This window comes from Ammodytes marinus (genome assembly GCF_949987685.1).
Source record: "Ammodytes marinus genome assembly, chromosome: 10".
NCBI lineage: Eukaryota > Metazoa > Chordata > Actinopteri > Uranoscopiformes > Ammodytidae > Ammodytes > Ammodytes marinus.
This window is the reverse complement of record NC_137214.1, coordinates 10,815,725-10,872,807: the sequence shown is the minus strand read 5'-3', so window position 1 is coordinate 10,872,807 and position 57,083 is coordinate 10,815,725. Positions and strand designations below refer to the sequence as shown.

At 43.7% G+C, this 57,083-nt stretch overlaps 3 protein-coding genes across 5 annotated transcripts; 1 reads left to right on the top strand and 2 right to left on the bottom strand.

Moving 5' to 3' along the window:
* The first annotated feature begins 15,786 nt into the window (after positions 1-15,786).
* Positions 15,787-25,597, top strand: fgf18a (fibroblast growth factor 18a). 2 transcript variants are annotated; one of them, XM_080035834.1, is made up of 5 exons: positions 15,787-17,398; positions 21,053-21,092; positions 21,222-21,399; positions 23,509-23,615; positions 23,775-25,597. In XM_080035834.1, the coding sequence occupies exons 1-5, from the start codon at positions 17,367-17,369 to the stop codon at positions 24,045-24,047; spliced, it is 630 nt and encodes a 209-aa protein (XP_079891960.1). In that variant the 5' UTR covers positions 15,787-17,366; the 3' UTR covers positions 24,048-25,597. The 2 variants fall into 2 exon arrangements, with proteins under 2 accessions (XP_079891960.1, XP_079891959.1); XM_080035833.1 differs by having other exon boundaries at positions 21,219-21,399.
* Positions 25,598-29,077: 3,480 nt separating this feature from the next.
* LOC307256323 (F-box and WD repeat domain-containing 11-B) lies at positions 29,078-46,086 on the bottom strand. The gene is made up of 13 exons (XM_080035240.1): positions 46,033-46,086; positions 41,135-41,203; positions 40,120-40,339; positions 38,663-38,849; positions 38,295-38,385; positions 37,843-37,980; positions 36,393-36,511; positions 34,205-34,454; positions 33,544-33,662; positions 33,091-33,201; positions 32,914-32,992; positions 32,235-32,399; positions 29,078-30,401 (listed from the first exon to the last, which is right to left on the bottom strand). The coding sequence occupies exons 1-12, from the start codon at positions 46,069-46,071 to the stop codon at positions 32,238-32,240; spliced, it is 1,584 nt and encodes a 527-aa protein (XP_079891366.1). The 5' UTR covers positions 46,072-46,086; the 3' UTR covers positions 29,078-30,401; positions 32,235-32,237.
* A 1,936-nt stretch (positions 46,087-48,022) lies between these two features.
* Positions 48,023-55,072, bottom strand: LOC307256136 (eukaryotic peptide chain release factor subunit 1). 2 transcript variants are annotated; one of them, XM_080035017.1, is made up of 11 exons: positions 54,940-55,072; positions 54,451-54,561; positions 52,932-53,107; positions 51,761-51,900; positions 51,472-51,610; positions 51,190-51,380; positions 50,376-50,505; positions 50,079-50,252; positions 49,905-49,969; positions 49,659-49,806; positions 48,023-48,412 (listed from the first exon to the last, which is right to left on the bottom strand). In XM_080035017.1, exons 2-11 carry the CDS (start codon positions 54,534-54,536, stop codon positions 48,330-48,332), a joined length of 1,332 nt encoding a protein of 443 aa, XP_079891143.1. In that variant the 5' UTR covers positions 54,537-54,561; positions 54,940-55,072; the 3' UTR covers positions 48,023-48,329. The 2 variants fall into 2 exon arrangements, with proteins under 2 accessions (XP_079891143.1, XP_079891144.1); XM_080035018.1 differs by having other exon boundaries at positions 54,936-55,071.
* Between the last annotated feature and the right edge of the window lie 2,011 nt (positions 55,073-57,083).

Here is a 57,083-nt window from a genome sequence, read left to right as displayed (position 1 = left end):
GGATTAAATGAGGAGAGCTTTTTGGACAGGTTCTCTCCCTAACACCACGCAAGGTGTTGAGCGCAGATGTTGAGGGAATAATATATTTTGAGAAGTGTGGGTTTGACAGCAACCGCTGGAGATTGGAATTTTTTGACATAACAGGTTGCTATAAAGCACACAGCTGTAAGAGATTGAAAGTATGGGAATGAGATGAGGGTTGAGGAATGTTAAAGACAATTTATAAGGGAGGAAAAGTTACGTTTATGGGCTTTATACCAAGATCTTCATGTATGCATACAGTTGGTGTCCATGGATACATGAACGTACGTGCAGGCCCATGAGTAAGTGCACATGACTCATAAGAGGAACATTGTACTTTTCTACATTTATGTGACAGCTTTATTTACTAGTTACTTTGCATATAAAGGTTTTTATATAAAAAATACTATCATCTTATAAAAAATGATGCATTGTTAAAGATGTAACTGCCCAAAGACTTATAAAGTAAATAAAATGTACTGCGCCTTGACAAGTTATAGCAGGAAAATGTTGTTGAGCAGTGCCACTAATAGTATGTATTTTATAATATCATATGTGAAACGTGGCCATTCTGAATGATCAGGGCTTTTTACTTTTGATACGTTAAGTTCACATTCCTAATACTACTTTGAATGCCAGACTTTTACTTGTGAATGAGCTTTTTTTTTTTTATTGTGTCGTGACATAAGGATTTGAGTATTTATGTAAATTAGAGCCAAACAAAGACGAGTGAGAGCGGGAGAAAAGGGGGGAGAGAAAAAGAGAGAAAAAAGTGGATCTGGTGGACAAAAAGTGGGCAAACGGAGAAGGGAAAGAGTAAGCGACTGACGCACGCAGCGGGGATGAGGGTTTGGTGGGGGTGTTCTGGCGAGAGAGGCAGAGTGACGTAATGGATGAGAGGAGAGAGGGATTAGCTGAATGACAGAGATGAAGGGATGCTCTCTGGTGTCACCCGTCCTCACTCTCACTCCGTCCATCATTCATCGGGAGAATGGTGGGGCTCCGGAGCGTGTGGCGGCGGCAGCTGTGCATTGCCAGCTGCGCACAAGTGCACGTGTGTAATCAATTTGTTTGCATACATTTCAAAGTCTGTTTACGCACGTGTGAATTGTATGTAATAATATTCCTTCTGTCAATCTGTCAATATTAAAGTGTGCCATGTGTCTGTGTACAAAGTGAGTGTTTAATGTACGTGTGCAATGCATGTGTGTGTGTGTGTGTGTGTGTGCGCGTGTGCGTGTGTTTTGTATGTATATACTGTGTGTCTACATGCAATGTGTCTACTTTCTAGTTGCCCATCTGGTGCTGCTATGCTGTGCGGCTCAGCCAGCTTTCTAATAGCTCCAATAAGCCTGTGGTCTGCTGCCTCATACACACAAGCACACATACACACACACACATACAAAAACAGATATGTACACACTGGCGCATGAATACACACACACACACATACTTACACAGTTACCACAAACCTTTACACACACACACACACACACACACTCTCACACACACACACACACACACACACACACACACACACACACACACACACACACACACACACAAACACACACACACACACACACACACACACACACACACACACACACACACACACACACACACACACATGCTCACTCTCGCTGTTATTCTTCTTCCAAGAGAAAGAGGCCGAAAAATTACCATTTATTTACTTTGAGCTGCGGCAACACAGCCTGCCAGTACATGAAAAATGAAAAGAAAAGAAAATAAGAAAGACTAAGAGTACGGAAGGCAAAAGGTAGGGGGACAACAGAAGAGGACAGGAGGCAGGAGAGCTGCACGAACAAGAAACGAATGAGCCAGAAGGAGCGACAGGTCTTTAGAAAGAGGGAGAGAGGTTAGCTGCTGGGATGTGTAGTAGCGAGCTGTGGTTTGGTCCGGTGCAGCTTTGGGTTGTGGCTTGTGTGGGTTGAGGCTGAAACGAGCAGGGAAACAAACCCGTAGCCTCTGAAATACACTCTGAGCACACATTACAAAGTGCTTAATAAACGTATCTTCCGAGTTTCCGATTTTTTCGTCCACCACAGTTTGAGGTTATGTGTGAGTGTCTGATGGGACAAATTAAGATTCAACCTCACGCTCTTCAAATATTTTGAGTCATATTTTTTGTGTTTGTCCAGGCCTGCTGCTTGGAGGGAGCACTCTGCCCTGCCCTGCCCTGCCCGCTCCTGGCCCGGGCCTTTGGGGCTCCGTTCAGTAGCTAGAGTGTCTTTCCAGCGAGCAGGTCCAAACTGGGTCCGCTTCCAACTCTAAACTGAAAAACGTATTTACATTTGTGGGGGGAAAAAATATGCCTTTCCAAATGTGCCTCACAAGTCATTGCGAGCCAGCAAAATAGTTCTACGCATGTAAACAGGACAAATTGTCAACTTAACTTTGACGTGATTCCCCTGGATGTGGTGGATTACGCTCAGATTCAAAGCCAGGTTGTTCCAGTTTATCCAACAAAACAGGTCTCTCTTCAACCTCCATGTTTATTTGAATCCCCTTGGGAAAAGCCAGGTGTTGCCAGTGTACACAGGGCCTAATGTGGTTTGGGGAGTTTACCTTAGAGTGCAGTGCAGACTACAGGTGCTTGTAGTAGGAGTGTGCTTGCGGTGCTCAGAAGATAAGACGCCTGAGATGGAAGGAGAGGAGAGCATGCGTCCCCACGAGCCCTAAGAAATATGGTCCGATTTAACACAGAGATACCGACAACCAGATTGACTGACTGGCTGACTGACTGACACACACACACACACACACACACACACACACACACACACACACACACACACACACACACACACACACACACACACACACACACACACACACACACACACACACACACACACACACACACACACACACACACACACACACACACACACACACACATAGCCTGACTGCCTGTCCTACTCTGAAGGCCAAGGTTGCCACAGTTACCTGCTCTCTCTCTCGCTCTCGCTCTCGCTCTCTCTCTCTCTGTTCCCTCTTCCGCTGTCATCCCTCTCTCTCCCTCCCTCATCTTCTGTTAATCTGTTCCAGAGCATTGTGATCACATGGAAAAAAACATAGCAAGTGCACATATTTCCCCCTTAGCCAAGAGTGAAAACACACACACACACACACACACACACACACACACACACACACACACACACACACACACACACACACACACACACACAGGGTAGTTTAGGGTGGGGTGTAGGGGAGGGAGACGGAGAGGGGTGTATGATGGGGAGGGAAAAAAAAGTGAAATAAACTGTTTATTCAAAGGCAGCGCTGAGCCCTTTTGTTGTGGTGGGGACCTGTCTTTTATTAGCAGCCTGAAAAGCCTTCAAAGGCTGGAAAGACAGAGGACATGCCAACAGACGAGTGTATACAAGGCAGAGGGGAGGGGAGGGTGGTGCGGGAGGGGAGGGTGGTGCGGGAGAAAAAGGGGGAGACGGTGAAGGGGACAGGGCAAAAAGGTTCAGAAAAAGAGGCAAACAAATAAGGTCTGGAGACATGAATGAATAGAACGGTCTCAGGGGGATGTGGAGGAGGTGATGGAGGGTTGAGAACTTGAGATTGTGCCACTGGCAGTGAGGACACAGAGCGAAGGCCAACGCATAAGTAAAGGAGGGGGGCGGGGGGGGGGGGGGGGGGTTCTGGGACCAGTCCAGATGGACCATAATATAGGGAAACTGTTCAGAACTGTTCTCATATGTTTGTAGCTTTTTTACACAGGCAGGACTTTTACAGAGTCTTGTAACCGATGTTGTCAGTGAGTGTGCATGTGTGTCTGTTGGGGAGGTTAAGAGGAGAATGATGTTTTATATCAGATCTTGAAAGTTAAAAAAGAGAAAAAGAAAAAAACTCTGGCAAAGATTATTTTGTGAGTGTGTGTGTGTGTGTGTGTGTGTGTGTGTGTGCGTGCGTGTGTGTGTGTGTGTGTGTGTGTGTGTGATTGTGTGTGTGTGTGATTGTGTGTGTGTGTCTGAACCTAAATCTGCACACAGTTAGGAGTGTGTGTTTTTGTCAGCGTGCTGTGTGGTAGGTGTTTGTGTGTATAAACGTACACATGTGAGGGAGATGGATGTATTTGGGGATAGCTTGGAGAGGCAAAGGAGACATTCCCTCATTGCGTAACTCCATCTCTCTTATCTCTCCTCTCAAAGCAAACTGTCAATGCTGCGTTCCCATCTCTCTCTCTCACTCTTTCTCTCTTTTTGGATCAAGTCGTCAGGGGGCACAACCTTTTTTGCTTTCCTCCCCTCTCATCCTGCTTTCCATCTCATCTCCTAAGTATTCGCGCTGTTTGTCTACTTTGGAAAAGTGCTGTTGAAGTGATGTGGCCGCTATTATAATCCAAAGCATGGTGTGTGTGTGTGTGTGTGTGTGTGTGTGTGTGTGTGTGTGTGTGTGTGTGTGTGTGTGTGTGTGTGTGTGTGTGTGTGTGTCTTTGTGTGTGTCTTTGTGTGTGTGTGTGTGTGTGTGTGTGCCGTGCCGTGCCCTCAAAATATGCTGAACTGTACTTACGGAGCCATATCTGCATAATGCGTGCAATCTACATTAGTATGTGTGTGTGTGTTGTGTGCATGCGTGTGTTGTGTGCATGCGTGCGCTGGCCTGTGCACGGTGACCGCTCTTGAAGCCGAATCAAAGTGCTCTGCTTTCAATAAGAGTCACAATCAGCAAAGTGGCAGCAAGAAATGACATCACTGCAGCTGGGTCCCCAGCTGGAGCACAGAAAGGACTTTGGCAAGTGTGTGTGTGTGTGTGTGTGTGTGTGTGTGTGTGTGTGTGTGTGTGTGTGTGTGTGTGTGTGTGTGTGTGTGTGTGTGTGTGTGTAGACATGTGGGTGGACATGTGTGTGTAACAGAGTCAAAGACCAGTGTATGCATAGTTTTTTTGTTGTAATATGCATATTTTATGCAATTCGTAAACTCCATGGCGGAGCAAAATGCAAGCAGGTCCATGCCAATGGAGAACCCAGAGCTCACGAGTGTTTGTGTGCGTCTGTGTATATGGTGGCTGAGAACATAAGTGAGATTTCCAACCTCAGTCGTCCCCATCAGTCTCTCTGCACATTCTGTGCCTTGTTTCTATTGGAGCAGACAGTGCTGCGGTGAGAAAAACAACAGGAATTTCATCTGTCATTGATTAAGCCCATTAACGGTGGTGTCTGATGTCTTTTACACTCATTCCACACACACCGACATGCAGCTGCACTCACAAACACACACACACACACACACACTCACACACCCTTATTCCCCCCACAGTGCACCGCTACCAAGACTACCATACAGTACAACGAACACACCATGGAATATCATCAAGATCCACACCGGTGCTCTGTGTGTGTGTGTGTGTGTGTGTGTGTGTGTGTGTGTGTGTGTGTGTGTGTGTGTGTGTGTGTGTGTGTGTGTGTGTGTGTGTGTGTGTGTGTGTATATGTGTGTGTGTGTGTGTTTGTGTTGGGTGTGAATGGATTTTCACACGCTAAGTCATGCAAGCCGGAAAATACTGATCATAAACTTCCAACCAGCGTGAGCAACCAACAACCCCACAGAGAGCCAACACACACAAACACACGCACACTCACAAACTGTAAACTGCACTCCTTTGAACAAACCGTGCTTTCAAACACAAACACACACACACATACACACACGCACACACACACACACACACACACACACACACGCACGCACACGCACACAACACAGCCACTGAATACACACTGCTACTGAGCATACCGCGCAACCAGACACTCCAAGCTCACTAAACAAATGTCTGATGTTGTCACTCTGGTATTTACCACTCCACCACTGTCATTTTATAAGCCAGCCTCATTACTTTGAATGTGCGAGCATTGTGATTTTAGCTGCGTGCTGAAAGTACAGCTCACATAATGTGACAGTTATTGGTCGAAAACAGAGCTGAAGTGCTACAATTCCACTACGTCGACATGGTTACCGTCTCAGTTTCACAGAATAAAATAAAACTCAAAGAAACATAATGTGTTAATGATCTACCTGAACGCCTCAAGTGTTGATGTAGGTGTTGGATGTAGACATTAGAAAACAGACCTGTGTACTGTCTGTTCGAAGTGGTTTCAACACAACCCCAAAGTCAGTGTCACCATATGGAGAAAACATCTCCCTGCAACCCTATACTCTAATCTTACATTTCAAATGATGCTGGTGCATAAAAATCTTAACTTAAAGGTCCACTTAGTATAGTTATATTTCTGAGTGCTTTAAACCACATCTTATGGTCCTCCTAAGCAGGTGGAGCTCAGACCTCAGGTGGATTGTATACAGTATGGTCAGTTATGGTCTTTGTCACTTTATGACATGTCCATGTTAACTGAGCAAACTCAGTCCACTGAGGATTAGAAGGTGAGTGAGTCCAGAAATAGCTAGTTAGTGGATGTTGAGTTAATAAGTGTTTGTAAAGCTACTAGTCCCAAGTTAAAAATTAAACGTTCACGCTCAATTGAGACCATAAAACTGTGAACAAAATGATGCATATGATATTTTACATAAGAGCTCTACGTGATATCATTTTGCATCACCGTATATGTTTAAAAGTTTCAGTACTGTAGATGTATGAAACATTTGATTTGCAAAAATGAAATATTTCAAGGGTTTAGGTTAATCAAAAAGGAGAAACATTGATTAACAGAAGTAAAAAATATTGCAATTACATTAAAAGAAAATATATTGGTTAAGTTACAGTAAAGCAGGGTGAAACATAAAATATCTTAATAGGATTTTGAGGCTATCTCTAGACTTCCGTGCTGTTACGCATGTCAGTCCAAAGCCTCCCACAGGTGAAACATTTAAATGTGTGGGACTATTTTTTGCCTTTGCTTGACAGAAAGGAAAATAAATTAAGATTGTTTAGTTGTGTATAATGTTATATTGCCTGTTCTTTTCCAGGTTCTTTTATTTTATCGAAGAGGTGGTTGTTTGGTTATTTATAGTCTCTAAAGTTTCTTTTTTACTCTAGTCAGCGCAGTTCTCAGCAGATGATTTGGGTCCAAAATAGCTCCCTCATAATAAAAATCATTTTCTTCCAACCCAGCTGAATAAAGGCTTTTGAGCAGAAGAGAATAATTTAACCAAAATGCTTGTCCACCAGCTGTCACTACTTCATTCTTTTTTAGTTTTTTATTGCCGAAGCAATGGAGAGTTATGATTTACAAGATATAAAAATAGAGCTTTCAGAAACCATTAATTTATCAGGACGGCAATTTGTCCAACACTCCAACTTTGAGCTTCATAACAGTCAAAGGGACATTTTTATGTATGTGTATCATAAAAAATACATTCGCAAATAATTTTAAAAGTGCCACAGTTATTCACAATAGAATAGAATAGAATAGAATAAATCAGAGCTGAACACAATATGGCAGCACAGCAGTACAGAAGAGGAGAATGAAGCCAACAGCAGGGACCTCTGGGACCAGAGCAGTGATGAGGGACGACTGCCAGAGACACCAAGCAACTCACATGGGTGTGCACAGCAACCCACACACACCAGTGCACACGGGTCATAAAAACACACACACACACATGATTACACACATAGAAAAGACAGACCATGACAGGGCAAGCATGCAAACACACATGGACACACACACACGGACACGGACACACACACACACACACACACACACACACACACACACACACACACACACACGTCTTTGCTTGCTCGATTTCGATAACAAAGTCCACTTTTAACCTTATTGTAGAAATTGCGATAAATAAAAACATACTTACTTTGTTCCCTATCCTTCCACATGGCTACCACAGCCCAAAACAGCACCGCCACCTTCAAACAGACCCAGGCTACACACACACCACACACACACCACACACACACACACACACACACACACACACACACACACACACACACACACACACACACACACACACAGGCCATGCACCAAGTAACTGCACCCATCCCACATACAACCCACCTGTGGTGCACATGTTAACATTGATGTTTCAGTACAGATTGAACACAAAAACAAGAGCTTGTTGTTTTGAATCTTTTCTTACCTGCATGTTTCCTCTCATCTCTGTGCCTTCATCTCCACATCAAATTCCTCATCTATCACTCTCCATATTTCCATCAGAGGAGACATGCAGCTCCACTGTTGCCCTGCTGCTCTCCAGAAGTCAAACCTCGGTCCAACATACCAGTCTGAATCCAGAATCTGGTTGTATGCTAAAGTTTTACCTTTTTCCAGAACGCTTTACTTTCCCTTTTGACTGTCACCTCCCATATATCACTCATTGTGCAGTCGTTCAGCTCATCTGTCGGGGGTCTTGGAAAAGGGATGTAGGTGACTGAGCAGAGGTGTCATCACATTAATGTCAGCATATTTCTTGGTTGTTTCCATACCAACACACATATCAAACTATATTGAACCCAAGTCTGAATGACAAAGGGGCAGAGGGGAAAGTCAGATGGGTTTACGTGGAGTGAGAGGGGGGGGGGGGGGTAGAGGGAAAGGGAGAGAGTGACAGAAGCCAACAGAGGGAGTGTGAGTGAGTGAGTGAGGGTGGGGGGGAAGGAGCGTGAGAGAGCCAGAAAGAATGAGAGGAAAAAGGAGAATAAAACAACAGGCGAAGTGGGAGAGAAAAGGAGAGGGAGAAAGCCTCCGGAGTGCTTTTTTCGCTCCAACGGGACAAAAGGTTACGGCATGACGGGGGTAGGTGTCAGGTGATGTGTGACAAGTCCAAATTAAAGATGACATAATGGCGGGGGCCCGGATGGGGTCCAAACTGGGGGGGGGGGGGGCTGACTCAATGCTGAGGGTGGGGGGGGGGGGGGGGCAGACCGTGGCAACCGAGTCGAGCTGGGCCAGGCTGGGCTGGGCCTGTACGCTGGGGCTGGGCAGCAGGGGGCTACCCTGCAGGCTCCTCCATATGGAACGCGTTAGCCTAGCGATTGCTAATGAAATGCAGGCTGACGTCAGGCAGACACCCACCCATTGTTTTGCTGTTTAATTTGTTATAATATTTGTCTTACAAATGAGGATTTCGCCAGGACAGAGGGGGGAATGAGAGGCGCTGCAGCTATCAGAGGTGGGCAGAAGGTATTACAGTAAGAGCCTGACGTTGAGGCGGAAAAGGGGTTTTGGGCATTTGCGGTAAGAGCAGAGAAAAGCTAGGGGACTTAGCATAAGTGCTAACACAAAAAAAGGGCCAGGGCCTCAGCTGTCTAAGTGGGAGGTATGGTGACCGGAGCATGGGTGGGTGCGCTGTTAAGGGAGGGACTGCTGCAAGCGAGTGTGTATTAATTGCATATGGAAGTTTTTAGCGTAAACAAACAATTTCTGCATTACTCACAACAAATTGTTTGAGGAATGCATCATTCATGGCTACTCCTGCAGCTGCCCGCCTGTTTTATGCATCCTCATTTACACTCTTTCAGTAAGTGTTTTTTTTATATTCCTTCTTCTCTCTCTCTCTCTCTTTTCTCGCTTCCTCTCCTTCCAGCCCATTCACCCAGTTTCCAACATACAGCGAAGTCTTCCTAAAATAGGCTCAGTGGAGCAGAAAGTTTAAGAATGCTTTTGTTATTCCAAAAGGACTTGCGCTGTAATTGACCACCACCTGGGCATCTGGCAGAAGTCACAGCGAGCCTGGAGAGGGGAGAGGAAGGAGCTGTGGAAGGAAAGAATAAACCAAACAGCAAAACAAAACAACAGATGAGGTGAACAAATGGAGAGTGAGGAAAGAGAAGAAAGAGATTAATAGAGGTGTGTGGGGGGGTGAATGATGGAAAGTGTGTGCTTCTCTCTCTCTCTCTCTCTCGCTCTCCCACTCTGAAATGTCAATTCGAAGGTGCTTTATTGCTTTATTGGCGTGAGTAATGATGGGAGGTGTTGCCAGGGTAATTACATAGCACATTAAAGGGTTTCATAAACATTACAGTTCCTCCTTTGCCCGGTGGCAAAGCTAAAGGGGCAGGAAGAGAGGGGGGGAAAAACAGAATGAGAGAAAATTAACACAGTGAGAGGGAGCAGAAGCAGGGAGAGAGGATGGAGGAGCAGAGGGCGCTGACCGGGGAGGAAGGGAGGAGTGTAGGAGAGAGAGAGATGAACAGAAAATATGACAGGAGTGAAGGTTACTGTGATCGTGGATTCCATCGCCGAGTGGCTAAATGAAACGGGGAGAGAAAAAACAACAACAACTGGATCAGCGTCCAACACAAGCCACAGCTTCAATTCACATCACTATGTATGGAGAGTACCGGATAACTCTGTCTCACTCACACACACACACACACACAAACACACACACACACACACACACACACACACACACATACACACACACACACACACACACACACACACACCTTAAAACCAAGTCTTAAACCTCAAACAGCCTTTGAAAGGCCTATCCTGAAGTGAACAGCAGCCAAAATGTCCTCACTTTCCAAAAATGTCCTCACTCTTCGGGTCTAAAACTCAAATTGGTTCTTACAAAAATAGTAGTGGAAGAACTGGAAATAGAAGTACACCCACACACACACACACACACACACACACACACACTGCAGCCATGGAGCACACACACACCTACACAACTTTGTGCATAGCCTTGTTGACACACTCTTTGCATATACTCGTAACCATTCACACCATAGCCACAAGCCCCACACACACTCAGCTGTGCGCAGTCTGTCACTGAGGGTCACGACACTATCACTCAAGCACACGCACACAACCACAAGGACCATAATTAAACAAACATCCACCCGGTCGCTGAGCGTTGCATATTTATGTACAACCTCATTGGTCGAAAGCAATTAACTTTTTTCTTGTTCTCTACATCCTTGGGAAGCACACTGAAAAGCCCCAGCCAATCCATGTTAGACAGCATGCAGGGCTGCTCCTGCAGGAAATCTTCTAGTGTTTACAACCTAGTGTTGTGTCATCTTATCTGTCTTATTTGTTCATGGAAATGTCAAATCAAATGTTCAGTTTATAGTATAGATTTAGGAACACAGTATCAACATATTAACCTACACCCTGCTGTTGTTGAAATTGACTCCTGTCCTGTTTATTTTATTGGGACGGTCAGAAGTTTTTGAATAGTTGGCCCCTGCATGAGATTCTGTCACGGGTTCCTCAGTGTGTCCAAACTTCAACAAGCGGCGTTGCCAGATGGCACAGAGGTGAAGATGAGACAGTGTAGCTGCTGGATGGCATATGCTGGTTGGATCTAAGTTCAGTATTGTGCACTTGATTCATCTGAAAAGGCACAGATGTTTTTTATCATCAGAACTTTTGGCAAACTTCGTCCACAACAATGACAATACACTCCCGAGCACTGCTTGAATAACTTCCAAAAAATAAAACTCTCCTAGTGTGTTTTCTTGCTAAGAGGGGACAGGTGTAGCCCCGAAGCACACGACTACCTGGACACAGTTCACTCTGCAAAAATCAGGCTTTGGCCGAACAATGACAAGCTAGATTGCATGAATAATTACCCTGACACCAGGCCAAAGCACCATCAAGCCCTCCAACTTGAAAGTGTCAAAGTAAAGTTATTCCAGTGCCTCAGCTGGGACCATGTATAGAGACAACAGCTGCAACGGATTTTGGGACCCCGAGGAGAGTAAACGTTCATATTCACTGGATTAATCTTGCTAAGCGAGAGAAGGGAGCAGGCTGTGCACCACCAACATCGCCGCTAATAAAAACAATATTTTCCCTTTCTCTTCATCTCGGCTCGCCCACTATCGCACAAACGGCTCTGCGCTAATTAATTCCTGCTCTTACTTAGTTGCAGCTGTCGATTCTCTCATCTCTCGCAGACGCGGACAAGTGGCGAACAGGTTCCCATTTCAAAGCCCCGGCACACTGTACACATTCCTTGACTTTGCATGGGCCCCCCTGTCATCAAAGGGCCTTTATTAAGTGTCTGATACATTTACACATTGGGGAACAGTTTAAAACTTGGCCGATGATTAACAGAGTCGGCGTATCTATCCCAAGGAACCAATGTTAGGCTGACAACTCAACATCTGATGTTGAAGTTTAAGGTCCATGCCTGCAGGTATTAATCAGAGCCACAAGCCCCTCTCTCTCTCTCTCTCCCTCTAGAGCTCCAACATATACCCTGGTCCCCCCACCCCTTCTATCCCATACATGTAGCTTATAGACAAAGCTAATTGGACACAATCCGCTGCCCTTGACACATCTGAGAACTCCAAATCTGTCACCACAATGATGGATTGCGTTTATACTGTTCAAAGTTTTCACAGTGTCTAACGCTTCGGAGAACACAGCGGGGGGATGATATCGCTTGTCTTGTCCAAACCAAGGGATATCTAAACCGACTCCTCACCCACACCTCTACACACACACACACACACACACACACACACACACACACACACACACACACACACACACACACACACACACACACACACACACACACACACACACACACACACACACACACACACACACACACTCACACACACACACACACACACACACACACACACACACACACACACACACACACACACACACACACTCACACACACACACACACACACACAGTCACACACACACACACAACACACAACTGTCATAATGAGTTAACAACTGGCCCCAAAGCTCAGGACACTGTGTGGTATAGGTTGCACTCCAGTCACCCATGACATAAAAGTCCAGCACACCCAAGCCTCTCCTCAATGATGACCTTGGGGTCAGGCCAGAATGCCCTCATATAATGAGAGTGCTGTTTGGGGATTTGTTGGACTGTGACAGAGAAAGGGCAAGCACACGCAATGCACCCTGGGTCTTTTGTCTGGGTGCTGACGGTATTGACGAGCGCTGATCGATGTTAATTGCTAGACAGAATGGCCATATTGACCAGGCTCCCTGGATGAAGAAGCCTGCAGGCCCAGTCAAAGAGAGAGGAAGAGATAGGAGAGAGAGAGAGAGGGCCTAGACCTACAGCAGCTAAAGGGCCTCACACACACGCGTGGGTCTCATTCACTTTAATGAGTCGAGAGAGGAGCACAAAGGCATAACGTCCATCAATGCCAAGTCTATTCAACACAACAGAGGGTATATGCAACAAAAAAAAGAGGTGTCCTGGTGTGTCTCTCTTTGTGTGTCTTTGTGCACATGCGACTGTGTGCACATGTGCATTTAGAGAATAATGTGCGGGGCAAAGTTGGTCCGCATGAGAGTGAGATGGTTTTTCAAGTGTGGAGAAAGGGGAAGGGGACAACCACATATGTGAGGATGTGTATGCACGCAAGTTTGTGTGTGTGTGTGTGTGTGTGTGTGTGTGTGTGTGTGTGTGTGTGTGTGTGTGTGTGTGTGTGTGTGTGTGTGTGTGTGTGTGTGTGTGTGTGTGTGTCTTAGCTAAGGATCAATAGGCAGGAGCTGCAGAGGCAAAGACATGGGCGATCAATACGCTGGCCGCAAACAGAGGGAGGGACAGAGTGGAGCAGATAAAAAACAGCCGGGGAGATTAAAGAGACAGATAGGGAGGACAGAAAATGAATGAGAAAGAGTGATGTGACAGAAGGAGAGAGTGAAAGAGTGGAAAAAGGCCTGCTTCTCTTACAATCAGTTTTTCATTTAACTTTTTGTTTTATTCTTATCTATTTTTCATTTTGAAGGCATGTGATAAGGTTGCCATTTCTCACCTTTTTCTGAAAATTGTTAACACCTGTCAAGCGCCTTCGACCGTCATCAACTCCACAGGAGGATCAGGAATTGCTGTACATTGCTGCAGGTGCTGTTGGTACAGTTAAAGATCGGGGTATGTTTGATCGGGGATATATTACTTTAACTCTCGCAATAGTTCTTCTGTGTATTATTTGAGTAATACCACTTTCTACAAAACAACTGCTATATTGTTAAAGCCGGCCTTCTTAACAGTGGTGTGAATACAGTGGAGGAGCTTTCCCGTCTGTTATTTCTTAGTGCACAAAGATGTTGCTGCAGTCCCTGTTCTGAACCCTTCTTCCATCTGGGCTTCAGAGTACCAGACGGGCCCATTCCTCAACACCAGAATGTGGTTCAAATCCCTCTCCACAACATTTACACTCGTGTCCCTTGCAGCAGTGCGGTGAGCGGCGAAAAAGAAACCCAGACACAGGTGCAAAGACAGAGAGAGCCAGTAGTAGGAAAGAAGGCCAGAGGCTTGTCTATGGAGCATGACTGGAAAGGCATTCAACCACAGTACCCCTACCCAGCCCTGCTCAACCCTGTCCAGTTGCAAAATACTGTGTGTGTGTGTGTGTGTGTGTGTGTGTGTGTGTGTGTGTGTGTGTGTGTGTGTGTGTGTGTGTGTGTGTGTGTGTGTGTGTGTGTGTGTGTGTGTGTGTGTGTGTGTGTGTGTGGGGGTGTGTGTATGTGTGTGATTTGAAAGTACAATGTTGAAAAGAATAAGCCTACACTTGGAGCCAAGATAACTGTCCCTGATGTATGAGGCCAACCCCCCTTCCACCTACACACACACACACACACACACACACACACACACACACACACACACACACACACACACACACACACACACACACACACACACACACACACACACACACACACACACACACACACACACACTTACTCTCTCTCTCTCCCTCTATTCTTTCTCTCTGTGCGCTGGTGTGTGCGTGTGTGTGAGTGAATGAAAGGTATGGCAGGAGTGTTGTGTTGGCTTGGCTGACCGTCTGCGGTTGTGCGGCGGTGAGAGGGAGTTTTGGGAGCGCAGAGCGGGCGTTGCTGCCGAATTCCCTGAGAAATGTTCGTTTTGGATCCGTGTCTGTGCTTACATACCGCCCTCCCGACTGTCTCTCATTCTCCGTTTCATTTTTCCCTCTTAAGGTTTAACTTAAAAGTTATGAAATGGGGAGTCAAAATACATCACTTGAAAGCGCGGCGGCTCTGAAGGGTGTGTGTGTGTGTGTGTGTGTGTGTGTGTGTGTGTGTGTGTGTGTGTGTGTGTGTGTGTGTGTGTGTGTGTGTGTGTGTGTGTGTGTGTGTGTCCGGGGCCAGTGGGGCTGAAATAGTGAGGTTCAGGGGAGATAGTGGAAGACAAGAAGTCCGCTTGGTTTTAAGACATATGTTAACTTGATTGAGACAGGTGTTTGTTTGACTAAGGTCTTGAATTTTTTTCTAATAAAATACGTTTGTCTTTATCCCAGAGACAGTCAGCCCTATGCATTTGTTTTGAAATGTACTTTTAAATCGCATTTTCTGGAAACGAATGAATTCCTCCCGATGCCATGACGTCACTCTCATTGTTTCCAATGTATTTTACGTGTTTCTGGAATTTCCACAAACAAATGTTAGTTGAAAGGGGGCAGAGTACCGCAGATGAAAGTCCAAAAGAAAATTGCCTGATTCGGGAAAATTATAGAAACAAGTTGGTTTGCATTGTAAACAAGTGAAATTATCTCACCACATGAGCAGATGTTTTTCTCATAGAACGTAACACTTGTTAAAATGGATATTTCTGCAGTGTAAGTTTGGTCGGCATCGCATAGCGACTGACTAATCCCATTTTGATCCAATAAGTGTGCATGTGCGTGTGTGTGAGGCAGAGAGAGAGAGAAAGAGAGCGAGAGAGCGAGAAAGGTGGGAGGGAGGAGAGGGAGGGAGGATTGATCCGCGTCTGTTAAAATCTTGTTCTGGTTTTTCTTGGAGTGAGGTCTGTGCCTGCCGACGCACCTCTCCTGTGTGGAAGGCTTTTTATGGAAGGAAACCTTGGAATTTTAGAAAGGGAGAAGGATCTGCATAGTACCAGTGAAGTGGATAAAAAAGCGCACGACTGGCTTCTTTTTTCGTTTTCTTATGTGTTTTCTCCTCTGGGTGTCTGAATGAAACAGAGAGACAAATAGAAAGGGAATGGGAACGGTGCAGGTTCTGGACTGGGAGTCGATCTGTCAGTGTGATTTTGAGTAAAGACGTTCTCCAGTGCGCTCGTTTTAACTTTTATTTCTTCAGAAACTGGCGAGCTCGTCTCCTCTTCTCTTCTTGCACTGCGGAGTTCGTTTTTTCTTTTCGAAACGAGGAGACGTTCATGTTTTTTCCCCTTCAGAGAAACTGCTTAAACTTTCTACGTTTAAAAAAATAAATAAAAAGATCGGATTGCATTTTCCCCCTTCCTTCAAACATTTCTGAGGTGATGTCATCGTGCTGTGTTTTGGCTGATATTGTATCGAGAGGGCGCAGGGAGGACCGCTGCTGCAGCCAGGCGGTAACCAGCGGCTGAGGCCAGCGGGGAAGTCCGGAAAATCAGGTGCAAAGTGCGGCTGTAATTTCCTCGCCATCCCGCGGGTGGCTGAGTCCGCCACCAAGTCACAGCTGTTCCCATCCTCCCCGGCCCTCCCCTCCCTCCATCCCTCCCTCTCTTTCTCTCCCCCTTTTTATTATCCCCTCCCATTCTCATTCAGCACTCTCCATACACCCATCCTCTGAGCTGGACCGCTCCGGGACCTTATCAACCTCTCTGTCGGACACTGTCGGCCGGTGTCACCTGAGCCACAAACCCGTTGAGCCAGCGTGGGGACGCAGTCATGACCGAGGCCGCTGTGCATTACCCTGCGCCCGCAGAGCCCCCTTCTCCAGCACGCCGTTTGCTCCATCAGCCAGCCCAGGTATCCCACCTCCAACAGCTGCTAACCCTGCTCTGCTGGGACTAAAACCTGCCTTCTGCTGCTCCACCAACACTCCACCACATTCTTTTGTCACTACAGTTTTAATTTTGGAGACCAGAAGCTTGCCGTTGAAACGCTGAGACGTTACGCATTTTGGATTACGCAAAAGATTACGCACGCGCCGTATCTGTCCACACTAGTGCCGAGCATCACTCCGAAGGGTCAGCAAGGTCGATTTTGGTGTTGGCTATCTGTGACGGATCTGTGAGCGCGCTTTCACCTGTTCCTCTCCGTGTCGGGGACGCGCAGCTCTCTCTCTCTCTTTCTCTCAAACCTTCCCCCCTTTTGCTCCCCCCCGCCCATCCGTCTCTCCACCGGTCTGGGACAGCTGTTAGAGGTTGCCCGGCGGTCACAGTGGCACGGTTACTCTGTCCTCACACCCCAAGTCGCCCGCGCCCTTACACTCACCCACACCGGGGGATCCGGGGCAAGCCGCCGCCGATGCCAACGGGAGTGTCCGCTGACCCTTTGACTGTGAACGACATTCAGCGGATTCAAAACGTTGAGAGGGGAACTCTCCGGACTGTCGGACTGGCTCGGACCGAGTCGAGGAGACTGTCTCTGGGCCAAGTTCCATAGTGGAGGGGGGAAGCGATGTTGTCCCTTCTTTCCACGCTGACCGTCTTGTAAGTTCTACTTTTTATCACTTTATCGTGTCATAAACTCAAGTTATACACTCAAGGTGCCCATCTCATTCGTCCAAATTGTTTAAACTAGTTCCATGACAGCCCGTCGCTACAGATGAAGGTGATGGAGTCTAACGATTACATCACTCCTCATCAGTCCCCATAGAAAACATGCCAAGGAAGGCCCTGTTTTGATTGGCTGACAGTTCAGGGTCACTGGGTCAGAGTCAGGGCCCTGTTACTAATAAAAACCTGCCATAAACATCTCCATCACCATCTGCACTTACTTCAGGGATGGCCAAGCTGGCTTAGAAAAGGCCATTTTTCCCATCGTCAAGAAAAATGCCCCCCCCCCCCTCCTATTGAAAATATTTCAGAAGTTGAGTCAAATAACACCGGCTTTATCTAGTGGGATAGGAAAATGATAAAGTGCCAAGAGCAAATCGAAGGGAGGAGGATACAGACTCAGGGGGCTCGAGTTTGCCCATTTGAGGTGTGTCTTGTTAAAAGCCAAAGGGATTTATTTTTCTTTCTTTGTGTCGGCTGTACTTCTCCCAGATGGCAGTCATCTCCAGATACTTCTCATTCCTCACACAACCTGGACAGGGTGTGTGCTGCTGCTGCTGCTGCTGCTGCTGGTGTCTGCCTGACTTTCTCTCTCTCTCTCTCTCTCTCTCTCTCTCTCTCTCTCTATCACTCTCTCTCTCTCTCTCTCTGTCTGTGTCTCCCTCGCACTCTCTCCACTTACCCACCTAACTGCCTACATCTGTCTTCCTGTCTTGCCTATACCCCCATTTTTTTCCACAGATACTTGCTCAGATAAAAAGCATGAATTAATAACTGATGAATGACGGCGCCCCTTGGCACTGTCTTATACGGAGGAGCAGTTTCACAGATTATAGTCTGCTGCTTTGAGTTAAAGAGCCAATCCTTTCTCAGTTTTACCACATTGTGTGAACAAAAAGCCAAGGGCTCTCTTACTATTTTGCCACAACAACCTGTTAACTGCTCCTCTCCTAAAAAAGCCACAGTAGTTCCATGGTCCAGGACCCTCTCTTGCTTCTCTAACCCATTGCTTACACCATAGGCTCTATACTACTGCCGATCCCACTCACACGCCCACTGCCGAATAAACATCTGAAACTCTCGCACCGTGCCTAAAGCCCACTTGCTCCAGTGTCGGCCTACCACGTTAACCACTGCTACACACTGTTGAAAACCGCCGCTCTGTTGCTGAAGTCCCACCAGGCTCAGACCGCTCTCTCTCTCTCTCTCTCCACGCTGCTGCTTGCCCAGTGGTGGTGCTGAGGCCTGCTAGTCTAAAAAACCGCAGCCTCCATATGGTGGATCTGCTGGGACGCAGGTTTATGATGTCAGACCTTTGCTTGTCTTGGCAGCCGGCCAAAGGCACACCGGGCTTTCCCTCTCTCTCTCTCTCTCTCCATACCTTCTCCTTCTGTCTTTACTCTCCCCCAAACTTTTTAGAAACTCTGGGCTCTCTCTTATTCTCTCGTTTTTTCTCATCCCTCCCCCCTGATCCTGTCTCCCTCTTTCCTCTCTCTCTCACTGTGGCTGGCATAATATGGAGTGTCTGTGGTTTCGGTGGTAGCGGGAGAATCCAGCTCCGAGGCACTTTTCCTGCAGTGTCCTCGGCGGCAGTGCAGCTGGGGTGTTTTAACAGCTGAGAGTCCTCACAATGCACAGGCAGGCGCTCAGGTTTTTTCGGCTTGCGCAGGCAAAATTTGTGAGGGCCAACACTCTACACTGCACTGCGTTGCCATGAGATATATCTGCATCTATTAAAAGAAGTCAGGGGCCAACACACACCATGCTATGGGAAAAGAAACGTTGAGGGAAGAGAGGAAAGGAATCAAGATGGTATATGTATGTGCATGTGTGTTAGTCAGGCGGCGGTGACATGTGTTACGATGTGCATGAGTTCAACCCCCCTCCTCCTCCTCCTCTTTCATTCCCATTATTTATCTTTTTGTCTACTTCTCACGCCAGACCACACTCTGTGGTTACACTACTGTCTCTCATTTTGCCACTTTTTACTCCCATTCCTTTTGGAGATGTAACATTAGTCTTTTTTGACCCTTTTCCCACATCTGTGCATCTGCCCGATTTTATCTCTCCCCTCTTTTACTACCTGTCAGCCCTCTCTCTTGCTCCATCTCCCCACTATTTATTCTTACATCACCTTCATGTGTCCTGCCTTCTCCCTTTCCCCTTTGTGTACTTTTCAGTCTACCTCACTCTCCTCATCGCTATCTCCCTCTCTCAGCAGCGCGTATGTCTTTGCTTTGGCCCAGCTGTCAGCTGCCCGCTCCTTCTGTACACAACCACACACACACACACACACACCCTGCATGCATCTGCACATCTGTGTGCATGCCCATGACAGTGTGGAGGAGTCACCCCACTAACCCTAAACATAAAGGAAGATGGGAGGCAGGGAATGATATGTGAGAAAGGGACGGAGAGAGAGAGAGAGAGAGAGAGAGAGAGAGAGATAAGGTAGAGGAGAGATAGGGAGGAAAACAACTCACATAAAAAGACTAGAGCAGGAAGAGAGAGAGAGAGAGAGAGAGAGAGAGAGAGAAGAGGCATGCGGAGAGATAGTAAAGTTGAGTCGGGTAAAGAACAGAATTCGTAGAATTGCTTTTTCAGCACACACACTTGATTCTGAACTTCATCAAGTTGTTCAGCCACTAATTCATAGCAGTTCAAGGACTGCCAAAGTAGATGTTGCGCAACACTATCACTCCCTTACTAAAGCTGTAAATAACATTTGCTACATCCAAGGTCAAGGTCTTCACTTCAATTAAGCAACGTGATATAGTGAGACGCATTTTAATTGTAACTGTAACCAGCTGTTTAAATCATAAATGTCTTTTACTTTCCAGGCAGTCAGAGGGGTAAAAAAGAAGCACATAAAGTTTTATTTTCTTACAGATATAACACATTCATTCTGAATGCCACGTCACCGTGATAACTCCCCTACCAATTGTTTCCTCCATAAGTCATCTTTCCACACGTTTTTTGGTAGCTCAAGTTCTCACTTTCTCACAGCACCTCGAAATGAAACCGCAAGTGCACCGCTCTCCAAAGCCACATCACAGCCGAGCGTACACCTGTAGTCCAGCCCCAGCTGTCTACATACGCACAGCAGCCAAATATGCCAGACCATTTCCTCAGATGTCCAAACCAAAACATGTTCTAGTTGTCTCGGCATGTTTGCCATTTTCGCCACACAGTCCAATCAGGTCATTTGGAGGCCAGATTTTTGGTATAAGGCAAAAGTCACGAATGGGTCAGCAAGTGGGTTTGGCCAGAAGGCTGGTAGCGTTACCATAAACACTGCTCTGGGTGTTGTCTGTCTGCTGATGGCCTGGACATCTGCCTGTCTGTATGTCAAGTGGCTGTGCCAGGCAGCCCCACATACACACACACACACACACACACACACACACACACACACCCAGCACAGCAGTGTGAGTAATCACCCAATAAGGAAAAGAGATGTCTTAAACTGAAAGAAACAGCTAGAGAAGAAAGAGATGGAAATGATGGTGTCAGGCATGACTCTTCCAACATTCAGTGTTGCTTACATATTTTATAAAACTCATCTGTTTTTACTTTTTCCCCCCACAGATGTATCCAGATGTTGCTGGTGATGTGCAATCCATTACAGGTGAGACAAGTTGTGTATTGGTAGTACGTGTAATCTTTGGAGCCTATTTAGGACCCTCCCTTATCTGTATGTGTGTACCTCTGGGTGTCTTTCTGTGTGTGTGTGTGTGTGTGTGTGTATTCCCAGCAGGTACTTGGCGTGGATGGGGTCAACTTCAGCGTACACGTGGAGAACCAGACGCAGGTGCGAGACACCATGAGTCGGCGACACCACCGGGTCTACCAGCTCTACAGTCGCACCAGTGGCAAACACGTCCAGGTGCTGGGGCGCAGAATCAGCGCCAGAGGAGAAGATGGAGACAAATATGGTAAGACACACACACACACAGTATAGAGCACAGGGGGAAAAACACACACTTTTGGTGCACACAGTTTAAGATGCTGCTTACTCGCAAAAGCCATATGCGCGCTCACACCCGACCGACTAACGGTTGCAAGTACAAAGACTCGGGGTTGACCAAGAGCACGCATGAACGGATCCAGAATGCAACTGTGCAGGCACACACACTCACAAAAGCGCGCACACACACGCACACACACACACACACACACACACACACACACACGCCTCCCCGGGCTTTGGCAGAGGGGCAGTGGAGCTTGTCTTGGGAATACAAAGACCTCATCGACTGGCTGCTGACTCAATGATTCACAAGAGAGAGAAAAGAAAGAGAGAGAGAGAGCCAGAGAGAGAGAGAGCCAGAGAGAGAGAGAGAGCCAGAGAGAGAGAGAGAGAGAGAGAGAGAGAGAGAGAGAGAGAAGGTGTTGGTGAAAAAAAGTGTTTGAGTTAGTGGTAGAAGCCTGGCAGGTAGTGTCGGACCGAGTGTTAAAAACTCATCTCCTCCATCGATCCATCCATTGATTTCTCATCCTCCCCGTTGTCTCCTCTGGATTTAAAACAGCAGGCTTTTTTCTCTCCCTCCCTCCCTCCCGTCCTCCATCCATCCTCTAACACTCCCTCTGTCCATCCCCCACTCCCTCTTCCTTCTCTACCTTTTCTCCTGCCTGTAATGATGCCTAACCCATTCCTAAACCACGCGCACGGAATCAATGGACAGGAGAAAGACTAGCCATGAAAGCTAGAGTTCATATTTCCTCATGTGCTCCGGCGTGTGTGCTCATATTACCCATCCCATTCATCCATTCACAAACATGTCAGGTTGTTAACGAGCCACTTCGAGCCATATAGATGGGAGCAAAGATGTGAAAAAACCTTTATCTCTTTATGAACTGCTTACAACATGGCGGCACGCATACTAGCTGGGTACCGCCAGTTTCTGCCAATTAGTTTGTATCCTTATATCTGATTGCATTTAATTGTTTTACTGTGTAATGACTATATAGTGAATCTCCATCTAATCTAAATACCACTCTTAAGGATGAACAATCCAAGCAGAACTGACCAACTATGGCGATGAGGTATACAACACAGTAGAACCAAGAGAAAGAAAAAAAGAGAGAGTAGAAATAAGGCAAAGAAGGAGGAGAGGAATGAATGTACAAACACGAAGCAGTAGAGCAGAAGGGAGTCGAGAGAGAGAGTTGGGGGAAGAGGGAGAGGAAAGAGGGCAAGAGGGAGGGAGGTATTGATTTCTCTTGACCCCTTTGTTGACTAAGGTCATGTAGGAACCATTTTAGGGATTTATTTTTAAACAGGCACAAGCGCTCTCTGAAGATGTGTAGTCGACGGTTGCCTGGAAGGATGAACGTGCATGCACCTGCACAGACACAGACACACACACACACACACACACACACAAACCACACAGAGGCACACGCGCACATACCACACACCTTAAAACAACAGTATCGCAGACACTCAGTCTGAGTGTTCTCCCCGCTCCTCTCAGCCCCCCGTGCCCTGTCTTCTCCTGGCTGTTATCTTTTTTACGAGGCCCATTTGTGGTCAGCGGCCTCACATCCATGTGTGTGACCGGCCTTATCTGACAACCATCTGTCCGGCAAGAGACACTTACATCTGTCTGTGATTTATCAACACGTTTAATAGCAACTATGAATCCTAAACCTCTGGATTCAATGTGAATGTCTTATCGGGGGTTTATAGCCAAATCTGATTTAATGGTGGTTTGGTAATCTGTGCAATTAGTGTCACACTATACTTGGCAGTGTTATTTTCTTGTTTTTTTTGCCCCTTGTAAACTTGAATGTTGTTCTTTGCTTTGCCAATGAATCTCATGAAACTATGTCAGGTCTTAATTTAGGTTACCTTTATTTTTTAGCCCCTAATATTGGTGTGATACAACCTTATAAACAGGGGTGGTTCTAGGGTAGGCGCAGCAGGGTCATGTGCCCCTGTAACACTGAGCTTTTAAACACAACATGGTGTTTGATTTTTTTTTCTCTTCAATGCCTGTGGCTCTAATGTCTGTCTGTCCTTCTGTCTGTCCCTTCACAAGCCCAGCTCGTAGTGGAGGCCGATACCTTTGGTAGCCAGGTGAGAATCCGGGGCAAAGAAACCAATTTCTACCTGTGCATGAACCGCCGTGGCAAGCTGGTAGGAAAGGTGAGACTTCATTCATTCAGAGATATGATTAATTATTATCAAGAATATCCTTACAGTTTCCTGACCAGCCTCTCTTTTGTTCCTTCCAATGTGTGTGTCTGTGTGTGTGTGTGTGTGTTTGTGTGTGGGGTGACCTGGGGATTTGCTCTGCTCTCTCAGAAGGCCAGTAATCGAAGTGCCGACTGCGTCTTCGTGGAGAAGGTTCTGGAAAACCACTACACGGCCCTGATGTCGGCGCGCTACACAGGCTGGTATGTGGGCTTCACTAAACGGGGCCGCCCTCGCCGGGGGCCCCACACGCTGCCCAACCAGCAGGACGTGCACTTCATGAAGCGTTTCCCGCCCGGGGAGCAGCCGGACCTCACCACCCCCTTCCGCTTCACCACCGTCAGCAAGCGGGGGAAGAGAGTGCGCGCTACCGGGCCCCGCTAGTAGTAGGCTAATAGGCTACGCTAGCACCCACTGTCTTGTCATCCCAAACAAAACAAAAAAAAGCCTTGACCTGAGCCTGCCAATGGCTAAACCCAGTCATCTCTTGTGTCACACACGACTGAACAACCTCCCTTTACTTGGGGATAAAACATTGACAAACAGAAACTTTGATGAATCATTCATGGGTGGGGGGTGGGGGAGTAGCCTTTACGCCTGCTAATTTGCCACTACAGAAACCCCCCTTAAGTTAGTGATCATGCCTCTCAGTTTTTTAGTTCCCTTATACTGGATGGATCCAACTGGACTAATTCCTGGTCCATTGCTGGAAGCTCTCTATGGACGTGGTCTGCTTACCCCCTTTCATAGGCCAGAAAAATACTGACAGGAAACATGCAGAGCTGCCCAGCAGAGTCCAGACTCTAACGAAAAAGGCATTCATTCACACAACCACACAAACCACAAGGCCTTTGTGTCTCCTGTTCCTGGACCAGCTGGGCAAAGTCAAGTATGGGATTACAACTGGACCATACAGAGAAAAGGACAAGGTTGGGGAAAAAAGACTGACTGACTGAACAAGTGGGTGCTTAGCCTACTACGGGATGAAAAGGAAAACCCAGAAGGACAAAAAAGGAAAGGAAAACGGTGGAGTGGACAAAAAGGGATAGAGTGATCTTCACAGATCAAATGGACCAAAATGAAAGGATTGTTGACATGTGACGCACTTATTTGTCTCACTGCTAAAATTGGTGGGGAACCTGTGAGACTGTAGGATGAATGGATGGATGGATGAATAATTGAGTTGAGCGACTTAACTGAATAATTGTATGTTTGTAAGAAAAAGAAGAGGAGTAAATGTACAGTATGTAAAAGAGTGTGTGTGTGTGTGTGTGTGTGTTTAGAGAGTGAGGGAGTGCACCAACAACCATGAGTGAAGCTGGATCATCACAAGGGACCATCCAGTCCCTGCATGAATGAACCCCTGTGACAACTCACCGCAGGGACTGAAGCTTTAGGAACCAGAATGTATAACAAAAAAAAACTTAACAAGCTGCACCAAATAACAAGCCAGCCATCACAGCGAACCAAAACCAACGACAGACCAAAGACAACCGAAGATCTTTCTTCAGGATTCTTACCCGTCACCCCTCCCCCCCTCTCGAGGACACTGCACCCTCGGCTTATAGGTGCAGAGGGTGCCGAGAGCAGTGGGTGAGCGTGGCAAGGGGAGGGTGCCTTCCTTGTCGATTGAGCATTGCTATAGAAACGACCCAGGGGGACGGCGATGCCCCTGTGCGATACCGTGGATACAGAATGCTGCTACCAGGACATTCAGTGGAACAAAAAACCAAAGTCTCATGCATACAAGGAGAAAAAAATATTAAAGGGAACAATTTATTGAAAGTTATATATATATTATATATATAAAAAGAAGACAAAACCCTAACTAAGTAATCGTACTATGATGGTTACTATAATTATTACGATAAAATTATTTCATTTATTTATTTCAGCTCTGTGTGCAGCAGTCTTTCTCGACTCAGTAAACCTTACAGAAACACTTGTTTTGTGTGTCTCCCGGCCTCTTTGAACTGCTTATTGACATTGTCTCTCTTTTTTTCGGTCAAAGGGAAAATATTGTAGAAAGAGAATCAAGTTCACAGGGGTTCAGAAATGGTCGGATGGCTTTAGTGCTCAATCAGTTGATTGACAAGGTATTAGTAACCACAGATTTGTTCATTAACAATAATTTAAGTCATGTATCAAGCAAAAAAAGCCAAACATTTTCCAGGTACTGTAGGATTCTTTGAGGGGTTTCACAGTTTTATATCATTCCATATTGATAATCTTTGGGTTTTGGACTGTTGGTCAAACAAAAGAGGTTATCCAAAGACATAATAGTGGGCTTTGAGAAAATGTCAGTTCGTAGTACGGTTTGGCGATATGATATCAATATTATGCAATGTAACCATCAGAGCTTTTGCCCTACCACTTACCGCGGGTTATTTATCCCTTTAATAGATATGGTTCTATTAGACAGCTGTGGGCAATATTGCAATCAGTCAGAGTGAAGACAAATCTATAGCAATTTTACTTACATTCTCTGGGTTATTAATTCACTGGATTATTAACCAAATACAAACATTGCCCTCAGTTTCTCAATTGAATTGACATCAATCGAAATGACAGAAAATCAATAATTTGATACACAATTATAAATACCATGATTAACTTGATCCATATTGCCCTCTCCTTTTCCACACTATCTTTGCATTTTATAGACCAAAAGAAAAATACTCAATTGGAAAACATTAAAGACACAGATTCATTGCAAATGAAACAGATTTAGTGGTAGCCTTAGCTGTCTTCAAAGTGATTGGAAAGACTGTAATGCAACTCTCTTCCTCCAATAAGATATTAAAACTACTGCATGGGATTGCCTGCAGACCTATGGAAATCTGCGTTTGCCCTGCTGCGATTCTTTGCGGACATAACTGTTTGGAAGGGAAACATGCAGTAGTGAGATAGAGTTTCATCTATCCTGCTCTTCTCCCCCATGCCTCCCCTTCCTTCCCCAGCCTAGCAGGAGGTCACTGAAGAGATGTCGCTGCCAAATGACCCAACCATGCCGGCAGACACAAACAGCTGACTCAGGGGGGGAAAGAAAGGGTTGTACCGGAGTATTCCTATTGCAAGGCAGCAGGAATCAGTTCTGAAGTGGATAGAGGGGGGCCATGGGGGGTGGTATGGTATGGGGAGGAGAGAGAGAGAGAGAGAGTGGGGGGGCTGCTTGGGATAAAGAAGAGCGGAGTGTATAGGGGGTGGTGGTGGGGTTGAGTTGTTCATTTTTTTCTGGAACGTTGCTCCCAGTTCCACTCGGGGAAAAATGATGGAAATATTCTGCGTAGCCAAAAAACCCCAGAGTGAGTGGAAGGTGTATGGTAATCATGTCGGGGAAGGAATGCCAAATATGTGCGTGAGAACGGAGCTGTGACCTGAGAGCTGCAGGAATTATGGGCCAAAATCCCACAGACCCAGAGGAAGCACACACACCCATATCCAACACATACACACACACATCATATACTAATGGTCCTCTCTCCAACCAAGCACAAAATCCTATCCAACATAACTTATTCCCCTAGAATTTGAAACATTTAACTACGATACTAAACTGAACCCAGAAACTCTAGAAAACTCCCCTCCCTCTCCTAAATTGAGAGAATACACACTGTACGATAACCAGACAGATGTAGGCTATCATAAGAGTTGAAATACACTAGCCAGGTCTTTGCTATAAAGGCACCGCTTAGAGCATCTCAAAACATACATTCCTTCTTCACAGTTACAGTGTTTACAAGACTTGAGTGTGTGATCTACGGTAACAGGTTATTTAGACTCCCAACTTGGCTTCCAAACAGTCAAGAGTCTCATAAACACGTTAGGCCGTGTGAGACATAGCTGGGTTTATACTCCCACCTGGTGGCCATCCTTAACATGATAATGTAATAATGCAACACAGTTCAAACCAAACATTTGTTTCTCGTTAAATGACTTCATGTCAAAAAATGTAAGAAAGTGAGAATTATGAAAATAAGTTTTTGCACACTGGAAAATTCTTACTGACATCAAATCTTGACAACGATCGAAACTGTCGACAGTGAATTTGTTACACAGCAAAAGTGAATACAAATACAACAAAGTTGACTTTAATATTGTGACTTATAGGTGATGGAAAATGGCCCTTTGGTTAATTTACAACTTTGAAAAAATAAATAAAAAAGGATTTCTGAATCCTGTTCAATCACTTGTACTTTGTTATTTTAAATAGAAAGTCTAACTTAATATTTAACCAAAAAAGATCTCAGGTAAAAGATGAAGTCAGTACAAGTGATTGATAACGTGCAGTATATTTTAGGTGTTTGGGTCAAACGTGTACACAATTAAATACATGTAACTAAAAGCCAGTGTATATTAAGAAAAAGTGGGTGATGCTCAACTTCAGTTGAAGAGATATAAAATAGGATGAGAAAACAAAGATGATTTTAAAACTGCATACATTGGTGTTGCTGTCTTCTCAATACAAAGAGACTACTCCAGACTTCTCACCAATAGAAGACAATCAAGATTCAACTGCAGCAGGTTTTCTGAGTTATGTCCCGAGTTGAAACCTTTACAACTTCACACATTACATCAGTTATCTACAATTATTCTCTCGTCTAATCAGAAATTGGTGTGTGCAGTATTGTCTTGGTTATATTCTGTTTTTTTTTAAAGTATCCTGGTTATGTGTTATTATAAACATCATGCTGGTTTTTCAGAAACCAGATATGATACTATGAGAACTCTGATACAAACAAGAATACCATTTGTACAAAACATGGCATCAGAGATGCTAAGAAATCTAGACACAGCTGTACAAAGATGATCCGTCCCAAATCTGGATACAGTTAAGAGTCACTGTAGCAATATGCATAGCTATGGTGTATCATGTTCTGTGTAAACATATCACAAATCAGATCAAAACAAGGCTAAGACTCAAAAGCAACAAATTAGTGTGCATGTATAAGCACCTTATAAATGGAGCATGAACATTTCTTCTTGACCTTGGAAATGGTAGTTCTCCTGAAAAACAAAGTATTTCTTCACTCAAGGTCCACTCCACTAGTTATTTTTCCAGCGAGCTCTGAATCACATCTTTGTCCTTTGTCTATCTCAGCAGATGGAATCAACTAAGAAAAGATGCCTTGATCTCCAAAAGAAAAAACTAATTACATGATCTTGAGTCAATTTCTTTGTCAAACAATATTAAAAAGACATACTAAGCGATTGAGATCCAGGAAACTTTGTCAGTATCAGCTAATATCTACTCACCATTCGCTACCTGTGAAAAAAGGACAGATGCCCACTGGTTCCCTGACTGCAGGCTCAATGAGTGCTGCATCCACATGATAGGGATAAATATCACCAATGCAACCAAACATGCACACAGACAAGAACAGACAGACAATTAGACACTCATTCATGTTACAGTTGGCTCAACACTCCACCACTGTCAAGTACTTTATTCACAATAAGGTCATTTTCTTCTTTAAAAAATCATTTTTAATATACAACACAATTTTTGACAAGACAACTCCGTTTACAGCTAAATTTGAGCTCTTGAGTTCCAGCTTCTCTCATAACCAAAGCAAGCACGTAGATGGTGGGGGGAGAGAAAGATGGAGTGAAAGGGACAGATGAACAAGGGGTCAAAGTTAGAAGAAAGAATGAGGAAAAAAGACAGAGAGAGGGAAAGAGAAAGAGGACTACGCTTAGTATGATTTTTGTACTAAGAACCAAAATACTCAAAATAAAATGAGAAAAATAACAGTAATAAAAAACAGTAAGAAAGTAAAGAGTTAAAGAGAAAAAAAAAGCAGAGGTGTACCGGGACGCTGTATCCGAGGCAACCTCACATGCATGTCTGTCTGTTTGACGCTTCTGCTCTGTTCTGCCGATTCACAAGTCCACATACACAAACACACACCCAAGAAAACTTGAGTGTGTGTGCGCGCGCCCCCCGTATTCCAAGCAAGTGTGCATCTCTGGGGGGTAAAAGGGGGATGGGGGGAGAGGGGGTGTGGGGTGTGGAGAGAGAGACAGGGAGGAGTGAAAGGGAGCGAGAAGGAGCGAGGGAAGTCATCCCCTCTTCCCCGGACACATTTCTCCCTCTATCACTCCCTCCATCTCCAATCCTTCCCTCCTGTTTCCTAGAGCTGAGTAAAGAGTCTCTGTCTCCCACATCACAGCTCCGGTCATCCTCTGCCCGACTGTGTGCCACAGTGTGTTTGTTTGTGTGTGTGTTTGATATATGTGTATATATAAATATATACCTATAAGCGATTCCATGTCCGTGGAAAAATCCCTGCATTGGCAGGGGGCTGAAAACTGAGGAGCAGAAGCTGCTTTAGGTTTGTATCAAGGGGGACAAAAGGGGAGCTTGTGACTTACATAATGTCTAGGTTAATACTGTCATTAGTGTACTTTACAAAACATAAATTAGTAGCAGAAGGTGAAACTTCTCGGAAGAGTTGGTTCGTATTAGGGAATCCTCATCAGTGTTGACCTGTGTGTGTGTATGTGTGTGCGTGTGTGTGAGAGAGTGCATGTCAAGGTACTGGCAGGCAATGGGCACAAGCTCAAGAGTCTGTCAGAACGGGCGGGAAGGTAAAAGTGGCGGGGGCGGGGTTTGGAGGTGGACCGAGAGATGCCGAGGAGGAAGGAGAAGAGATGGGCTCCTTTAAAATGATGGACGCAGCCATCAGCCAATCAGCCCTGGGCTCCTCCGAGAAATGGTGCGGTGGATGGCGCCACCTGCAGGTGTAGAAAAGAGTCTGCAATCACACATGGGTCCTTCTCAGCAACGGAACTATACTGACTGAATATGAATTCTAAAACAATGCACACATACTAGGGGTGTGACGAAATCTCGGGATATTAAAACACCTAGATATTTTTCGTAGAGGTAAAAATTGGTCTTCTAATATCACATGACAGAGGCTACGTCCATATTGTTTAGTCTAAGGACTTTTCATAATATTCTAGCATTCTGTGCACTGCTCCAATCAGCGTTGATTGCCCTACATCACTGACGTGTAGACAGAGGACACAAAGATGCTGAGAAACACAGAGGAAAAAGCTGTTATGGCTGTGTGCTGTATGACACCAGCTTGGTGTTCTACACAGGGACCGCTACACGAAGGAGTAGGTGCTGGTGAGAGTGAGCAAGGAGATTGGGCTTCCTGGTTCATTCAGTGGATATGTGTGTTTTGCTTGTGTTCAGCTATCTGCTTTGCTTTAGCCAAGTTAGCCAAGTTAGCATTAGTGAAACACCCAGCTGTGTGTGCCTGTGGAGGCTGTCATGAGTGAAAGCCATCTTGCCTTTAGGCAATGTTGATGGCCATGTCGTTGTTGTTTTTATATCACCATACACACAGTGCACTGTTGCAGTTGTACCGGGTCTGATCTCGTAGTTGATAATGGGAAATAAAATAGCGAGAGGAAATCTACGCGATGAACCAATATATAATCAAGCGACATGTTCGGCACGTTCAGCACGATAAGCACCTTTTCCTCTTCCCTACTCCTCCAAAATCCGATTTAAAATGCATCTCGAATAGGAAAATAAGGGATTTAAGGGTTTATTTCATTATGACTGTTATACCCATCCATCTATGGTTGTGCTTGTTACTTACAGATGCAAAAACACAAAAAAATGGCTTGTGTAGAGAGGGCAAACCAATTGATGACGGATGCTGCGCGACGCAACATTGTATCTCCTGCCGGCTGCTGCGTGGCGCAGCATTGTTGTCTTAACTAATTTTCATGGCGCATGCAGCATAGAATGCGCTGTCACTGGTTCAAATACACATCAGGTGGGTTTTGTTGATTTTTTTAAATCATGTGACCACCTAAATGTTGCGTGGTTTGCCGAAAATCACGTCAATAAAAAAAAAAATAAAGAATAAGCTGGCTGTGTGTTCACGTGATCGGCGATAGCGTATTACAGAACAGTTAGCGCAGAAATTAGGTCTACTGTAGATACTGACGAAAATCACACAACACATTACTTCTATTTAGTAACAATATTTATTGATTTAGGCTATATTTAGCTGCTCCAACTCAAGTCAGCCCAGCCAGGCGATAGTTAAGTTTCAGTTTCGTTTTTATCTCCTACAGCCGTTTGGACCAGCTCCAGACAGCGGGAGTCAGTCTGCGTTCCAGTTGTACTGGGAAGTCGGATTTATGGCGCCAGTGATAACTGAACCAAATTATAAAATAAAGCTCTCTCTTCCTCCCTCTATCTTTCTCTATCCACTGCACATTCAGTTACTACTATCCATGCTTAAAGGAAGCAGGATTATAACCTCATTTAGCACATATATTATTATATTATATTTTATATAATTTATTCTCCCCCCCCCATCTTATTTTGAAGATTTTTAGAAAAATGTGTTGGTATGTAAGTGCTAAGGGAGCATGTTTAAATGAAACCTGTGACCCTTACCTTTTAAATGTTTCTATGTGCTACACAGGCTTAGATATTAAGGTTTTGGTAGACATTGAAAATTCGTAGGATTTTTTCAGAAAACCCTCAGGAGATAAGGACGTTTTTATAAGCAAAGTGTGAATGTGTGTTGGGTATACCTGCTATCTAGAAATATAAGTGTAGGTGCGGGAGGGAGACCGTCCCTCTGACTGGCCGTTGGTCGAGACGTTCAGGAAGTCCCAGATCAGAATGGTGTCGTCGTGAGAACTGCTGATGATCTGAAACTCATCGAACTGGAGACGGAACACGCGGCCTGAGTGCTCCTGGAAACACAAGGAATGAGAAGTGATGTTCAAATGCAATGTTTAAAAGGCAGACCATAGCCGTCTGTGATGCCACCACTGAAAGACAGTCGCAATTGCAGATCTACAATGCAGAGTAAAACATTAATGAGGGGTTGTTAATTGTTGTTGTTCTGATAACAATTGTGTTTAGAATAAGATTCTCAATGTTAAGTTCTGTTTGCAAGACCACATCCCATGAAAAACCAATACAACGTCAACTTTGGTATGGTACGCTGGACTTCACCTACAGGTGTGTATGAGAACACATTTTGAAACTTAAATCTGCATCAAGATACAAACTAGAGGTGAACTGAAATATACTATTAGTTACAGTTAAACCTGATGTGAAAAAGAAAATCCCATTCTATTTTGAGAGAAGTTAGTTGAGTTTTTTCAAAACCCTATATGGGATTCTTGTAGACAAAATCTAGAGTGCTTTAATAGGTAATGCAGATGAAGTCATCAGTATCAGCCATATAACAGTGCCACTCACCACTAGAGTGCGCAGACATAATGTGCTTGCAGGGGCTCGTGGGTCAAGAGCCGCCTGCAGGTCCCACACCTTGATCTTACTGCAGAGAGAAACATGACACGACAAAGTCAGAAACAAAATGCTTCTCTGTGCACAATGCTGTGTGTGTGTGTGTGTGTGTGTGAGAGAGAGACCCACCCGTCGTAGGCACCACTGACAATCCTTTTGTTGTCAAAGCGAATACAGCGCACCAGCTCCTCGTGACCTTCCAGCACTCGCAAACACGCCCCACACTCGATGTCCCATAACCTGAAGAAAGAAAGTAAGTGAAGCCTCAGCAAAACATGGAGGCCAATACACAGCACCTTCTCTGCTTTTAAAGTTTTTTTTTAAAGTGGATATAAAGGGATAGTTCAGTTCTTGGTTTGTCTGTTACCTCATGGAGATGGCGGTCGTCGCGGTCAGACTAACTATGCTTAAGTACCTCATTCAACTCCAATTAAAAAAATACTGAACTATCCCTTGAAGTAGAGTATTATTTCATACAATGACATTTGTATCCTTAAATGAAGCAATATAAGCCTGTACTACAAGTGTTTTTGGATTCAACAGGTTTGTGCGATATTCTATGTATTCTTCTCACACACATACCGGATTGTGTTGTCAGATGAGCCGCTGACTACCAGACGATCTCTGTACTGTAGACAGGCAATGCCCCGCTTGTGACCATTTAGAGTGCGCACAAACTCACAGGTGCTGGTGCTCCATACCTACAAGTGGAGGGGGGGGGGGGGGGGGGGCGCAACACAAAACTTTGTGAAACAGTGGCCTGTATTTAGTACAGCTTACCAAACAACCACCTAAAAAAACAACCAGGTGAATCTGAACAGTTTCAAACTTTGGAATAGGTTTGACATATCTGGTTTAATCCATAGAAGTCACACCTAAGAACACCTTTTTCTCTATTGAATCTTTAACATTTCATGTTTTTCTAGGCAGGCTGTTGAAGGTGGAGTCTGTGCATACTATGTGTGTAGAAACTGGTGTTATTACACAGTCTAGGCTCTGTGAACTAGTATGTAAACAAAGGGGCCCACTGCAGCTAGCAACATGCCTGTTTACAGAGCCTAGGCTGTGTATTTCCACAAAAGAAAATTCCAGCAGTGGTTCCAGGGGTGGCGGACTGTGGGGAGATATTCAAAGATTTTGGCATGAAGTGATTTTGAACTACAAGAATTCTCCACACGTCGTTGACTCCACCTTTAGTAGCTCCCTGTCTTGAATTCATTCATTAAAAGGCTGCCCTATTAACCTTGATGGTGCGGTCCCCTGAGGCGGACACAATGTATTTGTCGTCAAAGTCCACCACGTTGACGGCGGCCCTGTGTCCCACCAGGACACGGCGAAGGCTGATGTCTGTGGGAGACGCCATGTCCCACACGGCGATGGAGCGGTCCTTTGAACAGGTCACCATCAGACCGTTGGCAAAGCGCAGGTGGAGCACCGCCTCGTTGTGATGGATCAGTGTGTTCAGTACCTCGCCCGTCGTCACCTCCCACACCCTGCACAAGGAGAGGTAGAAGGAGAATGTATGGCAGAAAAAAGAAGAGGGTAGAATGGGAAAGAAAGGCAACATGGAGATGTGAAATGACAGGGGGAGGGGTGTGAGGGACAAAGAGGGGACAAAATGACAAAGGGGTGAGAAGAAAAGACAGGAGGAAGGGTTGAGTAGGAAAGAAAAAATTAACGTCGGGAACAAGTGGTGAAAATGAAAGGTTGAGGATGGAGAGTGGAAAAGACGTGTAAGGGGAACAAAAGGGAAAACAATGGAGACATTAGAGAAAGATGTTTATTAGTTTTACAATGAGAGTGTCACACACACACGTTCGGCTGTGAAGAACATGTTACCGAACTGCACCGCGGGACCTTTTGTAAGAGTCAAATGCAGAACATACTGGAAAAGTTGACAACCCGAACCTACAAACAAAGTGCTCGTCAAAGCGGTTGCTAAGGAAGTGAAGTCACATTTTCCTTGGATACCGCCCAGCGAGTACGGGAGAAAGTGTGAAGTAATAAGAGAATTAAATGTTGAGCTTCTGTGTGCGGTAGCCAAGCAAGTGTCAACATACGCACACGAGCCAGGTCTTTAAAAATCACTAGCAGTGAAATAAAAATCTAACTAATTATTTAAAAATACATTTTTTTTTTTACATTTGTCATAAATATTATACATATATCTGGAAATATGTTCCTTTATCCTCCTATGATGTCAACGTTAATCTTGTGTTATTTTCCAAATGAACATTGCTTGCCATCACAACAGCATAGTGCAGGTGGTTTAAAGCTGTGATTTGCATTAGATACGCGTTATATATTTCAAACAGAACAGTCATTGTTTCTGGTGATAAGATATAAGTAATCTCCTCTTAAAAACAGTACAGTATGCCGTTCTGTTCACTTTGTTGTGGATTAATTATCAATTATATAAATAGTTCTATGTTTGTTCTGAATGTTTATCTCTGACAATTTTCAAGATATTTAACACATTCTATCAGATTATTTGAAATATTTGGAATTTGTTAACACATCCATGTCCCTACATTATCCAGTTTCTAGAGGATACTGCATATAATATTACAAGCATAACATACCATCCAGCAGTTTTTAAACGCTTAAAACAGCAATGTTAGTTGCCAAAGTAAAGACGCTTCGTGTTCCAATTAATAGCCAAATTATGGTCAAAACTGCCTCCGTCGGTATGACTATATTTGAATAGAGCAGTGTTTGTTGGCGTCACATTGTTTTCCTTCGGCTTTGGTGGCGACTGCGAAATGTATTGAAGTGAGAAATAAACCTGGGTAAAAGATTAGTTTTACAGGACTTGGCTAAGTAAGCGTTGGCTTCTTTGATTGTATAAAATAGGTATGACAATCTATTTATTATGGATATGATCAGGTATTATAATGTGTGACTATCCTTGATCTGACCCAACAGAAGCATTCCTTTCAGTAAAATAATCTGTACTGGAGGAACACATTTTCATTAAGCACACATTTTAGCTTTTAAAATAAACATAACAATATTTGGTACACATTTGTACATGAAACAAATTGAACATCTTCAAAACTGATACACCCTTTGTGAGTCATTAACCCAAAATGAATGTTCATAACCTGACTTTTAGCATAATAATACTTTGCTTGGGATTAGATTTAGTATGTATGAATGCCCATCTGCTTTCTGTCTTATGTTGACAAAGTTAACCCGAGATTTACATTGTGTTGAGAAACAACAGATAAATTACAGTAACAGTTCATTCAAGCCGAGTTGTGCAGTGAATCCCATTTCGTCATGCAGAGATTCTGCCTAGTAACCACTTAGTTACAAAACTCTCTATTCAGCGATTTGAAGAACCCTTTTGTTATCTTTGTGGACACAGTTTTTGGCAGCCTACTCCTAAAAACACAGTGCGTTCCCTTCTGTAACGAGATGTATCGTACCTGACGGTTGAGTCAGAAGAGCCGGTGACGATGACCCTCTCGTCGTACTGCAGACACAACACGGAGCCTGTGTGTCCGGTCAGTATCTTCAGACACTCCAGAGACTGCTTATCCCAGATCTGTGAGGAAGAAATAAAGGACAGGAGTGGGAAGAGAATGGAGGAACGAATAAGGGAGGACACACAATGAGAAAAAAAGTGGTTACGAAAGGTTGCAGATTTAGGTCACGCTTGAGAATGGCCTATTCTTACATCAGCGTTTATGCCCCATTTCACCACTGCTGTGCTATGCTCTATGCATGCGTGTGTGTGTATGTAAGAGCCACTTAGTTCTTCCCTGGGTGCGCGGCAGGCTTCTCAAGAACAATAAGATTACAAATCCTCTCTTCTCATTCCCTGCCTCCATCTTTCCCTGCTCTTCATCATCATCATCATCATCATTATTATCTTATCCTACTCTTCTCCTCCCAGGCCAGACAGATAAGTGGAAAGCACATTGGGTCTGACTGGAGTTGGGCCCTTTCTTATCCCATAATTCACTTGTGTTCTGTCTCAGTGTCTGCTGGTTGAGCTCAGTCATAGACAATAAGATGATAAGCCACACTGAGCCACGAGAAAAGATTCAATTCAAAAACAAAGCAAACAAACCCAGGCTGGAAGAAAACTACCACACACACAGCAAGCATGTCTTCTTCACAGCCAAAACGTTTGGCTGCGAGAACCTTTGCTTGTGCTTAAAAAAATAAAAATGGGATCGATGTTGATGTCTTTTACATTTCAGTTTGGTGCCAGTAAGATAGACCGATACATCCCTGGTGTATGTTTCCATGGCCCAAGCAGCTGGAAAAACTTGAAAATTATATTCATAACCATGTTAAAGTCCAATTTAAATATTGACGTTAAACATGCTGTAGTTATATTCCATGCTTTGTGACTATGAATCAGAGTCATTATGTCAGAAATATATAAGAATGTTCACTTTCAGAGAGAGAGAGAAAAAAAAGCATTTTTCAGTAAAAAGAATGCAATTATTGCTAATCTGTGTCCGTGGGAAATGTGGGCCCATGCGTTGTGATTTTCAAAGAAGTGTTTCATATCCTGCTGACTGGAATAGTTTACCCATTTAAATAAGAACTGCATGAACTTAAGTCATTGCTTCAGACATACCTGTATTTTTTGGCTTTTTAACTCGAGTTAAGTTTCTGACACCTTGGTCTCTTCTACTGTTTTTTGTCTTGCCTTGTTTGCGTATTTCATGCGTTTTGTTTTTGAGCTTGTTTAAGCACTTTGGACAACTACTGTGGTCTTTAAATAGGCTATATAAATACATTAACATGCTGCTTTGCTGGTGTCATCAGTGCACTGGCTGTAAATGTATAATCCATTGAAACAATGGTGACACTATTGGGATGACATTTAAACAGACCTCAGTGTGTTCAATAGACACTCACCTTGATGGAATTGTCCCTAAGGCCACTGATGATCTTGTCGTCGTCGTACTGGAGACAGTAAACACCTTTACTGTTTTCTGAGCGACACTGAATCCTCTGCAGGTTGTGTCTGCCACATCGCCAGTTAGCCTCAATAGTCTGCAGGAAAGAGGGAGAAAAAATGAGAAAGACAAACCCACAAGGCAACTGAAGGGAAAAGGAAGCACTGTACATAGTTGTACTAAAATGTAGGCAAATGTGTTATATTGCTAAATGGAACAGAAAGGATGAGATCTACGGTCAAGTAAAGGCATCATCACATTTTTTGTCTTTTATTATACAGTTCATTCAGACAAGTAAATTTGACATTGTTTTACTTTTTTGAACAAGCGTAGGCAAAAGCTGTACAATACAACTAGAATCTACAAAGAAATAGTGTTGAGTTAACAGCGAACTCCATCTTGCCGTCTTACCTCTATGTCTTGGATGATCTTGGGGTAAAGGGAGTGATAGTAGGAGTTGGGCGGGACTTCTGCTGTGCGGTTCTTGAACAAATATTTCTCCCTGGGGCCAAAAGAAAAATATATACATAATTGACATCTGCTTTGTATCTACTGGGATATTTTTTTTCCACCTACAATAGAGACTCAAGACCAACCAAGTATGACCGTGTCACCTTACTCTCTTCTTGAGCCTTTGCTTTATTCTAAATTCAATGCCAAAAAATAGAAGACTTACAAGAATACTGAAAACCAGTAGTTCACCTAGTATATCCCCAAAGAGCATTGTGTAAATCTAAAGTATGTAAGAGTGTGTGTAAAGGGTTTGAGTCCATCCTCACCACTGGTGTCTCTCGGACAGGCCTTTCCAGAGTGGGTCTGTACGGACCATGCGTTCAATGAGCTTCTTCCACAGCATCCCCTCAGAGATGACGCGCTGCCACTCCTTACACACCAGCTCTGCCGAGCATAGCGAGCGTGCATCCAGGAAAGACAGGATGTTCTCCGCTATGTGATCCAAGCCTTGGGCTGGAGGGAGTGAATGATTGATGCAAAAATGAATAGGATTTTATCTGGTCGGATCATCTAGGCATGGGGATGATTATTTAGAGTTTTTGTCTTAAAATGTGTTTATTGGCATTTATTTTAAATACTGCCTTAAAAAATCTGGTAATGAAAATCACTAATACAAAAACATGGTTGCAGTAATATCATTTGTAGCCCAAAAAGCTGTAGTTTTTGTCGTTGTTTCTGTTGCTATGTTTATCTTTCCAAAAGCAGCAGAAAACAACTTCTAGATGTGCAAACATAAACTTAAGGTGCACTATGTAACTTAGGGTGTGTCAGTTAAATTAAAAGTTTCAAAAAAAGGTATATTTTGAATAGGGCTGCAACAACGAAATCGATAAAAATCGATTACTAAAAGCGTTCGCAACAAATTTGGTCATCGATTCGTTGAGTCGCGCGATTAACACGTCACACGTAGGCGCGGCACTGTTTACATCCAGCCGCCGACCGGTTCATGCACGCCCACAGCGAGCCTTCCACACGTGAAGCGGTGCGGGAGAGCTATAGTGTGAGCGGCCACAGCTTGTATTTTGGTCATATCTAACACTGGACTGTAGGCCTATATAAAAGTGTTGTACCTTTGCTGTCTTTGGGTTAAAAAAAAACTCCTTCAACTCAGTATCTGTGTAGTCCAAAAAAGAGCCGGCATCGGCGCATCAACAGTCATACAATGCAGCGGTAGTAATCACACAATTACAAATGTTTATTTTTTTATCCGATTCATCGATTAATCGAAAAAATAATCGACCGATTAATCGATTATTAAAATAATCATTAGTTGCAGCCCTAATTTTAACAACTAAATAAACAAACTTTACTCACAGGAATATTGGATCCCTGGAACACTGTTTGAAGTTAGAACGCTACCTGTTTGGTGTTGTCGTTTACAGCAGCAGGGCCCACAGTTTTTTTGTACCAACAACCTAGTCTTATGTTTGGTTCCAGATGCCTCAAAATACTTTTGTTTTGATTTATGATAATAGAATTATTCAATAATAAGACTTACATGTAGAGTAAATATACATTTTGTAAACTAACTGCAAGCTCTACAAATGTAAGCAAATCCACCTCCCCTGAAACAGTATAGTGCAACTTTAAAATCCCTTTTAAGTGATGATCTCCCGTTCTAAAATCCGGGCACTTTTTGAAGGAAATGTGCAGTTAGAAAAAATGGCGCTCACACTGGGGCGGTTGGATTGTAAACATTGCATTTCTGTGTGTATGTGTGTACCTGGCAGTGCAGTGATGAAGTCCCTCTGCAGCATGGGTTTGAGGTAGGAGTTGATGTGGCCGTGCTGGTAGTGGCACATACGGGAGATCAGCCGCTCGACAAACTCCACCTGGTCGGCCTCTGACCACTGGTCAAACAGGGCGATGCAGTGTTCCTTCTCCTTCTCATAGTTCCCCTCCGACGGACGCTTACGGGAGCCCACAACGGGACCGTTACTAAGCTGCAAAGATCAAGGGTGCATAGAGATGAATTAAATGTGCAAAGATAGTGTGTAAGAATTAAGAAGTATTTTGAGAAATGCATATGAAGCAAATCAGTCAAGGTGGGGCACTATTTTAGACTTTGGGTGTTGCATAGGAGGAACTTTATCCTTTCTTACTGTTAGTTTTTATTCTGTGTGCCAGAATGCAAATGGAAAATTTCCATTTCATGTTATGGACAATAAAGTTCCTTATCTTATAATTTCAGCTGTATATCAAATCTGTGCAACCGCCCTGAAACTGAAAGTTGTTGTATGCGTTTACAGTACTGAGAGGAGTTTCTTGTTACTGCAGGATGGACACACGTTAAAAATCAATTTTACATGCTGAGGGGTTAGAGCTCGTTAAACCACTAAAAGCCTGCAGTGGTGGGGGTGTTTGTGTGGGAACAGGAAAAAAAAATGCTTGAAAATAAATGTTCATGTCAACAGCATTTGTCAGCATCAGTGAGAGGTTTTTCGTTAGATGGAGCCATGAACCGAGCAGGATATCCCTTTAAAAAAATGCTGATGTCACATTGCTAATCCAAAATAAATATTTACTCTTAAACTTCCAATGCTTCTGAAGCCTGTGAAATTTTGAGCCGCAATTAATTTTTTTAGAATTTACAAGTAAACAATTCATATGTCCTTCCTGCACAACATACACAATTTAAATACTGTAAATTTAAATAAACTTAAATCTTAATTTTTTCAACAAGGTGTGGTCTTGGATACATAAAAGATCCACACACACAAAGAGATTGACACACACACCTTGAGAACTGTGTTCTTCTTTGGCGACAGATCGTCAACAAGGTTCTGTGACTCCATCCCCGACGTGTTCTGTTGAAAGAGAAGAAAACAAAGGGAAGGAGCCGGTTAGTGTTTTGTTCTCTTTGCACGTGTTTTGAAAAAGGCATTGTTAGAGCCAGTGGCAGCGGTGTGGACAGCGCTGGACACTAGAGTGCCACAAACACAGCCAAGGAAAGGGTTACCATCATGAGCTCTTTGGCGTGCACGCAAAAAAAACACCCGTGCATATATACACACACATATGGAGTGAAAAAATAAAAATAAACTTGAGCACCGCAACAAAAGGAATCTATTTGCTTGCTTGTCTGATGTGGGCTAAGTAGTCTGGACAGGAAATTAAAAGTGCAGCATCTTGGATATGTCACTAGCAGCAGCAGCTCAGGCATGACTGTAATGAAACCAAAATCAGATAGAGCATTTAGGATAGGGAGGTAACCGGATCCCACCCATTTCAAGCATGACCTAGGTCTTACATCAATTCGACAACAAATTAAAAACAACAAGGTTATGGAACAATTCACTTATTGACAGTAATTGAGTGAGACTAGGCCCTCCATGTAGCCTTGCTCTTAACACTACATAAATACTAAAGTATAATAATAAAATACCTGGAAAGTATCAAGTTCTTTAAAGCATGTAAACCTCTTTGGAAGTCAAGGACAGTCCGGCAGCAATATCATACTCATTACAGACATTTAAACCAACATGAACACTGCTATTATACTCAGGGGATAGATATTTGCTGGTTTTAGTTGTGAAGATATGCTTAACTATTGATTTAAGGGTGCCACCTTGAACAAAAATGCTGTCAAATTAACATGTTCATCAAACTGGCACATTCCTGAACTACAAGAGACTCTCACAACTCTTCCAGAGATGAGCAGGAACCGTACAATCTTGTCAAAGCATAACCAACTACATTCGAAACACACCATTGAAGGACAAATGCATCATTATGATTCGCAGGTCCAATCGTAAATTTAGATTATTCCCCAAACAATGTATATATATTTTTTTACCACATGTTAAACTCATTTTTGGAGGGATATGGGACACACAGGGACAGTACCTGGGAGAGGGTTATTTCTATTGCATAACCGTGTAGGTGATGACTGAGCCAAGGTCAGTCTTTGAAAATGGCTTTGTTGGCGAAAAAAGCCAGCGGTCTGTTTGTCTGTATAGCATATCTGTGCTTCTGCAGAGGCCAATGAGTTTGCCATTTGAAGGGTTGAATAGGGCCAGAAGGGCCATACCCTTAAAAAAAGATCAATTATTTAGATTTTATTTTCTCAGTAAAACCCAGGACCCAGGTTTTGCTCAGTGCAGTTATCCATCTAACTTTTGTGAAACTGCTACTTTTGGAGAGCAAAAACCAAAAGAGATGTTCCTCTATCAGTGGTTGGCACTAACACAACCACACAAACAAACAAACAAACGGTCAGAGACCCAAAGACCAAAGCAGACAGGACAAGGAGCCAGAATGGGCTTGCTGGTGTTGATGACCATGCAGAGTAGAAGAAGAAGAAGAAGAAGAGGGAAAGAGAAATAAATTAAAAAGACAGACAGACCAGGTTAGGCCAGGCAGGCAGGCAAGCAAGCATGTAGCCTCTCAGAGCTTGTAGGAAGACCCCCCACCTCGGCCCTCACACCTCCAGGTAGAAGGGGGAGAAAACGCTACTCCTCAGTGCGGGGTTATTATCTGTTACCCCCTGCTTCCGTCCTCAAATTATACTGACTGTAGATGTCTCCATGTTTCATCACATGACACAATCATTGTCTGACTTTAAAAAAAAAGAGATGGAGTAAGCGATTCTGGAGAATACTTGTCAGAATCAGTGAATATCTCCTCACAATCTGCTACCTGTCTGTACTTTGTGTGTTGAAAGAAAATCTGGTGTTAATACACAGGTTTAGGCTCTGTAAACAGGTATGTTGCAAGCTGCGGTGGGCCCCGTTTACAGCGCCTAGGCTGTGTATCAACAACACTGGATTTAAAAAAAAAAAGCGCACACATAGTAGGAACAGGTAACGTATCTTTAGATATTCAGTAATTTTGAACAAAAGCTAATTTGACAACAAGCATTTGCTGACTCCACCTTTAAAGAGGTTCTGGGGCCCTCATTTAGAAGCAAAAGCTGTGTGATTAGACATGATTAAAAAAACAAGTCAATTAAAGTTTATACAGCTAAAATTCTGTTTTTAAGCAGGGGAGTTTGAGGAACGCACCAGAGAAGAACCCAAGAGCAGTGTTGCTTCCAACAGGGGAGGAAAAAAGACAACTGAAGGTGAGTGGGCACTGTCCAGCGCCAAGGTGGTATATGAGGAGTCATGTGGAGTGGGCAAAGAATGTTGAAAGGGTGAGGAGATGGCAAGGGGATGTAGGGAAGGGAGAGGAGGAGCAGAATTAAGAGGAGAGAGGCAGAACCTGGTTGTGAGCCCGGGTGGAGGGGATGCTCTGCAGGCACCTGAGTGCACACAAACTCTCAGCCACCGAGGAGCAGCCCAGCCAGAGAGAGCGAGGCACAGAGCACTGTGTGAAAGAGAGAGAGAGAGGAAGGGAGGAGGAGTGGACAGGGTGAGGGAGGAAGAGCCAGAGAGACCAGAGATGAGAAGTAAAGGAAAAGAGGAAGTAGGTCGATGAGGAAGTCGGGGAGGAGGAAACCAAAGGAGATGGGGTTTGAATGGATGGATCAATGAATGGGCCGATGGATGGATGGAACGAAAGTGGTGAAGAGTTGGAACAAGACAAGGTGAATTGTGGGAAAAGTAACAATACAAACATAATGGGGGGAGGGGATAAAAAAATAAATCAGGTTTGGTTTAAAATTTGGAGGGGGGGGGAGTGAGTGTGTAACCATCCAAAGGTGAGGAAAGAAGAAGAGGGAAGGAGGTGGGGGGGATAGTGAGGGGAGAAACCAGTATTAGAGCTACACACACATTGGCACAGTGAGCGCAGGAACACACACACACACACACACACACTCCTTGACACACACACAACACAAGATACAGACTGAGAAACAGACACACAGAAGCATTATTAGACATGAACTGGGTGGGGATAGGTAGAGGAGAGGGAGGGGCAATGGGAATAACTGTCAATTGTGGTTGTTGTCGCTCTTGTTTTTTCGACAGAAACCCCACCCGCTGTTCTGCCATCCCCACTCTCATGAGTGGTTAGTGAATAACACTGGGACAAAATAAATAAATAAAATAAAATAGACACAACCCAAACAAATATGTAAACTTTCTTTTCTTTTTTTTAGGCCTGTAAGATTACGACGCACCAAACCCTGCGCAAATGTATAATAGTTATTTTATTTAAATGTGTGTATTCATTCTACAGTGAGGACCAGATAATAATCCATAAAGCCCTGGGCTATATAGGCCTATATATCAACACTTAACATCTCATAACATTGGTTTTAGTCTGTGGCTATCTGAGAACATAGATGTTTACACTCCAGTTTTCAGCTCTTATAATTATTTTAATAAAATACCACAATAAAGCTCAAACTATCAATGCAAGTTGTAAACACATTCGTAAGGTTTGGAGTGCTGTGTGCATTAGAAATGTCCCTTTATACTGGCTTCCATTGTCTCTAAAGATGGTTATTCACACGGTGTATACACATCTGCAGTGTTTGTGGATTGGACCCTTCAGAACACAAATAGCCATAACCTATTCATTTGGAAACGTTTCATCCATATACAATACTGACGAGTTTTTCAGATATTCTTAATTGCAGGCCTTACTTGCTTTGTCAATAGCAAGTACGGCGAAACAATTGATTTGTTTGTTAGGAGAAAGAAGAGAAGGATGTGCGGTATTTCAGATATGCGTATGAATACCTGCCAACATGAATGTTAACTGTATCTGTCTGTGAGTTTATTAACCAAACACATGTGTTCCTTATCTTAATTGACGTCTTCCTTCCGACCACTTTGACCCCTGTGATGTTAATGTTAGCTATCGGTAAGCTAAAGTTAGCCTAGGTAGCTAGCCTATCAAGGTACCCAATCATTTCACGAGAAAACTACATTACTTCTTGACCAATGCTGATAGTCTATAGGGGGACATCATACAGTGAAGATAGTTTATCTTTCAGGTTACCAAAAGTTATTCTACTCCCCCGACTAATTGACTGTTTTGGTATGGTAATGACTGTCATATACCTAGCATTTTTAGCTTGCTAGCTATTAAGCTAATTGCTACCTCGCTAATCGTGGTATCGCTGTGTGAATGAAAAGCCAATACACTTCCTTCTACGCACTTCGAAAATATAAACAGACAAGTAACGCACTGTGGCGAATTCACCAACATCCCTCTGTATTACCGAATTTGTTTGAGTGCTCCACATATCAATTGTCATGCAAGCCGTGTTTACGTAAAGTAGATAATATAACATACCCGAAAATTTACGTGGATCATCGCTTTCTAGCCTGTGCTAGCCGGATGGCTAAGTATCAGACAGGGCCCAGTTAAAGTGGCGCAGCGTCACCGCAATGAGCGCTACCCCGAGAATCCTCGGCTGTGTTCGGCCGTCAACAGGACATCAACCTCTTAATTTCCCCCGGTATTGACCAATTCGATACCAGACGAAACGTTTTACATTTACTAGACGCTGAAGCCTCGGTGTTGTTTGTCAATCTGGCCAGTATGCGGAGCTTTCTCGGCTAAATGTATCGATAATTTCAGGCCCTCCCTCTGATTTCTGGTCCCCCCTCCTTTCTCCTCCACCTCTCCCGACAAGCCGCTTCAGCCCGTCCCTGCCGTCGAATCGAGCCTCGGCGCTTCCCCACCCAATACACAAGCGACACCGAACCCTTCGGATGTCCATTACCGAGACGAATCTTACCATCAGCTCCAACGTTTTGTCCTCCATCTCCGGCTCCATGTTGACGATCCCCCCCGAAACTCGCTCTGAAAATGGAAACCCAGCCCTGCGTCGGCGGCCCGCAAATGCAGAGACGTCATTCACTTCGCTCAACCACACAGCTTTGGTAGGGCAGTGTCAGAAAGGGTGGGTGGGGGATGGGAACGCCCATGCAAGACAATCCGCGCCGATAGGGCGGATTTTGACAAAGGGGGCGTACTTTCGCAGCTTTGCCTTTTATTGATTGGCTCACCGTGCTACCAAGGCATCCCCGGTGACTCCCCCAAACAAAAGGGCAAATGGATGAAGATGCTGTTGCTATCCCGAAGAGGAACACAGTAAGGCAAAATCAATCATCCGCATAGCTTTGCAATGAGACGCTGCACGATATTGGCAATTTTAATATGGTATGTGATGAAAGTAATTGGTCTTTCAGATGCAGCTCCAAAAAACCGTAAAAGAAGTGAGTCCTTGTGGATTCCAGATTGTGTATACTTATAGCCCTGTGAAATGGTCAAATGAACTGTTAAAAAAGAGGTTGGGGGGTGCATCATGCCACTCTATCCAATTGCACATTTTAATGAATGTAAATATTAATGAGGGATCAAAACACAGTTACAACAGGGGGCATCTTGCAGAAATAATGCCCCTGCCTGTGGCTTATGTCAGTAAAACTTGGAACTGCATCAAAATGGATTGATGCAAGAAAACCAGTCCACGGCTTTATAATTAAACAATGCCATTCAGAAATCTGCACCTGGCACAACTGCAGTTTATGTCATCTTTAACCTTAGTTTACCTTTGCTGATGCACTCATGTGAACCCCGCAGGCAATAAAGAAGTGATGTTGACAGTCAATCGAGGGAATATTGTTGAATTATTCCCATCCTCAGATATGTTATGCTATATTCAGAGGACATTATTTATAGTCTTGCAAGATGTTTTGTTTACTTCCTTAACACTCAAGTTGCTACTTTGAGATTTGTCAAAACAAGCTCCTTATTTCAGGTTAACTCCCACAGCTATCTTGTGAATCAAAGTGATTGTATTTGATAAAGAATGGATTTGTATTTACAGTTACCTTGGTAGTTAGTTGCTCCTAATTTCCTCACAGTGGACTATGAATGAAAACCAACCCTTGTATTACAAACAAATGTCAAGTCTTATTTTCTAAATGACAAATGTTTTACATTTAAAATTGTATCTGCAGGATTGCATTGACAAATTCAGTTTTTGAAAGAATTTCTAAATACCTGCAGCTGTCACATTAATTTACAAATGCATTCAAATGTGTCACAAGTGGAATCTTATAATTGGGATTCAAATTTGTGAACATTTTACCATTTAATTTAATTTTATCAGAAGACATCATCTTATATCAAGGGGGACACTAATGAATATCTATATCCAATTCATATATTTTTTTTTTATATTTAAAATCAATTAAAATTCCACAAGAGGAGGTACATCCGAAGAGCCAAGTAGACAACTGAATCAAAATATAATTCATGTGAAGTCGGAGAAAATGTCAGCCTTTCCAGGAACAGGACAGACACAGCACAGGATTGAGACCACAGCAGATGAGGAGGTAGCAATGGTTTTCAGCAGTTCAAATTTAATACTTTGTCCCCCTTTCTCTACAGAAACCCAGGTAAAAAAAATCCCCCACTCTCATAAAATACAACAGCAGCAGTTACCAGTAAAAAAATGAAATGCAAAAAAAAAAAAAAAAAAAAAAAAAAAAAAGAGAAAAGAGAAAGCATAGAAGGGAGAAGAGAGAGGGAGGGAGGGAAGGGACATGATGAGGCCAAGGAAGGAAAATATATTTTCTATATGTGAGGAGTGAGTCCAATGGTCTTTTTAAGACCAGGTTAGGGGCAGCGAGGAATCTGGGAACTTGCTGTTGTGTTCATTCAAAATGGAGGGGAGGAGAAAGAAAAAAATAACAAAAATGAGTCGAGTCCAATCCAACTAGGGGAAGGAACCAGCACTCTAAGGCAGGGATTTATTCAGGAAGGGCTTTCTCCCTCTGGATGAAAGAAAATCGCACTCCTCTTCAGCCTGTGTGACGTACTTGTATCTGTCTTGTATACAGATGAAATGTATGTGCAAGTTTGTGTATGCGACAGGTAAATTGGAAGGTGTGTCTGTCATATATATATGGTCAACACGGTTGCACCTCTCACTTGCTGCAAGAGAGGTGGCATTTTTTCTTTCCTTCTTTCTTCCTTCATTCCTTTTGCTTTTCTTTTTTTCTCACAAAATCAGTCCCCGACTACCTAGTAGTCATCCAAATCAAAGAACTCATCGTCCTCTCCTTGGTACTCCATGCCTTGGAAATCCACCCTGTACCGCAAGATACCTGAGGAACACAAAGAGGATGCATTAACAAAAGGGGTTTGTGACGGCTGAGGAATTTGCATTAGGAAAAACTAATCTACATTAGCTGTGAGGTGGGAGCATTTCTCTAAAAAGCAGGTATTCCTAAAATCTTTTTTGGTACTACCTGCTTAAACTTGATAAATTAAACTTTTAGATGTATAGGAAACCTTTTTTGTTTTGTTTTAACCGTCATTAAATAATGAGTCTATCTTTCACCAGCTTTATATTTCTGACCCTCAACAATTCTACAATAGTTCTGCAGAACATTCTGCATAACACCTGGGCAATTTGTCAAAGGGAATTTCTAGTGCCTCCATTTCCAAAGTATGGTATCCTTCAGAATTCAGGGAGCTTTTATTTTGCCTTCACTGAGCCTCATTTTTTATTTTATTTTTTAAGATATTTTTTTTTTTTGGCATTTTTATGCTTTATTGATAGTGTAGAGACAGAGTTGAAATGGGGCAGAGAAGGGAGTGACGCGGGCTGGAATCGAACCCGGGTCCGCTGCTGGCCGAGGCCCATGGGGGGACGCCCTACCAACTGAGCTAAGGGCGCCCCCTTAAGCCTAATTTCTTTACCTCCCTATCCACCATGTGTCCCAGAGAACTGAACAGTGTGTCCCCTCTACTGTATCAAAATTAAAAGCAAAGTGCCAAAACTCAAGTAGTGTAGTTAAAAGTGTAGGAGTCTATTACTTTACTCTAGTTAGTTTTTTAAGTCACTAAAAGTAGTCTGAATGGCATCCTTTCATTAGAATTTGTCAGAGCCCTAAACTTCTATGTATAGTTTTTAGTTGTTGGTTCATGGAGTTAAGCCAATGGTTTATTATTAGTCTTTGACATTCTTGCTATCATGCAGCCATGGCTATCGATGTCTTAATTGTCGTTGACTTCAGCATAATATTAATGAAGGAAGAGCAGCTTGTAGGTTGTGTCATACAACACATTTCCGGGAAAATATGCTCTTGCTTTGATTGCTCCAAAGCTGTTATGAGACAGATAATGGAGGCTTGCTTTGTAAGGCTTCCTTACTATTTAGGACATGGGAATTTCAGCAAGGTTTAAACCTGAGGAAACATGGCGGGGAGAACCTGCCTATTCTTAGCTAAATGGAGGTACTATGCCACAGGGAGAATATACACATATCTTCCATTTTCCTGACTTCATTCGAACATTTACATAACTTCAGGGGCCAAAAACCCTAACGTAAATTAACAGGGTCCTCACCCCCGATGCCTCCGAAGCCCTTGACAAACTGGGACCCTTCCTGGCTCTTGTCCGTGACTATCTCCAGTGTGGCACCAAATTTCTTGTAGCTGTTTGCAAACCACTCCAGCAGTGGCATGCTCTCGATCAGCTCATGCTCCTGCCCCGTCTAGAAAAACACAAGTCAGGAGTGTCAGGAACACATGGCATCATGGGAAAAGTTTTTGAACATAAATCAAAGGGATGCCCTTTCTATGTTGTACTCACCTCCTTGTCTGTAAAGTGAGACTTGTCTTTCTCCTGCTCTGGCGTTAGGTACAAAGTCTTCTCATCTACAAAAATAAACAAAAAGAAGAGGCATGGGGATTATAGCGCAATTACATAATTATTCACTGCTCATTTCTCAGCAGCAGTCAAATGTGAAATTTGTGGGATGTGTACCGTTCTCCAATCCGATAGCCTCGGCCCCATGCAGATGAAGAATGTAACGCATGGTGTCTAAGTTTTCGTAGACTATGAGGATCTCCACTGCTCCCATCTCCAGGGCTTTGAGTGTGTCCTCCACACCGAAACAGTACTTCCCCGTGTCCTGGCTGATCTCATCAAAGTACCGTCCTGTAGAGAGGGACAACCATTAGAAAAAAAATAATCCATCACAACAAACATTTTTGGCCGTTACTCAAGACACCAAAGAAAAAAAACTATTTTACTTCCAGTGTGTCACAAGGGATGACTCACCTATGAGCTTCTTCTCCTGGATGAACTTGACATTAGAGAGGACCTCTGCCGAGAGCTCAATAGCCTGGTTGAAACCATTCTCTCCACCGTAGGAGATGTCCACCAGCTTCAAGACCTTGTTCTGTAACCTCTGTAGAGAAACAAATACACTCACGTAGGTTAAACACAATGTACAAATATAAAAGAGACATGCTTAATATGAAGAGCTTTGAACTTTTTCCCTCCCCAACGTGGCAAACTAAATTCTGCAACTTTTCACCAAAGTGCCTTACATGGGAAAAACATCAAAGGCTGTCAACAAAAGACACATTGAAAATGTAGTTCCAACTAGTCCTGTAGCATCTGTGAAAAACTCTCTTCAAAAGGTGGGAAGGGAAGACCTAAGCTCCCAATAAAGTCAGGGATATGCAGATCATTTTCAAACTGCTTTGTTGTTTTTCCTCCAAATTTTTACACGGGTCTTCATAACATGCATCTATTTCTAACTATTTTACATGTAATGTGTATGTTTTTTTAAATAACAATATTAAGGTTGTAAATAATTTTTTTTGTCGATGATTGTGGTTTGAGTAAAAAGCTTAGTTGATTTAATTTTGTATTTGTTTGTCATGTGTTTTGTGCATTTACAATATTTTTTGGTATCCATTCTTCACTGTGACAAAGTGTTTTGTTTAAGAACTTAAACTAGGATTCTAAATGGAAGTCGTCTACTTTCTGAATTGTTGACATTCAGAAATAATTCATTATAGATGTATTACATAGTAAGTACTTAACTGGCACTGCATTTTACAAGAACAAACAGACACAGACTTACCGGGTCAAACATGTCAGACTGGCTGAGCTCGGTCTTGAAGTCGGCAGAGCCAGCTAGGACCATTCCTGCAACGTTAACTTTGTCGTTGGAAACAAAGAGCTGGACAGCCGTCTCAGCCACTTTCCTTACATAGTTGTGTCTCTTTTCCATTCTGAGACGAGCAAAACGCAGAGCCGACTGACCTCCTCTGCCTGAGAGAGAGATGAAAGACACGATCATAAATTTACATATTTAACAAATTACTAAATGATGCCGTGTAGTTGAACACATCAAAGTCAGTACCGTGCTTCTTGGGTAGGTCCACAGTGAACTTGTGTAACACCTCCCTGGTGTTGCCCTGCAGTGTGCCAAACAGCGCCCCACTACCGTCGATGACAATGAAGCCAAACTTACTGTCGTCAGAGAGCAGGGCTGTTAATGCCTGTGGTAAATGAGAGAGATGATAAGAACGTGACGGTAAGCAAGTGCAATATAGATACCCAACGAGAGGTTTAGGTCTTAAGAATCTTCTCTAAAAGAACAATATCCTCTACAGACACAACATTTTCAGAAACCATGTAAAAGTGCTCACCTCGGTATGGAACTTGTTGTCGCAGAGGTACAGGGAGGTGTTGATTGGCTTAAAAGGCTCAAAGTCGATATTGACTTTCTTCTCTTTGCCTTCCTCTGTCACGATGGTGCCACAGTACACCACCAAACCATTGGGTGGCACTGAAAAGAGAAAAAATGTCAGATGTCATTAGACAAATATCAGGCTTTGTCCAGATGCATAAACAATCTATTAGTTTCATCATAGTTTTCTAAAATATGTCACTGCACATGTTGCTGTCTAGGTTCTCTAAGGCCACGACTTTGTGACAAAACATCAAACGTGTTAAAGGAATACTTCACCCATACGGAACCAGCGTTTTATCATTATAAAATAACTATTATAATATAATGAATGAGGTTTTTCTTCCCTCAGTCTTCCCTTGGCCCAGCTGTTCTGTTAATCCAACCCTTACTGTGATGTCACAAGAAGGAAACTGTAGGGTTAGACAGTGAGACCATAAAACACTCTTTCTGCCTTTTCTCAGGCTAAGATGATCCGATTTAAAAAAAAATTTGCACATTTATACTAAATAGGATCTCCCAGTTCAATACACCTTCATATTCCAACCGGTGAAGTAGGCCTTTAAGCCTGGAATTTTTTTCTATTATGATGGATTGCATAAAATTACCCTGAACTGATGGGTAACAAACACCCTGCTCCCATGCCAAATGTTACCTACATTGCAATTAAATAGTGTGTGTAAGCGCCACACATTTTGCCAGTTAAATATTAACCTCTACACTATTACTAGATGGTCACAAGATGCAAGGACATGCAACATACATCTTTCTAGTCAAATGTAAAAATAAGAAGTTAGCATAATAAAATACAAATCTACATGGCGAGAAATATTTAGGAAATCTGTTTTAAATTCAATATAGATCTGCTGTAACTGAAAACCTGTTCATTATAAAAATGGAGTTCACTGTCAACAAACACACGAAAACCGCACGCCTGAACTAACGATGCAGCCCCCCCCCCCCACCCCCGCTCATTAGTTGCGCGTCCGTTCGCCCGTCTCACACATCCACACACACCTTCTCTTTCGCATGTCATTTGTTTGCACGTCATAGGGTGCAGCTGCCCCTTATAACAAAATCCCACATGAAAGTGGGCAAGGTTTTGCACAAGTTTTTATCGTAAGACGTACCCTTATTGTAGAGTTTTAGTCTTTGCTGTACAGAAGTGATGGCCCCGAGTACAGAGAGCCTGTTGACTCGACTCTTGATGTTGGAAGCAGTGCCGAACTCATCAGCCAACATTTTGGCCACTCTTGATATCTGGTCCTTGGGTGGGATGATCAGCGAGATCATACTGGTGCCATTACTATTGAGAGAGAGAGAGAGAGAGACGATTAAATATAAATGCTTACAATACCAGGTAGGCATAAAGACAAGATGTTATGGTTATCTAAGCAGTGAAAACATTTGCTCTTTACTATAGTAAGGTAACGTTATGAAAACAAAAACCTGCTCAAGCAAGATAAACAGAGTGTGACCGGCAACACACCAAGATAATGTAATTGATGTCAATGCCAAACTGACCGACACGATAGGCGTTATAAATGCTTAACATAATAAACTTTTGATTATTGGGAACTGTTCGTTTACTAGATTGACTTATTACTCAGCCTTACTCTCTTCTCATTCAGTAAACAAACAACCTCCCGGTGGAAAATATTACCTTGATAAGGGCTGCAAAGTTAAAGGGGAAAAACCAGGTGGGCTTTTCAGTAACACAGTACACAACCTCTGCCCTTGAAGCCGAGGACTTAGTTTGAGCCCCACTAACTACACACTGTCTCTCTATTCAGCACGTATCAAAAGACAAAGCATGCCAGTACAGGCATACACCACACACACACGTAGCAGCAGTGGTATGAATATAGGGAAAATGGTCAACTGTGTCTGGGTGTGACATGGCAGTCGGTGGAGCAAAGCACAGCAATAGCCAGCGAGCTGTCGCAAAGCTACAAACCAGTGTAGCAACACCTACACTGAACATGTCACCTAGTCACTTCAATAAGGCCACAAGGACTATTGTCATCTAACCATTTAGTAGCAAGTTGAGCAGCTCGGTTGCCATGAGGTAACCGACTTTCTTGACTCTTGGGTGGAATTAAAAAAAGCTCTGACCGGCATAATTATGTACATGTACATAAAGGCAATGGAAACGTCAGGCTGAGTTGTGGAATTAATCTATCGCAACTAGAGCTACCCGGCCTTCCTTAATATTCAACGTGCTTTTTGTTAAAGGCACCCATGGCGGCCTCTTTCCAAATATGACGTCTATCAGCGGTTCTCATTAGCAACACAGCTAACATTAGCGTTACTAGCTTTATCCTTCGTAGGACTTAATTCAACATTCACCACAATGTCAACCTAAATATATACACGTAGACCAATCAAAACGCACATCCCTCCAATTTTACACAATGCTTTCAACCTCCAGACAGGCTGAATGCGACCGCCGTTAGCGTCCTAGCGATTACCAAGCTAGCGGCAAAAGTAACGGCAAGCTAATTTATCTATGCTAAGCTAACCACTCCCAAATTCGGCCCTACTTCTCCAGCTGTTGCGGCGGTCAACGTTCACATCACCTGAAGCCATAAACTCCGTTACAATGGACACGGCCACAGCGTCGTTACACAGCTCAGATCGATCCCTTACCCACGGGCAGCCTCCAAACTTTTGATCAGCTTCTTGATTTTCCATATCTCCACGTTCCTGTCCGCCGCGCTGGGGTCGTCCGCCATCTTTCTGCTGTAGTCGCTTCAGCACCTGAAAAGACAAATATATGAGTAAAACACATGTAGTAAACCGGCTGGTAATCAGACTGACCGTTATTCGTTGTGTCATTGGGCTGACATTATATTCGCCCTAACTAGCTGGACCAAGTACCTCCCCGAACAAGTGGCGCGCGGTGTCCGTTAAGGCACCTGACTCGTACAGGCGGCTGGACTGACCGCGAGGGACAGACTATGCCCGGGCTGCCACTGTCACTACAGTGCGCGGAGAAAAACAAGGCCTTCAGTCTGCCAGGCCCTAGAGTCCACCCTGTTCTTATCTAATACGACCTACTTTCCCCCTGCTCTCCTTGATACCAACAGGCAGATTTTTAAACGTTGAACATATTTCGGCAATGGTACCGGTACCTGCCTCGGACAACGCCGCTCCGCTCCGCTGTTTGTCCTCTTCGCTACGTCGAATCGGTGGTCCGAGGAATGACGTGACGTTGCCTTCCCGACCGGTTTCTCTCCTCCACACGCTGCGCGTGGTGCTGCTGTAGATGGAGCTCACATGTGGGAGGTAGTTGTGGCGTTCACTTCCTGGAAACAACATAGAAACCAATGGCAGCTCTTGGCTTGCACATCAATCAAAAAAGTAGAAATTATTATTGGACAGAGGCTAAAATCATCGCTGAAATAGGGTGGGCGTCCATAACTCTATGCTATGGGATTTGTAGTTATTGGTGTTGACAGAAAGAGAAGAACTCAGTTGAATTGTAGGCTATCATGAGTTGAATTAACAGGTTATGGCTGCCGTTTTTATTATGGCTTCCGTTTGTCGAGAGGTTGTAGGCCTACACTAATCTAAAGACTTTTCCCCGCGTCTTCTTGTTGTGGTCTTTGAGAGCCTATAGGCTATTTCATAGTTCTTTGTCATCTGAAATCTTTCTATAAATACTGTAGCCAACAGCAGCATATGGCTCGGGCAGTGGTTCTCAATTATTTTCTGTCATGCCCCCCCTAGGGGACCGACATTTTTTCGCCCCCCCCCCCCCCCCCCCTAAATTGAAATACTATTGACAACCTGCTAATATTTATTTATTTATCTGTACAAAACCACTGTATGAGTTTCTGGCACGAGCATTCTGCATACAATCACCTTATTATCAAATTAGACAACAAAAATTAGCTTAGAACTTCTGCAGCAAAAAAAATTCAAAGCTGTCTGTGTGAATCTCAGGACAGAGAAACAAGAGCAAATGATTCACTGAGGTTTGCATTTCATTCCAATTTATTTTTAACTGTAGACATAGTTAAATAGGCCAATAGGCCTTCTATGATGCGATAACCAATAATTCATTAATGTTATAGTCTACTTGCTTGATTTCTTTTTAAATAGCCTACAGAGACACTTGGAGACACATGTGGACATTTATTTACTGCAAATCGCGGCCCTTCGCGCGAATATGACCATACACAAGCACACATCTTGCTCGCTAGCACTTTTTTTTTTGTCAGTTGGAAATCAAGGCAGCCCGCGCCCCCCCTGACAACTCACGGCGCCCCACCATTTGAGAAGCACTGGGCTAGGGCTATAGGCCTATGTAAGTGGGAAGAGTGACATCTGGTGGCCTCTTTGAAAACATTCTTTTTCCAGATAAACTTATTATTTTCAATCAGAAAGAGAGAAGCATTTACACTGAGCGCTGAGTTAAACTTAATAGTCTCTCAACAAATCAAGAAAATATTCCTGGGCATGGCCTACAAACAGAGATACTTTTTGATGTAGCTATCTGTTTATTAGCCTATATCCTACAACGTAGTTACAATGTAACTCTACTGCAAACTACTGGCAGAAATGTGATCTGTGCAACATCACAACTCTCTTCCTGAGATCCTCTGAGATGTCCTTTCCTCTTGGCATGTCTGACCTGTATGGGTTCACTTTGGTCAGCCTAAACTGACCTGGTTTAATCTCTGTCTTATCTAGTGCTGCCCAATTTCTTCCCTAAAGATCTCTCATTACATTGGTCCATTTCATCACTCAATTTGTCCCACCTGATTGTGTTTACCTACTCGATTTAAGCATGAAGCCAAGGGTTCACTAACTTTTGCACATACAAAAGTTGGCAAATCATTTCTATATTTTAGCCTTTTGACTACAAGATTGATTTCTGTAATTTTGTTTTATTTGAATTTATAAACACACACCTGTTATGTAATATAAAAAATACTGGTATTGATAAATATAATATAATTGATACATTTTATTAATAAATAAATAATAATGGTTAAACTAAATACAATTCCAAACAGCTTAAAAGGTTCACATACTTTCAAGCAGCTCTGTATATGTCTTGAATGTTACACATAGGGTTATTTTTGCCGTCTTTTTTATATTGAAGTCAGCAGAGTGCAGCCATCCATTCAGCTTATTATGAGTGTTGGGACAATGTAGCCAACTGCTGAGTGAGCAACTTCCAACCAAAAAAAGGTCAGCTGTCCAATTAGTGTGACTGGTGGTAGAGTCCTTTTTCGTAGAAAATATAGCAGGGACTCAAACCAGCCCACTCC

Coding starts and splice junctions, on each gene's coding strand:
- fgf18a (XM_080035833.1), top strand. CDS start 17,367: ATGTTGTCCCTTCTTTCCACGCTGACCGTCTT. Junction 21,093..21,218: donor TGATGTGCAATCCATTACAG/GTGAGACAAGTT, acceptor GTGTATTCCCAG/CAGGTACTTGGCGTGGATGG. Junction 23,616..23,774: donor GTGGCAAGCTGGTAGGAAAG/GTGAGACTTCAT, acceptor CTGCTCTCTCAG/AAGGCCAGTAATCGAAGTGC.
- LOC307256323 (XM_080035240.1), bottom strand. CDS start 46,071: ATGGAGCCGGAGATGGAGGACAAAACGTTGGAGCTGATG. Junction 34,455..36,392: donor TCTTCTGACTCAACCGTCAG/GTACGATACATC, acceptor CTCCTTGTGCAG/GGTGTGGGAGGTGACGACGG. Junction 33,663..34,204: donor CAGGGGACCGCACCATCAAG/GTTAATAGGGCA, acceptor CTCCACTTGTAG/GTATGGAGCACCAGCACCTG.
- LOC307256136 (XM_080035017.1), bottom strand. CDS start 54,536: ATGGCGGACGACCCCAGCGCGGCGGACAGGAACGTGGAGATATGGAAA. Junction 51,901..52,931: donor ACTAAAACTCTACAATAAGG/GTACGTCTTACG, acceptor TTCTCTTTTCAG/TGCCACCCAATGGTTTGGTG. Junction 51,381..51,471: donor GGACCTACCCAAGAAGCACG/GTACTGACTTTG, acceptor TCTCTCTCTCAG/GCAGAGGAGGTCAGTCGGCT.